This window comes from Clytia hemisphaerica, unplaced genomic scaffold (assembly GCF_902728285.1).
Source record: "Clytia hemisphaerica strain Z4C2 unplaced genomic scaffold, Clytia hemisphaerica genome assembly, whole genome shotgun sequence".
Taxonomy (NCBI): Eukaryota; Metazoa; Cnidaria; class Hydrozoa; order Leptothecata; family Clytiidae; genus Clytia; species Clytia hemisphaerica.
In genome coordinates, this window is record NW_027103633.1 from 588,921 (window position 1) to 659,617 (window position 70,697).

Sequence of the window (70,697 nt, forward strand, 5' to 3'; positions counted from 1 at the left end):
ATGTTTTCCCAACTTCCTTATGCGTGAAGCTATGAATACCATCCTCGGTCGCTTTAGGCTCCCTGCGGTGCCAATTACACCCCTGTGTCAAGAAACCGCCGGGATGATCCCCACATAAAATTCAATGTAGAAAATTGCACTTAGAAACCCATACCCACTGCAATATCCGTGTTGAGAACAATAGAATTCTTTCCTCTCCATTTCGATAAAAAATGTCATCTCCATCCTGAGGGAAATACTACCACCATGGGTGTAATATTTAAAAAACTGTACTTGGACGTATATCGCTTGGTTTACTCTAAGTTCCTGAATAAACGTCTCCTCTACTTATTAATTTTCGAGAAATTTTTGGAACCGCCCGTTTTTATTAGGACCTCCCTCACGTTTTTTAATTTAAAAAAAAATATTTTTAGCCATCACAAGCTAAAATTGCTGGTTTTAGCTTATATATACCTTAGTTTGGGGTTTTCTGAGGTACAATTTCAGACCCCCCCCCATCTTTTATTAGATTTTGAAAGAAAATTCGAACCCGAAATTTTGAAGCCTTGTAAGAGTAGGATCTTTAGAACCAAAAGGTATGCCAGTTCTTTGGAGACTTTTGCAAAGTACTAAATATTAAAAATCGTTTTTAGAACATTTTAAGACTTAATTATAAGAACATCGGAAGCATCTTATAATTAATATTCGTATAAAAAAGTTTATGACTTTTTTAACTTTGGTTTGAGCGTGGGACTTTTGTTTCATATGTATTAAAAAAGTAATCTTATTTATACCTACGATATTTTAATCAATTTCTCTTTGACTCCTTTTATTCCGTTCTACTTATTTGACAAAAAAATGTAATTCCCTTGTCGGTGGGCAATAACCACGTTAAAAATCAAAAAAATAATCGCCTACGTGATTTTTGCTATGAACGACCGCCTGCTATTAAACTGTTTTATCAATTTTCTATTGGTATCATACATATCATAATACCCTTATTACTCTAATCTATTATGTAGTGACAAATTGTTACAAAATGTGTCATAAAAGCGAAATTAAATTTTTTACAACCACCCCCCATTTTTTGATTCAAATTGATTAGAGAGTATGAGGTTTTGATCAAAACAACCTTACCAACGAAAGAGTAAAGACGTTCACATAAGACGAAGTATAAAGAATAGAAGAAAACTGTTGCACGTACAAAGATGAGATTTTTGCTGAGCAACTTTTTAACGTTGCTTTTGCTGACTTATAGCGCAGGTAATCTTTTTTTATTCCCATCCAAATTTGAACTATATAATTTTATAATATTTGACATCATTCGACATAATATTTCTTGGTTTAATGGTTCGACCCTACTTGAAAATAAGAAATATAGACTAATAATAGATACAGAAGTGAGTTTCTCTTGCATTTACTGTGGAGGGGTGGCGAAACCCAGTACTTGCTTGTGTAAAAATTGCATTTAAATGCGCGCAAGTATGCTTAATTGCACGTAAATGCGTTTAAGCCTTTAAGTGAGCGTAAGGGCGGACCTTCAATTCACGCAATTTTTGTTCACGCAGAGCTTTCCAATTCACGCATTTACACAATTTTTTTTTAATTTTCATGCATTCACGCAAACTGCTGGGGGTGGGGCATAAAAAAAATTTCCCTTTTTCTTCAAATTTCAAAATTCTAAATATTTTGATTTGACAATTTGAGGGTCGCTTCGAAATATCAAAAATGTTTTTATAAGCACGTTTGAGTGCTTTTAAGTCTAAGTAGATCTAAGTACCGCCTAAGCGTGTTTAGTGAATGTACCCACTGGAAAGTAAAAAAGGTTTTATATTCATGATATGTGCCATTGCAATGTCTTCTGATATTACATCATGGACCCAATAGCTGATTGGTTGCAAGTGACGTAAAGCCAGTCAAAACGTCACTTGCAACCATAATCATAGCTATTGGGTCTGTGGAAGACAGAAAACGCTCAGAGCCGCACTGCCGTTTTAGAGCCAAAGGAGGTATGTAACAATTTTTGAATATTCTGGATTTTGAATAAATCAAGAAAAACGTGTCAGCAGGATCAATTTTGACCATTTAGTACCAATTTTTACACTAAATATAAAGAATCTAGCAAAGAATCGATTTCCATAAAATTTATTCAGATCTTATTGAAAGTATTTTGATTAATTCATTTTTTGTTCAAAAATGTGTTACTTACATCTTTTTAAGCAAAATTTAAGAAAATCTTTGTTACTTACAGCTTTTTATTTAAACAGATTTTGTAACTTACCTCCAATTTTTCACTTTCAAAACATTTTTTCATCATTTAAAATGAGAAATTTATGAATTTTTGTAACATACCTCTTTTGGCAAGTCTGAAATAGGCATTTTCAATGAAAATTAGTAACACCATCTGATAGAGCAGGTCAAAAAACCATGATTTTTGAAAAAAAAGATTTTTTGAAAATTTGTAACTTACCTCCTTTGGCCCTGAAACGGCAGCGCAGCGATAGGTCACTTTTATTTTCTTGGGCTGTCTTAGGAATTAGGTCCAGTAATAAACCCTGAAACAGGTTTTTAAATCCTAATTTTCTACGTAAAAGTAAGAAACTGCATTGATTTTTTAGCGTTGAAAATTCATGTGTCAGTTTTGGGCTGTCAGCTATAGATTCCTAGCAAAAAAAGCGTAAAAGCGGTTGTATTTTTTATCCTTTTACTGTTACTAAAGGTCAGTTTTGTCAGTTAAACTTTTTATTTTTTAACATTAGGTTTGTCGACATCAAAGATTGAAAAGATCGAAGACAATTTGGACATTTTGCAAGGTATAATTTATTAACTAAGGCGAACGAAACGATGTCAATTTGAGTTTACACGTTTTTAATAAGAACATTTGAAATTTTTGAAGCCTAATAAAAATGTTCTTAACGTGCTCTTATTTTCACAATTGTGGGAGTATTTTTATCCATTTCCTTAAAAAATCGGCTGTTTTGGAGTTCGTAAAACCTTGGAATGTTCTTAACTTGTCCCTAATATTGTAGCAATCGAAGCGTTATATTCTTATAAGGGGCTCCCTTGTAATAAACGTGTGTCATCTTGAGAGAAATGGCAAAATACAAAACTATTTGACCTCTGTGACTTCTAATTCTAATATTTTCTTCAACCCAAATACTATTTCAAAACTAAATTTTTGAATTATAGATGATATTGAATCACTTTTGGAAAAAGAATCAAGAAAAAGTAAGTTTTTTTGTAATATCTACAAATCTTTCATGAAACTAAATATCAAAAAGCTCTGTTTCCTTATCAGTCCCTTTAACTAAAGAAATGATAAAGTACTGAAAAACAGCGTTTAAAAATCTGATCTCCCTTCTCCTTCCCAGACGATGAGAGTGCAGCAAACACAATCGAACAGTTTGAACCTTTGAGCACAATCGCCAAACGTCAGAATGGAGGTTCTGGTGACTATCGTAAGTAGTATAGTTCGAGAGCTGTCGGCCTTTTTATTAGGTCGTAAGCCTCAGAATTTTAACCATAATTTAAAAGTCCTTCATATTAATTTTATAAACTACTTCAGTTGTTTATACGTCCCTGATTCACTTTTCAAGTTCTAGCTGCATACACACCTCTTTCACTTCTTCATGATAGTTGTATATCACCCATTAGTTTCAAAGCCCCTGATCTAAAAATCCTGAATGGCTTCACTTTTACTTGTTTGAGAAAGGAACTTCGACTTCAACTTTTATGCCCCCTCAATGAAAAAAATTGGGCCTGCATGGTATTCAGAATCAGCAGGAAGATTTTTATTATTTCATTCTTGATTTTTATTATTTTTATTCTCGATTTTCTTGTTCGTTTATTAAATTTTTAAAAATATCTATTGTTTTTACTCAATCTTTCAATTTACTCCTAAACTTGTTATCTTTTTTTCTAGACTGTAGCTTTGACGGAGATTGTATGAGCGACTTTGAAGTGAAGAACACACAAAGCATTATATGGAAACGAAAGATCCACCATGGGCATATCATGGACCGAGCAAATGCTGGTAGTGGGTTCATGTTTGCTGAACTGAGATATGTAAGTGTTATCATTTATTTATGTTCTTTACATTGTAAGTATTATGTTTGAAATCTTCTTAATCTGTTCCTATTTTTTTATCATATTGCCCAGGGGGTGCTAGGTTTGCGAGGTGGCGGGTATGTCCGAACCAAAATTCGAAAAGAGACTTTCAAGGGTTTAAAAATGGGACTCCTTATGGCTCGCACATACCCGACACCCATTTTGCCTAAGCGCCCCCCCCGTGCCATTTTGAGAGTATTTTTATAATTTCAAAATGTTTTCCAAATTTCAAAAATAATTAGGTGTTTTATAAATCAGCAAAGCCTTGATTATGTCCTTAATATTTTGGTCTTCGCATTTATACAGATGTTCTTGTAAAAGATAACTTCATAAAATGCTTGATATTTTTTTGATGGGATCTCCGGATAGAAAAGATCACTTTTTTCTTTTAATTTCAGCTCAAAGACAAGACAGAGAAAGCTCATTTTAATACCGGTAGCTTCCCTGTCCCAGAAAACCAATCATGTGCTTCGTTTTATTACTATATGTATGGTAACCAATGGCAATGCGATATCAGTCGTTTCTTAGTTTACATGGAATGTGAGGGTGATAACGAACCTACAGAGCTCTTCAGAACAAGTGGAAATAATTACGAGGATCGAAAATGGCGGAGAGTTCGAATTGACGTCAATAAAGCAAAGGGAACACAATGCAAGGTAGCCTATACTAGACGTCACCTGCGTTTTTTCTACGCAATTAACGTCTATTCCACTTTGCGACTTTTTCGAATGTTTTGAGCCCGGGTTTTGGAGCTGTAAACATTCGATTTTTTGACATTACTTTTAACTTTCGAAGCTCCTACAGTAGCAAAAAAATCGCATTTACGTCAAAGCACTTGAAAGGCTTCTATTTTTTGAAAATCGTCAAAGTGGAGCTCACTAAAAAACGAGATGAAAAAATCCCGGTTTTTAGTGAGGTGCTCGTGAGGTTTCAAAAACGTTCTAGCTGGTCTCAAAAAAGACGTCTTTCTCAATGTTTCACTTTTGAACCAGCTAGAGACATCTTTGGTACATCAGGGTTGGGCTTAAAAAGATGTCTCTGAGACGACATTGACTCTCTTCTACACGTTTTTTTATGAGAATATATTTTATAACAAAAATTAAAAAAGTCATCATCATGGAATTAGGCAAGATAACCTAAAAATGTCATTTTTAGAATATTCAACTTTACATTGCCAACTGTCCCCCAGAAAGGCTCAAATTTTCACAAAAAATGCCATTTTTGCTTCAGATATGTTTAACATACCAAATTTAAGTTGATTTGGGTCCTAACCTAAAAATACCGTAAGAATGCTTTGGAATGATTTTCAAAAATATCAATCTTGAAATGCTCTTAAACCCAAAAAGTATTCAATGCATTTTAAGCACTTACTTTAGCACTAATTACGAATGTTTTCGATTGTGAGAAAATTTAGAATAATTGATTCTTTTTTTTTTTTGACATTATAATTTATTTATCTTTCGACAGGTATTTTGGCGTGTTTCAAAAGGGTTGTCTCACACACATGCTTATATTGCTGTTGATGACATCAAATGGGCGACTGGTGCTTGTCCAACTGAGGGAGGTCCTGAGAAACCTGGTAAGATCTTTGAAATGAGGTTCCAAATCGAATCGACCCACAATATGAGAATCAGCAAATTTGAGGCTCGGCTGTTTCCCTTTTTTAGACCCTTTGTTCTCATTCTCATTTTGCGTAACACAACACAGGTCTTTTAGATTCTATTTTGACTCATTCAATCCTTAATTTTCTTTTCGTAAAGCTCAAAAGTCATTAACCTATGAATTACTTCTCAACCTCGGGACCGTAGAAGTGAACACTCTTTCACCGGCCCGCCTGTGGGTGAAAGGCGGAAGGGGCGGTACAAAAAGTTGCAACATGATCACGTGATTTCATCTCTTTCTTACAGAGTATGCTGATTGTTCTTTCGATTCCGTAAATGCATGCGAATGGAAAGTATCCGGAGCTGTACCACCGTCCTTCTCTGGATGGTCAACTCACCAACGAGGCCGGACTGGACCTGACACCTATTTCGGCTACCGATCGTATCCGCACGGAACTCGAGGTATATTGAAATATTTTCTTCTAGAATTTCTTTGAATATTTCTCCTCAAAGTTACACTATCTAATCCAGGACCCATGTTACCTGTAAGCTCGATTAAAAAATCGTTGTAATGTAATGTAATGTAATAGTTTATTTCAAGTTGACGAACAGGTGGCAACAAAGGCTAATAAAAGTCAACGCTACTTTACAATTTGTAAGGTGATTACAAAAAGCCGTAATAAAGCCGTTAATAAAGTCTTGTTATTCCATTCTTTTTAGGGCATTACGTATACTTGGACTCACGTCACACCCAATACGCTAGGAAGTCGTTGAAATTACAAAGTCCCTTATTACGAAGCACTGGTAAAAAATGTCTGAAATTCGCTTTGAGTATGTATGGTCAAACAATGGGTTCTGTTGAGGCTTTCGTTGAATCAACAGATGGATCTAAACAAAAAGTCTTCTCCAAAGTTGGCCATCAACAAGGCAAAACTTACAAATGGTTCGACAACGCTGTCACATTGCCAGAGAATAAAGACTACAAAGTAAGTGAGAGCCTCATTAATTTCAATTTTCCGGAACTCTTGGATAGGAAATGAAACCACTTATTATCTCCCAAATCACCTGCGTGGTTTTCACACAAACGCAATATTTAGAGTAATATTAATCGCTGTTTTTGAAAATATGTCGCGCGAAAACAAAGATAGGGCTAGATTCAATCCTTCATTCTAAATGCAACGCAAATCTTGAAATTTCTCTCTAGCCTTTGGAGAGTTTATACTTAGCCTGGAGATCCATGTCATAATTTCTTACTTATATAATGATGAAAAAATGAAAAGCATGGTTTAGACTTTAAATTCCTTGTCTTCAAATATTTGATAACACAGCGAATCAAATTTTGTTATTCTTTTACTGGTCACACTTTCTTAGAAAACCTTTTAAGCTTTTTTATTACATTAAGTGAAGACAGCGCTAAATTTCCAACTGTTATTTGTATACATTAAATTTTAAAGATAAAGGATACGTAATATCTGTCTAGCCTATGGTCGTTCGCAGAATTAGATGTTGAAACCATTTTTATCTTAGATCGATTTGGTAGCTACTGTTGGTAACGGAACTAAATCTGATATTGCCATCGATAACATATTGGTTGCTGATGGCGAATGTCCTTCCGGTGATATCGTTCTTGCTTCGTGCAGCTTTGGTGATAGTGGAGAATGTGCTTACACCAATGATGTTTGCCCAACTAATGAAAGTAAGTGAATACAACCTTTCCAACAAAAAATACAGAGTCTCTTTAACTCGAACCTCTATAACTCGGATTGTCTCTTTAACTCGAACAAGTGTCATGGTCCCTTCTGTTAACAATCATGCCTGTTAACTCTTACTTTGTAAACCGAAATTACCTTAACACGAACAAACTGTGATCCTCGTAAAAACCTACTGATACTCCACTGTATAAATTTATGCTTCCGGACCAACTAAAGCTTGATGATTTTCTCAAATTATATATTATGTTCCGGGACTTCTAGGGTCAATTTCAATAGCACTGCAAAGTATCGATTTTCCATCCGTTATAGAAGCTAGGGATATCCGAAAATAGTTTCGTATCAGACCCTTATAAATAGCGCCAAAACTTGCGATCAAGTCTGAAAATTGAGCCTTGTGGAGACTTTAAATATTTCTAGAATATTGATAAAGAGATTAGATTTTGAGATCTACAATTAAGGTGTCTGGAACCCAGAGATGAAGGTATGATTTAGTAAGGTGATGTCAGAAAATACATTAAACTACTGAAAAATGAGCTTCGATAAGAGACTAGATGTCTTGTTTTTAAGCAAAGTTAGTTCTGCCAAGAATCAAAAATTTAAACTTTTCAAATTGAGCTTGGTTCCCTTATTGTGCGATCTGTTAAGTGTAATTGTATTTTAATTTGTTCATCCCTAGGCAAAGAATTCAAGAAACCCGAAGGTAAGAAAAGGAAATTGGTTTACCGAAACGAAAGCAGCTGGCACACAACGTTATTTCAACGTTTATCTAATGGAGGCCCTGAAAACCCGAGTTACAAAAACCCGAGTCCCAAATTATGATGTCATAAGGAGACTTCTTAACTCGAAAAAGTTATTTACTGTTCTTATATAACTCGAATTATTTTTTTAAATTTTGTTTTCGAGTTTACGTAACTCGAATTAAAAAATTGAAAAATAAATATTCAATTTACCTAACTCGAAAAAATTTTTTGGCAAAACATCTAACAGCTTTGTGTAAGAAAGATTTGAATTTGCCTTCAAAATCGCGTTTGAGTTCCAGACTGTCACCCTCCGTGAGCCAGGTCCGATAAAAAATTCTGCGACCCAAAGAGGCCAGTATTGCACAATACAATTGTTTGTATTTTCCGCTAACACGACCATCAGAATCATCAATAGGGTGAGAGGGACAGATAAGCCCTGGGTTCAAGGGTGTGAAGGGGCTAGAAGACACAAAATTCAATACCAAATCTATTTCACATCTTTTAGTGTTCAAACCATACCGAAACAGTCCCCCATTGACAAAAATTCAAAAATTGGCAAAGGAGTGGTCAGTCAGTTTCGAAATCAAAATGCTGGGCACAATACGTGGATGGACCAATATCATACATTTCACCACTGGAGGCAATCATGGCCATCGAGGTAAGTAAAATGTATTCAATTAACATAAACACCCCGGTGGGACCCCAACTGAAAATTTGGCAAAAATTTCGTCCCCGGTAGGAAAATACCCCGTAATTTCAGTCCCACTTGATTAAAAGATGCATTCTAAAAGCATCCCAGCTGGATCTTTTAACATTAGAACAATAAAATTTCTATCCCCAATAAGGACAACCACCACCTGTGAGACAGGGGTGAACATAAGTATTAAACATGAGATATTGTTATACATGTTTTTTTATAAGCAAGTGTCTACACATATATCAGGTTCGTATTATGCTTAGTACTTGTTCTTAAATATTAGAGCCATTGTTTAGGTACTAAAAACTGAGCCAGCATATGCTTATAAACGTTATGCTTATATAAGAAGCAACCAGCTTGTTTTTTGAAGATTTTACCCATAATGCTATTGGTGCAGACTTTTATCAGTGACTCCTTTTTGCATCTTCTAACAAAAATGAGGCTGTAACGAACACCCAGTGAGGTGTTATTTTAGAGTATGATATATCAAATATTTTAATGGGATTAAATTTTGCGGGTTGAACTTAAGACTGAGATAATATTTTCATGGTTTTGTGCTATGTGCGCTATTTTACTGTTAAACTACGTATGTTGGTTGTGAAAATCCGCATTATTAGCGCTTTTTTGATGACGGTAAAGATGACAAAAGTGGTCTTTTGACATTTCTTTGGAATTTAATTCAAAATATTTTCGCGGATAAGACCTTTTCAAATTTCCATTGGGACTTATTTTCGCGGATGACAACCAAATCTGCGAAACCCACTACATTTGATGCCTACGACAAATAATCCTATTAAAGTAATAGAAAAAATCTAACTTCATTATATCATTTTTGTTTTCAAGGTACACGTATACCGGCGGTTTTTGTTTGGAGTAATACATATAAGCTCCATATCACTTCTGCTGTTGGCTGGCATGGTAACTATCAGTTTAATAAAGTTGTATTGCGAAAAGACAAATGGACAAAACTCGAAATTTCAATGAAAAAGGTTAGAATATTGACCTTGGAAAAATCTCCATCTTTGGAAGTTTTTAGAGTTTACCGGGAAAGGAATTATTTGGCAGAAATCAAAATGTTTCAAACATTTGACGCCAGTCCTTCCTGTTAAACTTTTGCCCAGCCTCCTGACGTTTTAAAGGTTGCTGTATATTACAATTAAAGTCGGTATAAAGTTGAAATCTACCATCATAAAAAACGCATTGCCACTACCTTCTTTAATTCAAACTCCCTAATGAGAATAGAAATAATATCCAAGCAGATTTTGATTACCCTGCGACTGCGATGTCATGTGTACCAAGGCCATGGCTCCTTGAGAGATTCCCAGGGCGGGCGGACGGTTGGCTTTTTCATCCAGATTCAGTCATTGATATTGGGCTCTTCCAGAAAAAATCCGTTCATGGGGGGTGGAGGATGAATTGTCCAGGGGTATTGAAAAAATACCAAAAACTTGCAATGTCCCGGGGGTAAATTCCAATGTCCAGGGGTAATTTTTTGTGTCCACGGGGTTGATTTGATGTTTGTCCAGGGGTGTAACCCGTGTCCAGGGGGTTAAAAATCAAAATTTCCAGGGGTAATTCATGAAAAATAATATATCCTCCACCCCCCATGAACGGATTTTTTCTGGAAGAGCCCATTGTTTCATTCTTTCTTTTTGAAACACAAACGTGCACAGTGAAAACAAATTTCTTCGAATTATGGAAATTTAGAATGAGGTTTAAAAAGATGGTTTGTTGATTAAAGGAACCAGAAAGCTTGTTAGAGTTACTTTAATGAGATAAACTTTCGCGGGGATTAAATTTCGCAGATTTCGTGGATTTGGGTGTCATCCGCCAAAATCCGCGAAATTAAATCCCAATGGAAATTTGGAAGGGCCTCATCCGCGAAATTAGGTACCCGCGAAAAATTTGAATTCTTTCTTCGATCCCCGAAAATTTGAAATTGTAAATTTCTATCGTCGTTTTTGGTCCCGCATAGGTAAATAGAACACATCATTGTCGAATTTTCGCACACTATATATCAACATTTTGAGAGAAGTTCTGTTTGCAAAATTTGGAATCACTTTAGAAAAATTAGATTTTCCTGATCCGCGAAATTACGCGAAAAATCAGGGAACTCGTAATCCGCGAAATTAAATCCCCGCGAAATTTTTGAATTTCGCGGATAGGTCCAACCGCAAAATTTAATCCCCGCGAAAGTTTATCCCATTAAAGCAAGGCCCCATTCGAGTTAAAGAAGTTCGAATTAAAGAGACTCTTCTGGAATACTATCCCTTACACTTTTTTTAGGATACTGACGGTAAATATTATTACCGTGTCTTGGTTGACGATGTTGAGAAGCATAAAGCTCACAATTCACTACCAACAGAATATAAAGGAGTTGAAGTATATGCTGGAGATGAATGGTATCCAAGTACAAATGCTGAATTGAAGAATTTCGTCTTCCAGAATGGTAAGTTGTATATGCTTAATTTGACAGATTTCCAGGTTGTAAAGTCGAAATTTCTAGCGGTAGATCATTGAAAGCCTTTTCCTGATTCTGAATACGGCTACGTCATAAAACAGCTGAAAGTGCGTCTTTTTTATTTCATAAACTATTTCATTTTAGTAGGGGGGGGCTTACGGGTTTGACGGTGTGATGGTATTAACTCTTTTTTTCTGTTGGTGTTTCGGTGTTTGAAGAAAAGAGTGATGGTATTTCGGTGTCAAACATGCCATGCGGTGACAAAATGAGGATTTTTACCAAATTTTGCTGTCGGTGTTGACGGTAATCCAAGAAATATGCGTCGGTATTTCGGTGTCTGCGACCCCCGTACGCCCCCCTCTAGTAGAGGGGAGCCTCTTTTTAAAAGCTCATTAAGCAAATTTTTAAAGTGAAAGGAGAGTTGCAACCTATAAATTTTGAAATTTATCGTTGAAACAAACCATTTCAGGACAGAAACGAAAAATTCCAAAATTTGTTGAGTTCCCCTTTAACTAAAGCCCAGGGAAAATCAGGCCCAGTTCCAGCTCAGATTTTAGATTTAAATATGCCACTTTTAAATTAGTAAGTGAATAAAGTGAGCATATTAAGAACATTTTAGCCTTTTAAATCACATAAAATTAGAACATCAGAACCCAAGCCAAAGTTAGTTTACGGATTCTAATAAAAAATAGAACATTTAATGATTTCAATGACTTTTATTCAGCCTAAAACAATTTTTTTCCGGGGTGATTACACAAAAAAACAGGGCTATTACGGATTAATCAACTCTCTCGCAATTTACTACTCCAATGAAATTATGGTAAAAATATAGCCTTATGTCACAAAGGGATTGGATTTGAGTTAAGGTCGAATGACGTCAAATGTCACTTTGTGAGTATTTCAATGCAATGACAACATATTTATGACGCTATTCCATTCTACTCCCTCTCGTGAAGCTTTGAGCGTTTCGTGGTAAGCCCCATATGATAAGACTGTTCGCACTGCAAGCCTGCAAGAAAAGCGAAGTTGAGAACCAAACTAATAGTGGTAGGTTTACCCGTTACAACTTAGCTGGCACACAACGTCGTTTCAACGTTTATCTAATGTTCACAACGTCCATATAACGTTAGATGAACGTTGTAAGAACGTCGTGTGCCAGCTGGGAACGGTCAAATACGAATTACTCACGTAAAACTTTTTTTCTTCAGGAGAGCTTGAGCCTTGCAATCCAGTGTGCAACCATAATGTTAACGATCCTTTGTTTGTTCCTGCCCCGCCAGGTAAATATGTCTAACAAAAACCACCCTCTTTGTAGAGGTTAATCAGATGGCTCGAGATCTAACGCTTGTACATTCGTTTTATACTGTATGTAGTCTCAAGCAAAACCGACATATAAAAAGTCGAGATATACTAGAATTTGAGATCTTTGAAAATGGGTCCTTTAATACATTTTATGGTTCTTACGGCAAAATTACATTGTTTTCTTTAATTAAAGTAGAAAAACTTGTAGCTTTATTATTGCGACTTAAGAGGAAAGAGTTAGATGAAAATTGTGAAGTTTTGCTTGAAATTGAAGTAATTTACAGTAATCTAAATATATCAAACCATCTGAAAAACCGAAAATAAAAGAAAACATTGCCTAGATTACTTGATTTTAGGTACATTTTAAAAGGCAAATAATGCTCAAAGGAGCTTTTAAACCCCCTTGTCCTTCTTCTGTGACTCAATTTTGATCTATGAAATTTTGTTTTCTTTTCTTCAGCAAAACAGACCTTTGCAGCAGGTATGTAAATTTGGAGATTTTTTACTTCATAATGATATATGCTGGTACAAGTATTAACATTATTACTCCTGTTAAATCTAGGAAATGAGTTTAATAGTCAAAATTAAAGTCATAAAATCATTCAACAATAACAAGTGAATTGACACATTCTTAAAGGTTTTGTTTTTACATAAGTGTTCCCGTTTCATATCAGATACATATTTCATATCAGAACAGTGTCTGCCTATTGTTAAATTATGCTATAAATAAAACATTTTTCATTAAAATTAAAGGTTTCATTTTTACATAAGCGTTCCCGTTTCGGACACCAAAAAATAATATACTGTAATTTTATACCGTTTTCGGAAATACGGTCGTTTGGTTAAATATCGGCTGATAGAACGCGCAAAGACTAACAAAAAATGTTAATAAAAGCTTGCTAGTGAAAAGATGAAACGTGGTTGGCTGAGACATCATTAGCCTATCACAATTTTCCGTTGTTGTTCTTCCTTGTTCGAATTATATCAAGATTTTACCGTTTAACCCTACCTTAAGAAAGCTAATTTCCGTGGAACTAATTTTAGAGTCTTTGGGCGTCTACCGTGAAAATCAGTTCAGCGGAATGCAATTTTTTTCTATAAATTCTCGAAAAGTCCAAAGGAAAAAGAACGAATTTCGGCAAAAAATGCGTGTCAAACGCGAAAAATAGTTACCGCGAAAATTTGTTTTTATAGGACATTTTCAATAACTCCAAACCAATGGAGTATAAGCCCGAATGGCTAGAATCAAATCTTCTTGGTAGGATTTGAAGCCAACAAATCCTACCAAAGTTGCGCAGCCTTCAGCAGCTCGCCTGGTTTTTACACAAATGACAGACTGAAACTAAAATTTACCGCTAAATATTGCTAGATTCAATCTGTCGTCAAAAATACGGCGCATTTTTTAAGGCTTCACTTTTTCTTGCCTGAGAAAGGCTAGAGATTCTACTCTAGCCATTCGGGCTTTAAACTCAATGCTCCAAACTCCCAATAATACAAGCGATATCTGTTTGTCCATTAAATCAAGAAAGTAAAATTAAAGTTTGTTGGTTTATTTCACAGAGCAACAAGTGACCAGAAGCAAATTGTTAACAACTTTACCAGAACTTACCAAAGAATGGAAAGTATCGATGGATGTCAAACTAAAAAGTAAGAAAGGAGGATGGACCAATATTATCCATGCAACCACTGGCCATAACTGCTGCCATCGTGGTAAGTGCACACATAACGTTCTTTAGGGCCGTCCACATAGTACGTACGCACTAAGGGTGGGGGGTCTTTTTCAAAAGCATATGCTTGCGTACAGGGGGAGGGGAAGGGTCAAAGGAAAATGTACATACGCATGGAAGATTTTTTCATAGCCCTTTTTTGCTTGTTTTTGTCGACTTTTACGCTTCTTATACGCATCAAGGAAGAGAAAAATTTTCTTAATAAATATTGAGTTTAATATATGAAATAAAGGTCCGAACCAAACGATTTAAATTCGAAATTTTCTTCAACCGAAGGGGGGTTGAATGAAAAAGTACGTATTTACCAGGGGTTATAGCCATTTGCGTACAGGGGGAGGGGGTATGACCTTTTTTATTTTGGCAACTCTTAGAGAGTAGGCAAAATATTTAAAAAACCGACAAGGAACGTATGCATCGAGCTCCTTTCTTTAGAGACCTGGTTACGTTGAAAAATCAAGTACAGTATTTCCACTTCCTGTGCGATCATTATTTTAGAGCTTTAGAGGGAAGGTGTGAGTTACTTTCTTAATTTCATATCGCGGGCCTATTATTCCAATCCCAGAAAAGTTTCTTTCCATTAATACTGAAAGGAGGACAAGCAATCAACTCTAAGAATTTAGGCGGGAAGAAAATTTGGATTTTGCGCAATTCGCCAAAATCTGGTAAAAATCCAAATAAAGTTTTTCCCGCTATCGCCAAATTAAATCCCTGCCATATTTAAATTAGTGTATTCATTCTCTAAATGTGTGTATGTATTTCAGGCCTTGAAACAGTCTTTTTTTTTGCCAGGTCAACGAGTACCAGCGATTTTTGTATTTAGTAATCAATACAGGAGTCACATTTGTTCTCCACTCGGTGGGTATGGAAATCATAATTATAACGATATTTACTTCCCCCAAAATCAATACACGAATGTCGTCATGCAACAAAAAAAGGTACCATTTTAACTTCTCTTCTCACAGACATACTGGGAGCCCCTCCCACTTAAAAAGTTGGCCAAAATATCGTCCCAAATGGAAAATGATTCTCCAATTTTTGTCACCGTTGATGATAATCAAATAAACAATTCCTCATCGGAAAATATTATGCTACTTTTACCATTCCCACTGAATTTTCTGATTTGAAAATAATGGAATTCAAATCCCTAACCATAAAGAAACATGTGAATATCAATCCCTAGCGAGTTTCAGTCCGTTATTTCTTAGCTTCACTAACTGAAAAAAAAAATTCTACTTGGTCTGAGAGGTGTATTTTAATCTTTGGTGTATATAAAAAGGGGTAGGTTTTAATAGAGGAGAACCTCATTCCCATCATTTTCGTGTTTTTTTAAAGTTCTTTTGAAATTGAATTCACCCTTCACATTTTTCATGAGAACATAAAAAACTCACAGACCCAGTAGGATTTTTCCAGCAAGTGGGGATCAAATTAACGGACTGAAATTCGATGGGGATTGATATTCTCATATTTTAATGGGGATTTCTTTTGTTTACAAGTCAGAAAATTCAGTGGGGATGGAAAAAAAGCAACATATTTTGTAGTGAAGATTGGTTTATTTGATTATTTTCAGTGGGGACAAAAATTGGAGGATAATTTTCCACCGGGAACGATATTTTGGCCAATTTTTTAAGTGGGAAGGGTTTCTGTGAATGTTCAAATGTTCGTAATTTTTTGAGTACTAAGCCTAAATTTCCATTATTATTTTTTGTGCAATTCCACAGAAATAAGATATGTATGTTATGTTATTATTTCCATCGAAGCTTTATCGCCCTTACATACTTGTTCTTCGGTTCAAATTATTTTTGTTTTAATTTTTTTCAAAAAAGTTCAATGGTCAATATCGATACCAAATCTTTCAAAACAACGCTATAAGACATAATGTCACTCAAACCAAACCTGAAGTCTTCAAGAATGTCAAATATTATATCTCTGATCCGTGGCACAACGCAGCCGATGCTGATGTCAAAAATATTGTCATCGAAAATCTTGGTATGTTAATTTCAAGCTTTTTATTCAGACCATACAAAACTTGTGCTAAAAGTGGTTGCTGTGTACTTCCTGGACTGACTCGTAGATTTGTAAAACCCGAAGGGTTAGATGTCGTGCTTTTAAGCTCTTCCAAGCAAAAATAAAGTGAATATCGCAAAAAACATTGCTGCTTTTGTTTTCGAAAACCTGTGAAGCTTCTGATTGGTCAAGCCCTGAAATTCTATTGAATTGTCACGTGACTTAGGTAGAATCTCCTACCTAACGGCACACTTTTCAGCAAAAACACGATATCTAGCCCTTCGGGCTTTATAAATTTATAGACTGACTATTTAAAAACGAAAACAAAATTTATTTGGCAAAGAGGATATCATTATAATGATAATGTAGTCTTTTTTCCATTGACTTAGGACATAATATTATCGTCGGAAATGATTGGTTAATTTCTTACAGAAATAAACCTTGGTCTTTGCACTGAACTTAATAAACTTATTATAATACTAGACTAAGTCACTATCCAACAAATAAAGACCAAACCGCCGACGAAAAATTCATGAGCAGATACTACTGTCTACTGCTTACAGCTGGACTAACATTATCACGATCCTCATCACACTTACTATCCCTGTAACAGGCGATACACGCTTTTTTATAAGAATTACTTCTATAAGAATTCATGATATGCACCATTGCAATGTCTTCCGTTCCACCCAATAGCTGATTGGTTGAAAGTGACGTATTGACTGCTTTTACGTCACTTCCAACCAATGAGCTATTGGTTCCATGACGTAATGTCAGAAGACTTTGCAGTGGTGCATATCATGAATATCAGGGTGAGATTTCGAAGTAATAACAATAGGCATATTGTTTAGAACAATAGAAAATTAAGAATGACTTATTTCATTACTTTTATAATTTTGTGTAGTTTCAACCTATCCATGCCCCAACATGTGTAAAGGACGAAAGAACAAGGAAACTATCAATGGTACTGAAGGTATAACTCTTAACTTCTCTTTCTTTTCTGAGGTCTCCCTAACTCGAGCCTTTCTAATTCCACTTTTAACTTGAATAATCCTATTGGTTCCTTTTAAGTGAAACCCACAGTCTTTAATCACACCACTACGCCGTGATTGTTTTCAAGAGTTTGTTGCAGTACGCCAATGTTAGGCGTTAAAATTGGATTTTAACCCCAGATATCCCGCTATATCGTGGGAGAAAACATTAAGGAAATTTTGGTACAGAAGCTTGAAAGATCTTGCTCTTTTATTTCTAGTGAACACTTTCACTTATGATACGGAAACTTGTGAAAATTTGCCGGTCAGAGCTCAAGTGAACGTACCCAAACATTTACGCTACGGTTGCGCCCGCATGATGTTCAAACTTGGATATGCTGCCAAGAATTATTGTGTTGTCCGATTCTATAATGGCGGTCGCCATTTGCACCATTTCCGAAATATCAAGTCTGGTTGGAATAAAGTTCAATTTGATTTGTTTGAAAATGGAAGTCGGGTAAGAAATCATTTGTTCTTTATGGATATTCTTGACCTTTTTTGGACCTAAAAGTATTCTTGGATTAAGATCCAAACTATGCCTAAATCTACCATGGGCTACCATGCATAATGATCGGGGATGATTTGGCAATGACAGGTAAAGTTGTTCAAAAAGCCCTAAAATTGGAATTCCAAGAAGGTTCAGTAGGTTCAAATAGAATTTTTAATTTTAACTTATAATTCTTATAATAAAAAAGCGTTTACTCACAAAAATTCTTCTACAACGTCTTTCATCGTCTTAATATTTTTCTAAACTTCATTTCGCTTCAGGTTGGTTTAACTGTGGACAAAATCTACTCATATTGCCCTATGATCACAGTTACGGATATCCAAGTCACTGAAGGCATGTGCTAAATACCGATGGGAGACATTCTGAAAACTAGTTCTTTATTTAAGTGAAGTTTACGGATGACTAAACTCAATGAAAATTTGTCCATCGCTCTCTCTAAGCAGTTCTATTTATACTGAGACGATTCATTTGTCTGAGACGAGCAATTTAGAAAATGAGCATTATGGAGGAATGTACTTTCTATTCGTATTTCAATAAATAGGACCTCCTCCACAGATCACTCAGACGATTTTCCCGTCTCAGTATAAATGGAACTAATCTAAGAAATTTTGAAATCCGGTGAATGTTTGAGCGATAATAGAAGACTGATTTTCAGAAATTTTGGCCAAAGAATAGAACTTTCATAAACCATTTGATTGCAACGACTGTCTTGTTTTGATACTTATACCAATGTGATTATATACCTTGAGGGCTTCAAAGTGAACTTCTTATGAACTCTTCTGGAGAATCAATAACCATATACGAGGTAAACGTTGCTTGTGATGTAATTTATGAAAAGGTCTATTGAATGAATTTGGATTATGATTTATAAGACGAAATTTATTTTTGCACTAATCTAATATAATTGCACATATTGTAACCAAGGAATTGTTGTAACGATTACGAAGTTATACTAAGGTTTTTACTGGAGAAAAGGTATACATGATTGAACTTTGAAACTCATTAGTTACACAAATAAAATTTAGTTCCACTTCTTTCCAGACACATTAAAAAATAGAAGACATTTTAATCAGTCAAACTTTGTAAAAACTTTGCTCATGTGCACCTTTCGCTATTTAAAAAACTGGGACAGGCTGGAGTTTTTACGAGCTCTTATTTGATTTGGTTTGTCGTTAACCAGTAATAGAACAATTTGTTACTTTTTCTAAAGAACGCGTCATCTCTATCACTTCAAATGACCAATTAGTTAAGTATCTTGTAAAAACTCCAGCTCATCCAAAAAACTATAGTAAAGAATCCCTACATTTAAGCATCTGCTTAAAGGAATCTCACTGGTTTAAAAAAATTCCCAACTGAGTTAACGCTAATTAATTTTTGCAACTACCATTTTATATCATTTTATATTTTTTTGTTAACTTTTATAGTAAACATTAAGACGGACACTTTCTTTTAAATACGAGTTTTTCATGTGTGATGTGTTTGAGCTGTCGAGTTAGAGTCCCACTGTGCTAGAGATGAACATCTTGGCGCAAAGGCGTCATCCGCCCGGTTTTCACACAAATATTGAAGGCAAAAGTTTTCCTGCATGGGAAAGGTTGAAATTTCTGCTCTGGCACATCGAGCTTTAAACTCAATGGTTTAACTAATAATCAACTTGACCCTTTAAAAAGAATATCTTATCGGCCAAAACTTAGTCGGCCTTAATTATTAATCGACCCTATTTTAGTCACCTCCTCAAAATTCAGTCACTAAGAGGCGACTAATAAAAGACCGACTAAAAATTTGGCCATTTCTAAATTTACAAGCAGATGATGGAAAATAGGAGAGAGCTTGAAATACTGGAAAATAAGGAAAGCTTAATTTAGTCGTCCCTAATACCATGATCTTTCCAATGAATTCCTCTTATTATCACTTCCCTATTGTTCAATCAAAATCAATTCATCAGTTACATTCTACATATAACCAAATTATGAAAATTTTTTATCAGTTTTTAGTACTGCGAACTTAAAAAGGAGTCATTTTAATATTCATATAATACCCATATAATTTACAGACCAGAATTGAATAGTCGGAAATTTGTGGAGGAAAGTCATCTGCTAAGCCAGGAGTTAAGATCAACATGGTATGAAATAGAGTTTTGTGACATGATTCGTTTAGAGTTTCTATTTTACGCCTAATATAGGCGTCCGGTTCATAATAAGCATGACAAGCGTAATACAGTATGCCTAATATGTATATACTATATATGGGTAGCAACTTCCAAAAACATAACAAAACCTTTCCTATTGAACTATGTTATTGTATAATAGATTAAAAGATCGAAAAGATATACTCTTAGGTTCCAATTAAACGCCCCCCCGCTTGTTCATTTTTTGACAATTTTTCAACCCGCCAGACCTTATGAACTTAAGAGAAGGTCCCTTATTTTGCTCTAAATAGCCTAAATTTAGTCTATAATTATATAAATTTGAGCAAAAATTGAATTTTATGTTGCAAAATCATCACTTTTGAGCAAAATGGTCCCGAGAAGACAAAAATTGTCCAGAAAAGACTAAAATTGGGCGGTATATGTGTCAAAATGTCCCCAAAAATTTAAGTACATGTGTACTAAGACACCACTTAAACTGGGGTGGGGTGGTGGTATGCCAAAAATTCTCTCAAAAACTCTTTTAGTATTCATATATGTCCGAGAGGCTGGGCTAGCGTTAGTCTGAATTGTAGACCTCTACAAAACCGCATGTAGTATACAAGGTAGTATAAGACCACAAATCCATTAGGTTAGCGTTTGATTAAAATAAAAAGAACAAGCACAATGTATATTGAACCTACCTAATGATAAATATAGCCAAAAAACCCGGTTTTTTCGGTATATTAATATATTTTTCGAAAAACGGGCTCCGTCACATTTTGGGCATTACAATTTTGCATCCTTGTGCAAGAAAATCAGAAAGATCGAATGAGCCAATCCTGAGAAAAGCTTGCATCAGATGGACGGACGGACGGAAGGAAACAGGTTAATTTAAAGGACCTCCACCGGAGTAGGTTCAAAAAAGGACTAGGCCCAGGTCATGAGATATGAGGCCAAACAGACTTTATCATATCAAGAAAGATTTATGAGTTGATCCATTATTTGATTCAAAAAATATAAAATTGGAAGTCAAAATCTACGTGCAATAGTAATTTTGTTTTTATTTCTTTTTAGTCTTTTTGTTTTCAGGTCTTTGTTCTTCTTTAACATCATCACCTTTTCGTTTGTTATTGACCACTTTTCCCATCTCTTTCGGTTCTTCCTTTTCATCATCGTTTTCAGGATCGCTTTTTAAAGGAAGTAAAAAAACATATATTAAACGTAGACAGATAAATACATTTCTTTTCAGACATAATATGTGAACTATATTCACTCAGGAGATTTGGGTGGCAGAACAGCATATGTATTTCGTCCTTATTAGGACTCATCAGCGCTGCGTACTGTACGTATATATTCTTACTTTGATATAGAAAAGAGGCGCTTCTAGTGCTGACAAAGCAGAATAATTTAAAGAATTCAGCATTTTGTGCTCGCGTGGGGCGGGAGTTGTTTATTTTCGTTTAAAGATGCTGTAGTGCAAGCAAATGGGAAGAGATGCGTTGAAATGATGTCCTTTAAGGAGAAGAAACCATAATGTGAATGTGAATTATGTACGCTAGTAGCTAAATGTTACCGAGTGAGAAGCAATCAAGCACGCTATTTTTTCGGATAAACCGGCGAATAATAATTGTCTAGCCGCGCACGAAGGTTTGAACAATGATATACTGATGTAGGCGTAAAGGATGGCGTGGTGTCTCTTTAACTCGAACCTCTTATAACTTGAATGTCTCCTTAACAAGTTTTAATGTCCTTCAGTAAACAATGCCTTATAAACCTTACTCCATAACTCGGAATTTTCATGATTGGAACGAAATTGCGTACACGTTTTTTTTTTTAAGAAACTAGTTTTCCCAAGCAGCCTCAATGTTTCTTAAGAAATCGGCCTTTTGAGCCTTAAATGTTTCTTACATGTTTCTAAACTTTGTCAAGCTTAAAGGACGCATGTCGATAATACAAAAGTCTAATTGACTAATATACAGTACTTTCCTATCTTCTATATTGATTTTCTGACTTTCTCAAGTGTTTCTAACTGTTATGTATGTATATTTCTGGAACCTTGATTGGAAGGTTCTTAAAAAAACGAATTAAAAAATGCTATTTTCTCATTCTCAGCCTCAGCATGTTTCTTAGATGTTTCTTAGTTTTTAGGTATTCTGAGCCTCATGTTTCTTAAAAGTGTGTTTCTTAAAAAAAAAAAAAACGTGTATGCGTATGTTTGAGTTATGCTTATCTGGTACTCGATGTAGAAATTTTCTTCCGACACGCTAAAGCTCTGAAGGTCGGGAAAATTTTAACATCTGGAACCTTTGGGTTACCATTTTTCTTTTTTTCTGTAAGGTTTCTCAGGCAGCAGAGATTTGCATGCTAAATTCAGTCGGGTGCAATCGATAGTCAAGCAAAAAAGTGTAATGACAGCTAGACACGACTGTGATGCGGTACATCAAACGATGACTACTATAGGTCTCCGATGGTAAATTGGCCCGCTCCTTCAGAGCTTTAGCGTGGGCGGCCGCCAATACACCGTCGGAATATCAGATAAAAGTTATGTAGCCTATACTAGACGTCACCCGCATTGTTGGGAACCCAGGTTTTCCATAGCGAGCACCTCACCAAAAACTGGGATTTTTCATCTCGTTTTTTGGTAAGTTCCACTTTGACGATTTCTGAAAAATAGAAGACTTTCAAGTGCTTTGACGTAAATTCGATTTTTTAGCTACTACAGGAGTATCGAAAGTAAAGGCTAAAGTCACCAAGAAACGAGATGAAAAATTCCGGTTTTCGGTTAGGTGCTCTCTACGAATTATGTAACAAAAGAACAAAAATATCTTACCTTTCACCCCCCTCGTTGATATCGTCTTGTTCCCCATTTTCATCTTCGTAATCTTCGTCTTCATCATCAGAGACATCCAAACTTAGTTTCAATTTATCCTCACTCTCCATAGTCTCAAACCATTTCTCCGGTCCCAACTTCATTTCATCGTCAGTCAAAAGACATTCATCTAATATTTTTTGTATGGTTTCATATTTCAAAGTCATTCCGATGAAAACTAATTCTTGACGGCGATCGCCGTATTCATATTCTTCACCCTTCTCGTTTGTCATATCTTTCAGAACTCTCTCTTCCGTATCTGTTCCTTCCCATTTGTCACGACATTCAGGATGTACCATCCATGGACCTTCTTCCTCAACCCTATAATAAAACAATTCACAAATGATGTAAGAGTCCTTGAACAAATGTCCATCTTCACTGACAATACATACTTCTTTTTATAAGCAAGTGTCTGCCCCTTGGTCACGCTCGTGTAGGTTTAAGCTTTCAAAAGCATCAAGGCATAGACTATGCTTATTATATGCTTATGATGAATTATAATGCTTATAATTCACCTCGTGCCAAGTTTTTGAATCTCAAAACTTAACATTTTCCCATAATTTGATTTCTATTGTTTTTTAAGCCAAATGAGACGGATGGTTGGAATGCAAGCAAATTGAATTCTCATATTCGCAGATTTAGATCAGTCTAGGGGATCATCTATATAAAGCGTGAGCAGTGAAGGGGGGGGGTTTAGAAAAGCATAAATTATTGTTCGAATCGCATCGTTTCTATGAGGATGGGGGAGGGGACGTCAAATATTCGGAAATTTTGGCGTACTTACTATATCGATGACCTCTAGCTAAAGATTATATCTAAACATAATTTTAAGATCAAAATTTACCTGACGACATTGCCAGCTTGCTGAAAGCCACCCAGAACTTCATGTGAAGAAGCGATCCATAAAAATCCTTTTGCTCGTAATAATTCACCAATGCTTTTCGTTCGTATTTTTTGTTTCTCAGCTGCTCTTTTCTGAAGTTGATCAAGTTCGTTATTTTCCTCTTCGAATCTCATTATAAAGAAAGGTTCTAAGAATAATTCATTAAACCGCCCCGGATGAAAAGGCCTTCTTGACCGATAAACAAAGGAAGATATTCCAAAGCGTTTTTCATGCCTGGTCAATTGCTTTTTGCCAGAAATTTTGTCCACCACTCCAAGAAATAGTTGTGATTTTCCAGAATCAACGATTTGCTTGTTCTCAGCGTTTTTACTTTTACAACATTTCTTTTTGCCAGATTCAACAGATTTAACGCAACATTCTGGTAAGTAGATGTCATCTTCTGAATCACCCTGCCTAAAAACAATAGAATTAAATAAAATATACTCTCTATATTCCATGGTGTTTTGAACGGAAATTTTCAAGCTTTTTTTCACAACTGTTTTTCAGTGGAAGAAACACTGACCTTTATAATCCCTGGACCAAGCTATATCTGCCATCTTTGATCGAAGTTTTTTTTGAATTGGTACCCGTAAAGAATCCATTGCAGTGTTAAAAAACGTCTAATGGCGCTACATCATCAAAAGTTTTCGAGGTAAAGTAGATCTAGCGCCCTCAATGCATTTACACCGCTATTGAGAAGTGCCGCCATTAGGGTACCACTTTTCAAAAAACTCCGATCAAAGATTTTGCTTGGCCAAGATTGAGAAACTTGGTCCAGGGTATATAAAGGTCAGTGGGAAGAAACTGTATTTAAAATTGAGTTTGTAAAACAAAAAGTAACGTTGGTGCTAGTGAAAAAGCAATTTTTGTAAGAAAAATAATATTATAGCTTTACACTTGTAAACTTCGAAAATCTTTGAAAAACAGGGCAATCCGGCGCTAATTCCATTTTTTAAGATAGAAAACACAATATAACTCTCCAAGTTGGCACACAACTTTGTTTCAATAATCATCAAACCTCATATGAACGTTTTGTTTTGAATGTTAGAAATAAAGGTTGCTTTTGCATTTTGTGCCACAGCTAGGCTTATACGGGTCACTTCATGTTGCCCTTTCAGCAGACCAAAAATTTACGCTGTCACATCAAGTTTTTCAGATTTCACGCCATCATACAAACTGCTTGTCTGTACACAAACGCAGTATCTACGGCTTATTTCAAATTTCATTGCCGTAAAGGGTCTGTTGTCATTGTCTTTTTTCATTTGAGATTTTTCAAACCGACCGCTGCGATGGAGCGTTGGCGGGAGAGGGGAGACGATGAGAGACGTGTTGCTATTTGTAAATCATACTTCATCGCAATTTTTTTATCAAACAGAGTGCACAATGTGCACAGAGTGTACTACGTAGCGATAAACGTGAGAGACAAACTGTTGGTAAATCTAAATCAACTATATACCTTGTTGCAGAACAAATGACTGCATCCTCGTCCATGGCCTCTTTGCTATACAAATTAGTATTCAAAATCTCTCTCACATCAATCGTGCTTTGAAATGTGGTCAAAATCTTTGCTCTTGGATTCAATAACTTTATCTTAGCCATGATGTCAGCTTTTTGATGTTCGTTGACCAAGTCTTGTTTATTGAGAATAACAACATTGGAATATTCCACTTGTTCCATCAGCAATTCTGATATTGTTCCTAGAAAATTAAGAATGTTATAAGAAATATTACATTGGGAGTAAAGTTGACAGAAAACCTTCCAATGACTTACCAGTGATATATGCGAATCGAATATTTTTCCATAATGGAGAAAATCATATCACTATCACATAAACGGCGATTCCTCTATTGATTTGTTAAGCGCTTTATACACGACAAAAACTTTGTTGGCAAAATCTTTAAAAAATTCCAGCAAGATTCGGTCTTGCAATTGACTGCTAATAGAGCAAGATTTCCTTTAAAAAAACGACGACACAGGATATCGTGAGCGTGACCCGAAAATCCTATCTAAGTACCACCTTTTTCAGGAAAATATCCCAACCCATCCTCTTCTTCGGATTTTCAGAGGTGTCATTTGGCCATTGACCTTTGTAAACTCTGGACAAAGCTATATTCACCACCTTTGTGTTCGGCGTTGTTTTGAAAGGACAGATACACATATTCTTTTACATACTAGAAAGGCTAATTGTAATTTCTCACAGATTTCCCATAGGCCATTTCACAGTCGAAATGGATCATGGGTAATCAGGACTGATTGCGCCTCCATTACGGCTTCCCGTTGGCTAGACGCAAAAATCTTTTTCTTGAAAATTTTTTTCAAAACTTTGGACCAATAGTAAGTCGTTATTAGCGCGCAGTGGTCCTGATTACCCATTACGCTTTGCGACTGTGAAATGGCCTATGAAAGTGTGCCCAGTTTTGAAGTCGACTAGTCCACCATGTTGTTTTCTATTTTACTTCAGATTTATGTAAAGCTCAGTGGTCATGACCCCTTAAAGAAAGGAGTTTGAGCTATGCTATTCATGTCACAAGTATCATAGTGTATGAATATAAAAATATCATTCTTACCAACCATGTCCCCATCCTCGTACATTTTCATACTTTCAAGATTATTGTAAAATTCAGCTGCATCAATAACAGTAACACATGTATCAAGCCTTGCAACTTCACCCAGCTCTGGTCCTTCTGGATGTTCCTCTTCATGGTCATGCTCATCTTCACAAAGATCGAAAAGTGGAGCAATTTGTGCAGGTTCCGAAACTCCTGATGCCTCGATCAACATGTAATCAAATATATTCTTTGATGCCAAAGACACAATCTGATCCACAAGATCACTTTGAAGAGTGCAGCAAAAACAACCATTTTGCATTGCAATGACTTCGTCACTTTGAACAAGGGCTGACTGATCGATCAAACTTTTGTCAATATTCAGAGTTGCCATATCATTGACGATAACAGCACATCTAAAGCCCTCTTCATTGTGTTTGGTCTCCAAGATGTGCTTAAGGAGGGTTGTTTTACCCGCTCCCAAAAAGCCACAGAGCAATGAAACGGGTAGAAGATCTTTTGGATCCGGCTGCTTCTAAAAATGAAAAGGAGTTATAAAATTTATCACTCGCGTGACTCAAGGCTCAATCTCAAAATTAGTATGTACCTTACAAAACTCAAAATTTTACTGTGGTGTTCACCTTTGACATTGGGATTCTTCATTTGTCTTACAGAGGAATATTCAATGTTTTCCAATGACAAAAAAGCCAATCATAAAACAGAACAGAATCTAAAAAATTTCAATTTTCTAAGGCACTTATTTTGAGATTGAACCTTTAGTCATGTGGACGACGAATGACAATCAGATATTTTTTTGCATTCGCTCCTTTATTAAGGAAGGATTAAATTCGGTTGAAACTCCGATCAGACTCGATATCCCTGGTGAAATCTAATAACACTATTATGCTGAAGCTATATTCTGATTCGAATTTCTAAACTTTGGGGTTTTTTAGCACGATATTCTTAAGGACGGTCTCCACTTGGGCGCGCTACGATCGCACCGTTTGGCTTCGATTCTATTTGCTTGGAAAAAGATTACGTCATTAAAATGTAGCGTGCGCTCGAAAAAAAAGTTGAATACATTTCAACTTTTTTCAACCGTTACGTCAGATCGCGCTCAATGGAATCGCTTCATTTTTCTTTTGACCAATAGCATGGAAGCTTTGCTCGAAAAAGTGCCCTCGCAGCGCACGCAAGTGGAATCCGGCCTTTAAAAGCATTGATTTGATCAGAAAGAAAGTATAGGAAGATAATAGCCTTTTTTGCTCACATTACCTTTTCTTGTTTTGACACGTTGCTTTTCAATGCATTTTTCGTGTTTTTCCGGCCAGCTTCCAAACCCATTTCTTATAACATATATTAAATATTCATGTTTTTACGTGTGTGTTGTTTTCTGAAAAGAATAAAACAAGAGTTTAAATAACAATTCAAATTAATTTTATGTTTGATTCATAGTAATTTAATCAGTCAAAAATGACAAAATATATTCATTTGGCATGAAGTTTACAAGAAAATCTCGGACAATGCGAATTCAAAATACAACTAAAGCCGGTAGAAGTCTATGACAAGGCTTGTAGTCTTTTTCAAATGCATCTTTGGTTTTTTTTTTAATTCTTGATTACATTTAGTATCCGACGAGGTAAATAGCAAGAGAGGATTTTATTCTAATGAGACATTGGTAGAAAGAAATATCAAAAAAGAATTAAATCTGACACGATAAAAAAATGGTGTTATCCAAACTATGTACAAAATGTGTGAAAATTATCTTTACAAATCCCAAAGCATGTTTATCAAAGCTTTATCCAAGTGGTCCCTGAAATACAATGAAATAAATTGAATTACAAAGTGCTCAAGAAAATTCAAAGAAATTCGAGCCAAGAAACCACTACTGGCAAAAACTGGGATGGTTCCATGGAAAATATTACGTAATGAATATCATGAATAAAATAGTTTCAATTCCTTTTTTAACTAGAAACTTGTGTCGTCAGGGGGGGGGTACTATGTTAGTTTTTCTGACTGAAATGGACAGATAATTCAAACAAACTATCATTGATTAAGTCAGAGGCTTTTGTCTTTTGATTTTAATAACACACTTTTTGACCATTTCGGAAGTTTTGTCTTCACAAAAATCAAAAAGAGTAAAAAAAAGTTTCTCAATTAAAAAAAAAGTTTCTCAATTAAAAAAAAATATATTTGAAAAAAATCAAAATATTACAAAAGACTACTTTTTTTATTGAAAAAGGAGCAAAACTCTGTGAAAAAGTACCCAAATAGTACCCTGTACTTGCTAGAAGAGTGAAAAATACACACCCCCACCCCTAAAGTAGTAACGGGTACTAACTTTTTTGAAATGCAAAAATAGACACCACCACCCGGCTATGGGTTAGTACCCTGCCTTTGTACCCCCCCTGGTGTCGTTCAACCCTATTTCATCGAACACAACTTAATCCACCCTTGTATGCAGCCTATAGACGATGACTGATAGTGCCAAGCGCCAAGCTCCACACTTCTCAATCAATAACTCATTGATACACAAGTTGTGAATGTTTAGTTAACCTACCCAGAAATCAATGTTTCTTGCTCTTATTTCTCTTGACTGGGATTTCTTTGTCAGGTTTAGTTTCTTCTTTATTCATTATCGAGGTCTTTTTTGCTCTTCTTTCTCTTGGCTGGGATTTCTTTTTTCTTTTCTTCATCATCATTATTCTCCGCATCTTTCTTGACCTTTCGCTTTTTACCGGCAGCCGTCGTCTTTTCTGAGCTCTTCTCGTCCATTTCACTATATTAAATGATAAAACAGGTTAAAAAAAACTGAATAGACCGATTCGGCAAAATCCAGATAGGGACTACTAAAAACCAAATCTCAAGAAAACTGCCTGTCCCTTGACATAATTTTCATTGACGAAATAAAAACAAACAAAAACTATGCGCAGGTCGAAACGGGAATACTAAAAGCCTTAGAGCCAAAATATCGTCTCGTGGAAAATTATCCTCTAACTTTTGTCCTCACAAAAAATAATCAAATAACCAAAATCTGACTGCAAAATATTGTGCTATTTTTTCCATCCCCAATGAATTTTCTGATTTGAAAACAATGGAATACAAATCCCAGCAATAAAAAACATGCTCCGTCACATTCGAGGGTTTATAGTTATGCACGTTTGTGCATAAAAACCATAAAGAATGAATGAGCCAATCTCGAGAAAAGCTAATAACTGAGTAATTGGTAGTGATTGTGTGCTTATAAAAAAATGTTGAATTTGGCCCATTTTTCTATAAAAACACGTCTTTGTGCAACTCACTCACTCACTAACTAGGAGTTGATAGGAACTCCAGGTAGGTCCGCAAAAGACAAATGGCAAATTTTACAAAAAGTATACCTTTTCTCTTCATCTTCGTTTTCAGTCTCCTCATCATCAGTTCCCTCTCCATCTTCTTCTTCGTCCTCTTCACTGTCCTCTGCAAACAAACAAAATGAAAGAACAATTTTATACTATTCCTATTCATTATATGCACCCACTGCAATGTCTTCGACATCACACCATAGACCCAACAGCTGATTGGTTGTAGCTAACTATAGATTTTTGGTAAACATTCTTGAGGAATAAAAGTTTACTTCGTGTCAACCGAAAATTACGTGAAATTCTGTTATGCAAAAATACCACACATTCTGAAGATTCTTTTAAGTCCCTTGGAGAATGAAGGAATTTCGCCAAAATGAGTCCCAACGACTAAAGTCAGTTCCGTAAAAAACCGAATCGAACAGCACTGCAATGACTCCAGTTCTTGTCTACTTGGGGGTCGGGGATCATTATAAAGCTATTTCATCACGACTCTCTCAGCCTCTTTATAGGGAGCCAATATTTACTAAGGGAGTCGATATTTCCTAGGAAATCTCTACTCTAGGGGAGTCATTATTTTCTAGTTTATTCTTAACTGGGGAGGCCGACATTTACAAGGAGTTAAAATAATCCGCTACATCGGTTTCCCTTAGACTTTTTACTTTAGGACAAAAATAATTGAAGGAGGGGGTTCCTTTTGACTACAAAGATAGTGGTATTAAAAGGAAAAACAGCAGTTGATCCGCCAACAAAGTCACCAAAGAAACAGCTAGAAGAATGATTTTTTATAAATTAAAAACAAAAATGTCACCTTCTTCATCCTCTACTAAGAACAATCTCAACGGAGCATCTTCGCCAAACTGTTCCAACCATTTCTCCGGTCCTAGCTTCATTTCATCGTCAGTCAAAAGACATTCATCTAATATTTTTTGTATGGTTTGATATTTCAAAGTCATTCCGATGAAAACTAATTCTTGACGGCGATCACCGTATTCGTATTCTTCACCTTCTCGTTCGTCATATCTTTCAGAACTCTTTCTTCTCCTTCTTCCCCTTCCCACTGGTCACGACAATCAACCATCCAATTCCCTTCTGCTTCTACCCTATTATAGAATGAAAAACAGAATAAAATCTTTTGTTTGAACCGAAAACACCTACCTAGCTTTTGAGCGTACTGGGTTGTTGGAGATGACCAGGAAGAACAGACGTCAAAATGTCTGAAGTCGTTACACTCATAGAAAAGAATTTCCTTGTAAATTTATCAGAAACAAAAAAATTCTGATAATTCCTCTGATAGGTGTATTTGTTCGTTCTATATTTGCTAACTTGAACTTTTCTAATTGGGAGGGGCCTAACGAAATTTATTGATAAATTTTGAAATATTTATCCAATTGACTTGAGATCTTGCAAGTGGGCAACAAATATGAATATGAATTAGCATCTTTAATGAAAATTTCGTAACCACCACCTGATGACGTCATCATTTATTGAAAATAGCAAAAATAGGACCCCCTCTAGCTTTTTCTCACTTTAAACTTTTTTTGCCACCTGTTGGTATGGTGTATTTTACAGAGTGGCCCAAAATTACCCTTTTTTGCCTAAACAGCCCTAGGATACTGTATCTAGTGAGTGGAAAATGCCATTGAAATTTTGACAAGTGTTAGGTATTAATGATACAAGCTTGCACCCAAAACTTTAGCAAAATCGGGTGAGTGGTTATGCCGAAAGTGATCATTTTAGGTAAAAAACCGACCGGTCTGTAAAATACCACACTGTCTTAGATGGTCAATATCTATCACTGGTGAAAATTTCAAGTCAAAAGCTCCTGCAGTTCATGAGTTCCCGCAAGTGGTCAGCATGTATTTTACAGACCAGTCTGCAAATTCCCTAATACTCATGGAAACGAACTTTTCCTGTTAATAGTCTCTATTATTTGACAAATCAGCCTTTATGAACAAATTTCCGTCAAATCGAACAAGTCAATCAGTCAATACATGATTTTGGTCAAGTTTGGTCTGTTCTGTAAAATACTAACTAGAAAGGTGGCCGAACCAAAATTTTGCAAATCATCTTCAATTATCCATATCTACCACTGGTCAAAGTTTCAAGGTCATAGCACTTGTCAATCTTGAGATTTAAAGGCCCCCTGGAGCCCCTCCCCAAGATTCAAAGTAAAGATTCATGGTTCTTAATAATATTATGAAAATATTTAAGAGAATTGATGAACTTACCTCACAACATTTCCAGCTTGTTGAAAACCACCCAAGATTTCATGGGAAGTTGCAAGCCACATGAAGCCTTTGGCACGTAATAGTTCACCAATTTTTTTAACTCTACGTTTTTGTTTATTTGCTGCTTTCTTTTGCAACTCATCCAACTCATTTTCTTCTTCTTCGTATCTCATGATGAAGAACGGTTCGAAAAATAATCCACAAAGTCGTCCTGAATGAAATGGCCTTCTTGACCGATAAACAAAGGAAGTGATCCCAAAGCGTTCTTCGTGCCTGGTTAGTTGTTTCTGACCAGCAATTTTGTCCACCACTCCAAGAAATAGTTGTGATTTTCCGGAATCAATAATTTGCTTGTTCTCAGCCTTTTTACTTTTACAACATTTCTTTTTACCCGATTCAACAGATTTAACGCAACATTCTGGTTCAACCTCATTCGATTCTGCTTTAATTCTAAAAAAATATGTAAAATGTCCAAAAAACTCCAATCTAAAACCTGACGACCTCTCCAAAATAAAAGCGAGTCTCAATCGCAAAAGGGAAAAGTTTTCACAATACTCATTCGAAAGATCAGCAAAATTTTCTAGTGAAATCAGATCCTATTGGGAAATTAGGGACAGTTCTAAGATTGGGAATTTCAATACGTCTTCTCAAAATAATTGGTCAGCCTAAGCTGAGCATTCAAATAGGTAAAATTTTCCAGTTCCACCATAAGACGGCAAAAAAAAAATCCGATTTTCCGATCCGATTTCTAAACTTTCTTCCGATCGGGTTAACTTTTTGGGTACTTTTAGCGTGCGTTGTTTTTACAGATCATAATGTAGTTTCAAGATGGCGGCTCAAGCGATAGTCAGATGGATGGAGAGAGTTATATCGGATCACCCAAAGTTACCTTCATTTTTTTATTTTTCATTTTTTTATTTTTTTATCCACGGATCGCTGATAGTCACCTTTCCGGGGGTTTTGTTGTTTGGAATTGATTAACTAACAGTTAGGTAGGGTCAGGGTTGCTAGTAACGGCTTGTCACTGTGCCGGGTGCATACTCGGCGCCTTGTGGTGGTGGTTCGAATCCCACTCGGTGTGAAAATTAGGTTGGTCGAAATTGATGGACAAATGATTGACAGGTATGAAAACTCAGTCAGAAATGAGAAACTAAGTCTCAGAACCTCAGAAACTCAGACAGTCAGAGAAGAGAGAGACAGGATCAGAGATAAGAAAATAAAAAAAAAACATGAGGGTACTTTGGGTGATCCGATGTAACTCTTTCCCAGATGGATTCCTAGTCAGGTCAGTGTTGTACCAAAGTATTTCCAGTGTAAATCTGTTGCAACTTCAATTTCTGTCATTTATTTAACTCGGCAAATCAAACACGTGATTTTCATCAAGGGGATTCTTTTTCTACATCCTTTAAAGGTTTAAAGCCGTTTGCTCAAGTTTTTGTTTATGTTGAATTTTCTGATACTTTTTATTGCTGCTTTTTTTTATTAGTTTTTGCAATAAAAACATATTTTTCTTGTTTGCCTCTAGAGGGGGGTTGATGGTGTTGTAATGTTATTGGAATTGATAAAGTTTACAAAAGTACAGCTATATACTGTATAAATTTTATATAAAGACTGGATGCAATCGTGCTTTTTTGGACTTGGACGTGTTTGTGATAAAGGCGAATTGCAAAAAACTGTTTGGTTCCCGTCATTTCTACTTTAAAAAGTGGGAGTCGTTTGGCCGGTCGGTCGAAAATATTCTTCTGTTGAGAAGCAGCTATACATCTCGTTAAAAGGGAATTCGTGTGGACTGATCCGAATTTTAAAATTGAGAAACTGGTGTTTTCGGTTTACGCTCCATTAGCATGCGGCTCTTTACTTCGATTTGAAAACTTGTAAACACAGAGCGTGCAGAGGTCGACAGTGGAAGTCCAGCAAAGCAGCGGAAAAGCTTTCCGACTTTCCAGCTCTACCTGCTGACCGTAATTCAGATGATGGGAACCAAATGATGACATCACTTCTCCTATTATTGGACTTGCAAAATTATGACAAATGGTCTTTGGAATTTGATCATTTATATTAATATTAATATATACAGTTCTTGTTGAAATTGATCAGGAATTTTTCACGCAGAGTTCCGGACGCAGAGTGTTTTTCTAGCCTTTTCTAACCTTGGGCACATTTGATTTGAATGATGGAATGGAATATGGCGGATAACAGTTTATAGATATCTCTTATCAGACTTGCAGAAAGCGGGCTGCAGTCAAGTTACACAACATGCACACTCTCGTCACAACTTGCACAGCCATAACAAACAGATCAATCTGGTCTTCATTTAACATTGTTTTATAGTTTAAAAAACACTGCCAGTGCTTGGCACAGAAGAGAGGACTCCCAGTTGAAATTAACTGCTACACCGCTGCCCTGTTGAATTTATTTATTATGGTTGTGTGTTTATTCCGTCAAGGCGATAAATCATTCCCCCAAATTCATAGACCAATCAAAAGCGAGTTTAAAGCAAAACGGGGGAAAAATGAGCTTCCCCGCATAGTTATGAATTTTAAGTTTTGCTTTCGATTATCATTTGCGACCAGCAAGGTCTTCAAGATGGTTGTGTGCATGTTGTGTAACTTGACGGTACTAAACTACAAAATTTATTTACCCAGACTGGAGGGGCCATCCATATAGTACGTACACAGTGAAGGGAGGAGAGGGGGTTTAGCAAAAGCGTACATCTATTGTTTAAACAAAGTAATTTCTATTGTTCTCTGCGTACAAGGGGGAGGGGGTGTCAAATATTTGGAAAATCTTTGCGTACGTACTATATGGACAATGCTAAAAAGAAGTATACTTTGAGCTTCTCGTGGGGGGGGGGGTGGAAGAGCTTTCAGGCTTGTTTTACATAATTTTAAATCAAGTTATCAAATGTTTCACATTTTGTACATTATTCAACATATTTAGTCTACTCTGTTTCAGTGCATGTCTTACATCTGTTAACCCACTTATTAAAGCTATCTAGCTTAGCTCTATTGGCTGACCTTCCAGCCTCGGCTGGTTTATTGTGTTTAGTTCTAAAAGTAAAATATTCTTCTTCAAAAAAGTTTTACAATACCCAAACACATTAATACTATAAGATGGTAGTGTTACGAGTTTGAGAAATTCTCGTTCAAAATGGTAAGATCTTGCCTCCTTCTTCATAAGAGATGCTTCCCTGATGCTAAGATATAAAAGATAAGAGATATGTTACCTGGTTGCAGAGCACATCACTGAGTCTTCATCCATCTCCACTTTGTTGTACAAATTTGTATTTAATATCTCCTTGACATCTACTTTACTTTGAAGTGAAGAGGGCACCTTCGCTCTTGGATTTAAAATTTTAATTCGGTCTAGAATATCAGCTCTTTGCTTATCATTTATGAGATCTTGTTTATTGAGGATGACAACATTGGAATACTCCACTTGTTCCATCAAAAGTTCTGAAATCGTTCCTAAAATTGAAAGATGGTATATTATTCTATCTACATGGCCAAGACACAAAATTCCAAATTCAAAAATTAAGTTTGCAAAAAACATAGCTCTTTATTATTACACCAACCATCGTCCCCCCCCACCTTGACTGCCATTGCAAGTATGCTACTCGCATAGATACGTTAATAAGATATCTGTGGCATAAATCAGTGAAACCTACCAACCATGTCCCCTTCCTCGTACATTTTCATGCTTTCAAGATTATTGTAAAATTCAGCTGCATCAATAACAGTAACACATGTATCAAGCCTTGCAACTTCACCCAGCTCTGGTCCTTCTGGATGTTCCTCTTCATGGTCATGCTCATCTTCACAAAGATCAAAAAGTGGAGCGATTTGGGCTGGTTCCGAAACTCCTGATGCCTCGATCAACATGTAATCAAATATATTCTTTTGTGCCAAAGAGACAATTTGATCCACAAGGTCATTTTGAAGAGTGCAGCAAAAACAACCATTTTGCATTGCAATGACTTCGTCACTTTGAACAAGGGCTGACTGATCGATCAAACTTTTGTCGATATTCAGAGTTGCCATATCATTGACGATAACAGCACATCTAAAGCCCTCTTCATTGTGTTTGGTTTCCAAGATGTGCTTAAGAAGGGTTGTTTTACCCGCTCCCAGAAAGCCACAGAGCAATGAAACGGGTAAAAGATCTTTTGGATCCGGCTGCTTCTATAGTTGAAATATGGTATATAATTGGATAAGACTCTCATGATCCTATTGCTAAAAATAATTTTTAAATAATATGTTATCCAGTGCTTTCATTGCATTGTTTTATCTTGTGATAATTATTTGACAGGAAAACTTTTGGGTGAATTGGGCTAGCGTTTATCTATTTGTCTAGTACAATCGGCGCCAAAATATATTGACACTTTTGGGTATTTCAACGTTTTCAGAATTTAAAGATCGAGCGAGAATTGCAGTTTCAGTACTTCCACTTTGTTTCATTGGATTTGTCGATTTGGGAGGGATTAAGTGGCTTCCAGGCTATATTCTCAGCCTTATTGGAACATTTTTGAGCTTTTAGATCCTGAGATCCTAAGGTCCTAACTCTTAAGTCTCATGTTAAAATTCAGAGTTAAAACTCTACTTTCAAATCGTACTTTAAAGCACTTAAAAAATTACTTGCGGTTTTCAAATTTGGGGGAATTCCCCTTTTGTGCCAAATATTACGGTGGGGATTGTAGATGGATAATAAAAAATAAAGTAAAAAACAAAAGCAGTTTATAAACGAACCTTGGTAATTTTGGCAACCTCCTTGACATCATCTTTTAATGCAGCTTTGACATTCTTTTGATCAACTTCTACACCCATGTTTGATAAAGCACAATTGTTTTTCTTTGCTATTTTTAAATCTCTTTATTTTTTTATCCTAAGAAATATGTAAACAAACAGGTGAATACAGTTGTGAATGCTTGTTTAAAATGCATTGTTGAAGAAAATAAAATCAAGAAAATAAGATGTAACAGGATCTAACAAAGTAAATTGCCATCCATCAATAGATTCATAATCCAAATCAATGCCAAATTTTGTGAATTTTCTTCTTCTTCAGATTTTGGTCAATTTCAGTTCAGTATAACAAACCCATCAGACATTTTTCTTTCTTTTTTGTATTACTACACATAATCTATTGACTAATCTCATTGACTCTAAAAAAACTATAAACCAAAATAAATATATTTAGATAGAAAATCAATGCCAAATTATACTTATAAATAAAGCTGGTCAAATATAAAACTTTTTTAACGAATCCTTCATTCAAATCAATTCTAGTAAGTATTATGAAAGTTTCCAAGTCATATGTTATGACCAAATGTCTATTCAATTCATTATTAACCTTTTCAGTTTCATTCAATATTTAACAACTGTCGAACGTGCTAACCGCACTGGCTCAACTTCAGTATCTTTGAAATCATTCCATTCGTAGGCCCAATTGTAAACTTAATGGCTTAAGGAAAATTTTAGCATTTCTTAAATAGGTTTTAGCCTCGTTTAGGCTAAAGACTTGTCCCCAGGCCCCAAAAATGATAATTTTTGAAAAATAAAAAAATCATCTTAAAATATTTTCCAAAGAAACAAGGGTGCCAAATTTCAGCCAAATCCGACCATATTTGAAGTCTCCAGCCTGCCCCAAAGTTTTAGCCTTGTTTTGGCGAAGTATCGTGACCACGCCCTTAAAATTGAAAAATTTCAAAAAATAAAAAACATCCCCAGGTATTCACTCAAGGAACAAGTGAGCAAAATTTCAGCCAAATCCGACCATATTTTAAGTCTCCAACCTGCCCCAAGGTTTTAGCCTCGTTTTGGCGAAATATTGTGACCACCCCCTTAAAAATAAATCCGACAATTTTTGAAGTCTCCAGGCTGCCCCAAAGTTTTAGCCTCGTTTTGGAGAAATATTGTGACCACGCCCTTAAAATTGAAAAATTTCTAAAAATGAAAAAAATACCCCCAGGGATTCACCCAAGGATCAAGTGTGCAAAGTTTAACAGCCAAATCTGACCATTTTTGAAGTCTCCAGCCTACCCTAAAGTTTTAGCCTCGTTTTGAAGAAATATTGTGACCACGCCCTTAAAATTGAAAAATTTCTAAAAATGAAAAAAATACCCCCAGGGATTCACCCAAGGATCAAGGTGCAAAATTTCAGCCAAATCAGATCATTTTTAAAGTCTCCAGCCTGCCTTAAAGTTTTTGTGACAGACATTATCAGATTGTAGCTCAACTGAAGTTGAGAATAGTCTATAAGGTATCAAAAGATCATATACGAGATTGCAGAAAATCCAAGCGCACCCAGTAATCATTGTAACTATAATTATAAGAAAGACAAAATCTCAAGGAGCACTTTTTATCTTTCTTCATTCCCATTAACAGAATCTTCATCTTCATAATCCTCATCATTGCCGTCATCAAAATCTAAAGTCAATTTGATTCGATCATCACTTTCCATAGTCCTCAACCATCCATCAGGCCCTAACTTCATTTCTTCGTCATCCAGCAAGCACATGTCAAGAAGGTTTTGAATGACAGTGTGCTTTAGATTCATTCCAATGAAAACCAGTTCCTGTCGATGATCACCATACTGATATTCTTCTCCATTTTCTTGGGTCATGTCTTTGATAACAAGATCTTCAGCCTTCGTTCCTTCCCATAAATCACGAATGTCACACATCCATGGTCCTTCTGCTTCAACTCTAAATCAATATGTAATATAATGATTCTAATTTAGTCACCACAATATATTTTGAATTTCATATAATTTCAAATAACTAAATTATGTAACAGTATGTGACATTTTTACAAAATGCATATTAGGCGAGACCAATTAAATTTGTTGTTCTACGGGCAGATCGTTAGCACAATATGAGTCGGTCGGTCGGTTAAATAAAAATAATATTTTCATTAATCAAGGAAGACTTTAAGTAATATTTTCAAATAATCTTGATCGAAAATTCATCATTCATCTTTGATGGAGTTTGTAATAAAATCTTTTGTGCATAGAATTCATGATACTAGATTCTTTTTCAACTTTTTTTTTTTAAGTGTAAATTTTTTCAATGACTACTTATAATTGGAAATTTGTGGCACAGGAAATACTGGGTTGGTCGCGCCCGTAGAACAACAAATTAAATTGGTCTTGCCTTAGTTAACCTTGTTAAGTTCAAAAAGAATTTATCCAGACTTGCCTAATAACATTTCCAGCTTGTTGAAATCCACCCAGCAAATCATGGGATGTTGCAATCCAAAGGAAGCCTTTGGCACGTAGCAGTTCTCCTATTGTTTTTGTACGAAGTCTTTGTTTATCAGCAGCCAGCTTTTGAAGTTGACCAAGTTCACTATCTTCTTCTTCATGTCGCATAATGAAGAAGGGTTCAAAAAACAAATCCATTAATTTTCCTGGATGAAATGGTCTTCTTGAACGATATATGAAAGAAGTGATCCCAAAACGTTCTTCATGTCTTGTCAATTGCTTTTGACCAGCAACTTTTTCTATAACTCCAAGAAGCAATTCTGATTTTCCAGAGTCAATAACGTTTTTATTTTTACAGCATTTTATTTTACCAGATTCTACAGAAATGATGCAACATTCTGGAACAGCTTCAGGTTCTGATTCTGCTTCAACCCTGCAAATAAAATATACCAATTATTGAAAAATAGGCAGAATTTAAGGACATGTTTTTTTCACTAGTATAAAATACTGCTTCTTCCTTATCAGAAAGCGAGAGACGCTGTGATATGCATGAAAAACATCTACTATGAAGAGTAGGATTTTATTTATATAATAAATTACCTTTTTGTTAAATTTTGAGGGGATTTTCTCTCAAACTGAATTTAAACCCCCTCAAAATTGATTCATTTAAAGTATTTGAGGCTAAACAATTGGGAGTGACGAATACCTTGTAGCTGCACACATAATTGAATCTTCGTCCATATCAGCTTTATTATACAAATTGGTGTTTAGAATTTCTCTGACGTCAATTTTACTTTGAAAGGATGTCAAGACTTTAGCCTTTGGATTCAAAAGAGAGATCCTGTCAAGAATATCACCTTGCTGTTGTTGGCTGACCAAATCTTGTTTATTGAGAATAACAACATTGGAATATTCCACTTGTTCCATCAACAACTCTGATATAGTTCCTGAATTTAAAGAGATATTTCTCAAAGTGAGAATTACAATTGATAAATGGTAGATGGTAATTTATAAATTTGAAATGAGAAATGATTTTTTATATAATTTATCAAATTATAAAAGACAGTGAAGCACCAGAATGGAATTCTTTTAATTATCAAAAAATGGTGTCTGATAATTCTTTCATTTAACAATGGACTCTTACCTGTCATTTCACCTTCCTCATAAATTTTCATGCTTTCAAGATTATTGTAAAATTCAGCTGCATCAATAACAGTAACACATGTATCAAGCCTTGCAACTTCACCGAGTTCTGGTCCTTCTGGGTGTTCCTCTTCATGGTCATGCTCATCTTCACAAAGATCGAAAAGTGGAGCAATTTGTGCAGGTTCAGAAACTCCTGATGCTTCAATCAACATGTAATTAAATATATTCTTTGATGCCAAAGACACAATCTGATCCACAAGATCACTTTGGAGAGTACAACAAAAGCAACCATTTTGCATTGCAATGACTTCATCACTTTGAACTAGGGCTGACTGATCAATCAAACTTTTGTCAATATTTAGAGCAGCCATATCATTGACAATAACAGCACATTTAAAACCTTCTTCTGCATGTTTAGATTCCAAGATATGCTTAATGAGGGTTGTTTTACCTGCTCCCAAAAAGCCACAGAGCAAAGAAACTGGTAACAAATCCTATGAACATAAGTTACAATTTATTACAAACTGTATCTTTCGTTTAGAAGTTGAAACTTAAACAATATTTAACGCATTCAGCAGGACATAAAAACAAGAAAAACGGTGGTTGCCCTGAAGTGCACACCTCCATTTTTATATTATCCAGCTTTGTATAATAAACTATACAAATAACAAATTGATACATGCAAGCTCACTTACCCTCCTTTCAGCATCAATTGGTTGTTCCATTTTTTTTGTCAGTTTTCTTGTTATCAAAAAAAATAAATTAAAATCATGGACCAAATCAAATACAAGAGCCTTAAACTCACACCAAAGGGACAAGTGACATAACACTAAAACATAAACAATAAAAGAAAATTGCATAAGTAGGGGAACAAAACAACAGGTGAAATGGAGACACCCAAACCTGAGGGGTACCAGAGTCAGGTTCAGATCCATGGATAAGTTCTCCTTGTTACTTGCAAGTGATTCACAGTCTCTATTCAGGAGAAAATAATGCTGAAAACATTACCTTAAGGTCAGTCAAGAAGAAACCCTATGTTTTCATGTTGATAAAAATACCTACGCATGTTAGCTCATACCATATTTCAGACGATTATTATATATTCCCAAAAAGTTAAGTTATCTTATATTCAAAAATACACCCACCCTTTTGATTTTGATTTTATATTGCAGTGAATGGGTAACAAAATATTTGGTGCTTTCATTGAGTGTTCAAAATAAAGCATTGCAGAAGTTTCAGGTAGGAAATTGTCAGTTTTCTTCCATTTCTTCATGTTCACCAATCCAAGGTTAGTATCAGCAAATAATAATACTCCTTTGGGCAAATAGGACAGTATATTATATAACTAAGTACTCCACACTTCAGTGGATGCAAGTTAAACCTTCAGGAAATTAGATATTTCCTATAAATAAGTTTGTTCGAATTGGCATGCTAATATTCTCTTGAGCATGAATGTGATAACGCTGTGCATAGGCGAAGCGAGATACCCTGCAAAATTTATGAGGGAGTGCAGACGTTTATGACAAATTCATTATCTTTTGATAAAACAAAGACAATAATTAAAGTGTCGTAAAAACCGCTCTCATCCATAAATTTTGCAGGGTATATCGCTACGCCTATGCTGTGAATCTTCCCTTGCGACGCCCTCAGGTAAATTAGTACATGTCTAAATTCCATCAAAAGAGGTGTATTGCAATGAAGAAAATGAAAAGTGATGTTACTTAAAATTAACTTTTGCCTTTTTTGAGATTTTGGCTAAAGGCCTGTTTTTTTTCATTTGTGATGACGTCATAAAACAAACAAAAACTTAATATCTTAAGAACTTGTTAACTAAACTTTATGAAATTTTCACCAAAAATAACCATTAGCACAGAAATTGTTTCAATTTAAAATATTTTTAAAAATTTTGATGACTTCAGCAGAAATCGCAAAAGTTCAATTTTCTGCTATTTTTGCTGACGTCATCAAAAAAATAAAATATTTTTGCAATCAGAATACTCCTTGTGGTAATGTCTATCATTGGTAAAAACTTCTTGAAATTTAATTGACTAGTTCTTGAGCTATTAAATTTTTTTGTTTTATGACGTCATCACAAATGGCCTGAAAAACAGCTTTTTAGCCAAAATCAAGGCAAAATTTAAATCTAAGTAACAGAGATTTTCATTTTCTACATCGCAATACGTTTCTTTTGATGTATGATTCATCATACTAAGAGGGGTGGAACTACTTTCAAAAAATTACTGAAAATTTGGACATGCATAAATTTACTTGAGTCCTATAAAGTATTAGGGTTTTACCCTAAGGAAGAAATTTTCGCGGTTCACAGCTCAAAATTCGGAAGTTTGGCGAAATTTAATTTCACGGTTTAGAGGATTTTTTGTTTAAAATATGGCCTATTTTGCCCTAAAAAGACCAATTTTAAAGGTGATTTTTTAAATCAGGAGAATAATTGTTTTTTGCAAAATTAAATTTAGCGGATTTGTCAAAAAACTGTGAAGTTAAATTCTGCAAAAATTTGTTCCCTTAAGGTATTTAAATAGGGAGCTGATAATTTCTGGCCAGATAATGGCTAGAGTAAGCTAATATGCGGAACTGAGACAATAGGTTGTCACAGTCTCTCAAACGACTATTTCAGGCTATACACAGATTAAATTACAGGCTATTAGACAAAGGAAAACTTGAGTAAAAAGATTCATTGAAAAGAAACATTGAGGTCCAAGTATCGATCCCTGAGGAACGCTGTATTCAACAGAGGATTCGGTCGATGTAACTCCATTCACTTTGGTGATTTGCGATCCTTCTTTGAGGTAGCTCATCATGAATTCGAGGAAATCCCCCGACACCCCACATGCAGAGAGTTTATTCAATAGCACTTCATGAGACACACTGTCAAAAGCCTTCTTAAAGTCAATCATAAGTATTCCTACAACCTTTTTGTCATCTAAGGCTTTATACCATGTTTCAGTCAAGTATAATAGTAGATCTTCAGTTGATCTAGCTGCTCTAAAACCCCATTGGTGTTCATTTAACAAATTAAATGTGACAAGATGATCATTTAGCTGAGAGCAGATAAATTTCTCAACTACTTTGCTTGGTATGCTGAGTAAAGAAACAGGTCTATAGTTTGAACAATCCCTTTTGAGCCCTTTTTGAATACACATGAGACTCTAGCTATTTTCCAGTTGGTAGGAAATTTCCCAGTTTGAACACTTTGTTTCAAAACTTGAAACAGACCCGTAGTTGACGCTGATTCGTTAATTTTTAAATCTTCAGCAGTAATCATATCAAGCCCACACGCTTTTCCAATGTTGACAGCTTTAGTAAAGGATTTTTCAAATAATTCGAAATCAAGCTTCACATCGGAGAGGGTTGGGGTAACTTTGTATATTTGCTTATGTGATGCAGTAGTGTGATCCTCTCCAATATCAAGAGCTAATTTCTTACCAACATTTGCGAAGAAGCTGTTCATGAGTTCCGCTTTTTCTTTGTCGTCAGTTATGATTATGCATGGCTATATATCATTGTTTTTATGGCTGGACTACATAATTATTCAACAGGACGTCCTCTTTGAAAAAAGGTCTATTTGTATATACTGGACAAACTACGACTTACCACTGACCACTATTTCTAGGTAAGCTGATTTAAGTAAAGGAAATAATGTCAAAGCATTCAACTCGTGAAACAAGAGACGAACAGTTGATTTGGATGAAACCACAGAGAGGTACGGTACAGACTGAGCAGACTGAAAAATGTGTGAAGCTATGGTGGAAGAGAGTTTGAAATAAAGTCTTACCATCATACCAGCTTGGTGCATAGTTTTGAGCAGGATGAAGCTTTCTCTCTCTCTCTGTTATTCATACCAATATTAGATCTTATAATAAAAATTTCTCAGAATTTGAGGCTATACTTAAAAATTTTCCGAGAGAGTTTGATATTATAGGATTGTCAGAAACATGGGACACACTTGAGAAACCTGCCAAAGTACAGTCAATTCCTGGTTACCATACTCCTGTAACAACAAAAGGTCGATCACAAAATGGTGGAACACTTTTTTACATCAAAGATGACTTGGTCTTTGACAAAAGAGAAGATTTATCAGGTGAGGACCTTAATAATTCTGAGTCTTTATTTATTGAAATTCACCGTGATGACAAAAATATAATAGCTGGAGTCATTTATAGGCATCCTAACACAAACTCACATGCCTTTGCCAACGATCTCAATCTAATTCTACCCAAATTACTGAAGGAAAAGAAACAAATTATTTTAATGGGGGACTTCAACATTGACTTACTGAAAGTCAACGATCACAAGGAATCTGAACGCTTTCTTGACTCTATGCTAGACAATGGTCTCATGCCATATATTTGTCAGCCAACTAGATTTGATAAAGATATGAAGGCAACTCTGATCGATAATATTTTCTTAAATCAAGTTTCAACAGAGATTATCAGTGGAAACATAATGGCAATGGTATCCGACCACTTGCCTAATTTTGTCCTGATTCCACAGAAAAACAATCAAAACCCCAAGAAGAACAGACCAAAAAGGAGAAATTTTGAAGGCTTCAGCATAGAGGACTTTAGGAAGGACCTCAAATCCATGAACATACTAAACAAAATCAAAAAATTTGATAATCCGAATCACATGTACTCATACTTTCATGATGCCCTAACGATTCTTTTTGAAATGCACTGCCCCTTGAAAACTATGTCAAAATCTGAGTTCAAAAAATTACAAAAACCCTGGATATCACAAAATATTTTAAATGAGATTAAACTAAAAAATTCCATTTTGACAGAGTACCAAAGCACAGGGGAACCTGAAAAGTTTCGAGAATACAAAATTCTCAAAAATAAAATCACTCACTCTATTCGTAGAAATGAAACTCTATTCCAAAGAAATAAACTTAACCAGCTCAAAGGTAACTCAAAAAAACTATGGAAAGAATTAAATGCTATCCTAGGTAGAACCAAAAACAATTATATTCCACCAACAATGTTATACAATGACAAGAAAATTACAGGCAATTCGAAAATCGCTCAAAAATTTAACGAACACTTTTCAAATGTTGCTGAAAATTTACTTTCCAAGCAAAAAAAAGGCACAGATCCACTAAATTCTATTATACCTAGTAATAAAAGTTTTTTTTTCAAACCAACTGACAAAGCTGAAATTTCTGCTTTTGTAAAACAACTTGATGAGAAGAAAGCAAGTGACATTTACAATTTTCCAGTAGCTGTGATTAAACAAATTGATGAGGCCATATCTCCTATTCTATCATTCTTAATCAATGCTTCTGTCACACAATCAATTTTTCCAGAAAAACTCAAATTCTCAAAGGTAGTGCCTCTCTTTAAAAATAATGGGGCAAAGAACGACTTCAAGAACTATCGACCCATTTCTGTACTCCCAATATTCGATAAAATATTTGAGAAAGTCATACACCAGCGTCTTATCAATTTTTTTACTGACTTTGAAATACTTTCTTCAAATCAATTTGGTTTTCAACCCAAAAAGTCAACAAGTCATGCCATTCTAGACCTTACAAATAAAATATCGACAGCCATGAAAAATAAAGACCACTGCTGTGCTATTTTCCTAGACCTAGCAAAAGCATTCGATACAGTGGACCACAAAATCCTCCTTGGTAAGTTAATGAGGTCAGGTATCAGAGGCCCAATGTTGAGATGGTTTGAGAGTTACCTAGATTCAAGGTACCAGTGTGTCAGTGTTGGAAATAACCTTTCCACTCCACTCAAAATGAAATATGGTGTTCCTCAAGGCTCGGTCCTGGGTCCCCTTTTGTTTCTACTCTATATTAACGATATCCCCAAGTCGACAGAATCATTTCTCTATACCTTATTTGCAGATGATACTTGCCTGGTGGCTCGTCACAGTGATCTCAAGGAACTAGAAATCTTGGTGAATAGGGAGATGGAAAATGTCAGTAGGTGGCTGATCAATAACAAGCTTTCTCTGAATATCCTTAAATCCTGTTTTCTTTTGTTTACAGAGGAAAAGAAGGACAATTTCAGTATCAAGCTTGAAAACACTGAAATTGTCAGAATGGAAACAGTGAAATATCTTGGTGTGATGATTGACGATAAACTTGAATGGACAGGACAGGTAAATTATGTTTTAGGAAAAGTTAAGAAAGCCTCTGGTATGTTAAGAAAGGTAAGCTATTTGGTTTCGAACTCTATCAACCGTGTTTTATATTTCAGCTTCATTCAATCACAAATTCAGTATGGACTGTCTTCATGGGGGTCACCTTCAACGAAGGGAACAGCTCCTATATCTAATATAATCGAAAAAATAATACATAATATAAATAAACATAATCCCGATGGAATTGATGACTTTAAACCTCTAAATCTAAACAAACTATATATCATGCAATGTTGTAAACTCATTTACTCGTATGTCAAAGATAAAACACTCCCAACCTCATTACATTGCTTATTTAATCGTCCAGACCACATGCATGGGACTAGACACGCAGACAATCATGGTCTCTTTAATATTCATCTTTGTGATGCTAATTTACCAATCTCCTTCTATGCTCCGCAGTTTTGGAACGATTTCTGTCACCTCACTCGTGATACCTTTTCCATTGAATCCTTTACTACACATTTAAAACGCAATCTTCAAAACTTTGATGACTAGCTAGTAAACTTTTACTTTTACTTTTACTTTTTTACCAAGTATCCAAGCTCTAAACTTTTACTACCGTAACACTTTCATTGTGTTCTTTATGTTCTTTATGTTGAAACTTAACATATTCGTATATTTTGTTTTCGTTTTTTCGTCGCATGACGTTTTTTATCCAACATTATCTATCAGTTGTAGCTGTTAAAAAGCTATTTTTATTGTTCATATCCTTAAAAACATGTACATAGTTACCAAATATATAATATTTCCCTGGCGGCTTTGAAAACCTATGGCGCGCCAAAGCGGAAATAAATACTATCTTTTTAAAACAATACTATCTTCGTTTAAAACATACTATCTTTTTTTTAAAACATACTATCTTCGTTTAAAACATACTATCTTTTTTAAAACATACTATTTTTTGCTTAAAAAATACTATTTTCGTTTAAAACATAGTATCTTTAAAAAATAATACTATTTTTACTATCTTTCATACTATCTTTTTAAAACAATACTATCTTTGTTGTAAACATACTATCTTCGTTTAAAAAATACTATCTTTTAAAAAAATACTATCTTTTAAAAAAATACTATCTTTTAAAAAAATACTATCTTTTTAAAAAATACTATCTTTTTTCGAATATAGGTTGCCTCGATTATTCAAATTTGTGTAATTTTCATTTTGAGGGGCGTGTAATGGGCGTTGGTTTTTCGTGTTTATTTTATATGGCCTCATCCGCCCACATGCAGGACCAACATAACAAGCCGTATATGTATAAAAGTTGCGAAGCGATCCAGAGCCACCTTGATTCGCAAGTTGCAAGCAAAACATTTAGTTCCAAATAATAGGAAAATTTCATATTTTCAAAAAAACGGAATAACTAAAAATGTTTGAAAGGAAAAAAAACTTTCAAAACAAGAAGCAATTTCATATTATACTTAAGTTCAACAGATTGCAAGGATGGAAAAATGTCTTGTATATTTGGAAAAAAAGTTTTAATCTGAAAGAATGCCCTAAGGGAAAAAACTCCACTCTCAGAAGCCATTTTCCATTTCAAAAGCATTCTGAAAAGTTGTAAAAACATTTTATAAGGCCACAATCACAAATAACTAGTGTTCCCGCTGTCCAACTGACTGATAATATTTTTCTTAATTTTCTGAACACTGCAATATCAAAATTTTTGTTGGATTTGATTTCTGCCCAACACATAGTTTGAAAATCCAATTTTTCTGCCGTTTTATCTGCCGACCAAACGATCAATTAATTTTTCAACCTAAAAACGACGCAAACCAGCGCAAAAACCAGTTATTAGTGATGGTGGCCTATTTTCAGAAAAGATATCAAAAAGGAAAAAAAAAATTCATACTGTACCAGGAATTATTTCCTTATTTTCAATTAGTACGTAAAAAATCGCAATTGTAATCAACAAAAGTTTTTCACATTTTAAACGTAGAAGACAATATTATATATAGTTGATGACAAAGATTTTCCATGTTTTAGATGCATGTCAAAAAAAAATTATTAGCTCAGACGAAAATAATAAAGTGTAGTGTTACCGGAAACTGGTCCAATGACAAAACTTTTTTTCGCAAAAATATATACTTAAATGCGATAAACTTTTGTGGAGATTAAATTTTGCGGATTTCACGGATTTGGGTGTCATCCCCAAAAATCCGCAAAATTGAATCCCATTGAAAATTTGAGTAGGCCTTATCAGCAAAATATTTCTAAACAAAACTCAAAAAATGTTAAATAAATACATTTTGAATGTTTACTGGCATCAAAGAAGTGCTAATAATACGCATTTCAATGACCAATGTGATTTGACTGTACAGGCAAAAAAATTGTAAGAATATTGTCACACAATAGTGCCATCCGCGAAATTAAGTCCCCACGAAATGTTTCAATTTTGGGGATTGGCTCAACCGCGAAATTTAATTCCCGCAAAAGTTTATCGCATTAAAGTACTATAAATATGAACCATCATAAAGAAAAGCAAGTTGACCGTTCAAGCTATCAAACGTCGTTTTCTTACAGTAGATATTCTCCCCCAGTTGTAATTAAAAGTTTGTGCATTAGTACTTGATACATATAGATTACTTCATACTGTTTGTGTACATAAAAGTTATCTTTAAAGTTCTATTTCAAGGATTTTAAGTTATCAAAAATAGCAAAACAAACTTTTTCCAGCAAGCTGCATGTTCTCATGACAAAAGTTTTCCAGATTTTGAATGAATGCAAATTAAAAGTTCATGGTTCGCTACAAAAGTTTTCCATATTTTAAATCCATTCCAAAGCTAATTTCAGTATAGACCTAACTCTTCACACAAAAATTACGGGAAACGCATGTTTGGACTTTGTACCCTATGCTGCACTCAAACACTTAAGCCAAAGTCCCGCAAAGGCAGGACAAAAATCAGTTTTTTGAAGTTTGCAAAAAAACGCCACATAGAAGATCTTTCAAATTCAGTATGTGAATAGAGCAGTAAAAAATACAACTTTTATATTTTTCCTTTTTTTTGCAAAAGTTCTAGGAATGAAAATAAAGGGATAATGATAATTGAATGCTATCCATTGATGACCCGCGGCACTATCGTGAAGCTAGAATCGCTTCGCGTACTCTTCGCTTGAGAAAATGATTGACAGATTGAAGTTTTTCATCCGCGCAGGAGTTCGCGGAGCGTTCTCGGCTCAATCCTCGGACCGCGCTAAAAATGGTAGACTGAGCTGTGATAGATCATTTCGATGGAAGTTGTTGGAATGTTTACAAGGCTCTTGACAGAAAATTGTTTGTTTTATTGTCAATGATGACAGTGCGGTTATTAATTTTGTTAGATCTAACAAATTGATGTTTGTAAGTGCACTTTATAGTTTTGATTCCCATTGAAGAATCATATTCTGGTTTTCATGTTATTAGATGCTGTTTTGGAGCTTTAGGTCTACACTGAATTTCATATTTCACGACACATTTTCCACATTTTAATCAAAACGGAAGATAATTTCAAAGTTTACGATGAAAACTTTTAATTTTTAAAAAGCTATGTAAGGTGATTTCCAATCAATTGTTTACATCCATATTCAATGTCTTTACGATTAGCTTACTTTTTCAGAGGCTGACATAACATTTATTCATCAGGCCGCCTGGCTGTGGTTGTCAGCTTCAAAAGTTGGAAATAAGCCGCTACCGTATATAATTCCCCCCTCAAAGAGGTTTCAATTACCAGTTGAGTGTCATTGTTGTAGAAGAAGCACCAAGTAAAATTCAATCTATAGTTAATTTTGCTCCAGGTTCAAATTTTTCCAAACAACAAATCAAAATGAATCAAGGCAAGGAACTTCAGACTTTTTTAAAGCTGCAAGTGTTTCATTTCCAGGCACAACATGGTCAGATTTCTCCAAAAATATTCAGTCACTTGCCCTGTTACAATTCATTTACATGTACAGGCAAAATTCAAGTTAGTTTGTTGTCAAAATTGGCAAACTTGTCCTGTTTTTTCAAGAAAATGCATCTCTCCTCATTCCAACTGTTCCAAACCAACAGAATTGAAACAAAACATCAAATCCAGGGAGGTACAATAAGAAAACTTTATCATCCACCAGTTCTTGTGCCAATCAGACAAAAAACATGATCCAATGCGACTCTTGAAGCATGAAAATCGAAGAAAAATAACCGAGGAGCAGCATTTGTTGTCCATTTGTTGCCGCCATCTTTAATGTTTTGACGGCTAGAAACCAGTATGGTCTAATCATCAATACCCTTCCGAACCGGGCGACGTTCCACGATCTGCAAGGAGAATAGAGCATCGCAGGGATATTTTCCGGCGACGTGTCTTTAAGAATAACGTTGTCCGTCTCAAAAAAAGCCACTCTACTGTTCTCTCGCTCGGAGCTCGATTGAATACGAGCCATGTAGTCATACACGGAGTTTCAAATTCGAATACGTCAAATTTAATGTAGTGGAGATAATTTTCTCTATCATTTCGTGGAATATCCTCAATGTTTTATCCCCTTAATATTCATTGTCGCGCGATTCGGAGATACTAAACGTTTTTCCCATCTCCTGCCTTATAGATGGTTGAAAGAATGGAAAGTTAAAGGTACGCACACACGATAGCAAAAACTGCTTCGCTCATGTTGTTAAGGCATAAACCTTAGTTTTAATCCATTTTTGGTCAATCAAACACTCTCACCTTTTTCAGTGTGCAGCCATTTTGTTTGTTTTTGTTTGGTCTGCATTTTATTTCACTTTTCCCACCATTTTGGTTATTCTGCATTTTTCTGTGTTTGATAAGCATTTGGTCAGTATTTTATTCATTCAATTTATGTCAATTTGATATGCATTTCCTTTTGTTATAATTTATTCCAATTTTTCTCATAATTTATTTTGGTCTGTAAATTAGACTTTTTGATCTGCCTATAAATGCCACATCATCACTCAGACCTCACTTCAACAGAGACTTCAAGGAGTGAAGACCTCCTCTGACATGATGTCAACTCAAATCAAATGAAATCAATCAATAGTCTCTTTAGTTACTCACATATACAAGCACATTCAATTTTCATTTTCACACAGTTGGTGTTAGTCTTGACACACCCTGTGTTCTGCTGCCTGCTTACAGCATTCTACCTCAGGCCAGCTGGTGAGTTTTTTGTTTCTTTTCTCTGTCTCTATTTGTGGCACCTAAGTTAAGTTAAGTTAGATTTTCTTTTACATTATATTAGTACTTCAATCATTCATTTATACATTTGCTGTTTTCTACTTCTACTGTTGTTCTCATAGACTTACATCCTTTTGTACCTAAGTTAGATTATTTTATTTTCATTCATTAGACTTAGTATTTTTCAATTTTTATTTTCAGTTTGAACACTACATTACTACACATCAATAAATTAATGCACTGAACAGTGTTACAAACACGGCGTTATTGTTTATTCAATCTCATCCTGACGCTACATTCAAACAGGACCGTTCAATCAACATCACTGCTGTTTGTGGGCGCGATCAATGAACACGAGGAAGAAAAATCGTATTGACTATCGCATCCTTGCATCAACCGGAGAAAAGGTTATCACTCATCCGTCGTCCGACACTTCAACTCGTCCGTCGTCCGACACTTCAATTCGTCCGTTGTCCGACACCTCAACTCATCCGTCGCCCGACACTTCAACTCGTCCGTCGTCCGACACTTCAATTCGTCCGTCGTCCGACACTTCAATTCGTCCGTCGTCCGACACTTCAATTCGTCCGTCGTCCGACACCTCAATTCGTCCGTCGTCCGACACCTCAATTCGTCCGTCGTCCGACACCTCAATTCGTCCGTCGTCCGACACCTCAATTCGTCCGTCGTCCGACACTTCAATTCATCCGTCGTCCGACACTTCAATTCGTCCGTCGTCCGACACCTCAACTCGTCCGTCGTCCGACACTTCAATTCATCCGTCGTCCGACACTTCAATTCATCCGTCGTCCGACACTTCAATTCGTCCGTCGCACGACACCTCAATTCGTCTGTCGTCCGACACCTCAATTCGTCCGTCGTCCGACACCTCAATTCGTCCGTCGTCCGACACTTCAATTCGTCCGTCGTCCGACACCTCAATTCGTCCGTCGTCCGACACCTCAATTCATCCGTCGTCCGACACCTCAATTCATCCGTCGTCCGACACCTCAATTCATCCGTCGTCCGACACTTCAATTCGTCTGTCGTCCGACACTTCAATTCGCTCAATGGCAGAGACAGAAATCAAAATCATTTTGTTCTCAGCCTCAGGTCTTGAGGATCAGATACTTGACATCATCCAAGACTATGCACCAGATGACATCAAAGAGTCGCCAGAACTCATCAAATCGTGTGCTACCAAAATTGAGACACTTCGTAACCAGTTCAGAGAGAAACATAGAGAACTTCGTTTTCATCTTCAAGATCAAGATGGTGTTTATGAGCAAAGTTATAGTAAACAATTGACATTAATTACATCAAAAGTCAGTGAATATGTGAAATGTCTCACAAAATATAACATCGCCATTTCTGCTACATCTCAAGCCACACAAGAGCACAAGTCAGAGTTTGCCATAGACGATCTCACTCAGTCAATGAAGCACTTGAAGACCACCATCACGTTCATTGCTGGAAAGTGCACCAATGAAGACCTCAAGCAACGTAAGAAAGATCTATCGTCCGTCAGCACAGAATTCAACAGTTTATCTCTAAAGATGAAGGAACTCCTCGATCTCAACATCAAACCAGACAAGTTTGCCAGCCTGAAGAAGGATTACGACATGTTATTAGAGCTTCGATTGTCATACCAGAGTTTGAACACTACATTACTACACATCAATAAATTAATGCACTGAACAGTGTTACAAACACGGCGTTATTGTTTATTCAATCTCATCCTGACGCTACACATGTACATTCGCTTCGCAACAAGATGGCTTCCGGCTCCCTACAAGATCTGACCTGACTGACAGTAAAATGGCTACTCGTGGCAGACCATTGAAAGATATCAACGAAGACCAAGTCCTTGCACTAAAAACAATAGGGTTCAAATGGAAGGAAATTGCTGATCTTATTGGACCATCCAGCAAGCATGGTCCCGCCGTCCCACCATGCGCGGGTCATGCATGCAAACTTTAAAATGAGCGAGGCAAGACGTGCCAACCTCGTTTCCAGACTGTTTTCGAAAAGATAGTATGTTTTAAAAAAGATAGTATCGTTTTAAAATAGATAGTATTGTTTAAAAAAAGATAGTATCATTACAAAAGATAGTATGTTTTTAAACGAAGATAGTATGTTTTAAACGAGAATAGTATTTTTTCAAACGGAAATAGTATTTTTTCAACGAAAATAGTATGTTTTAATCGAAAATAGTATTTTTTTTAAAAGATAGTATGTTTTAAACGAAGATAGTATTGTTTTAAAGAGATAGTATTTATTTCCGCTTTGGCGCGCCATAAAAACCTCCTACAGGTTACATTGCCAGGCGATAGGTTATTTTGTAAGAGATGTTATGATATTTTGAGAAAAAAAAAAAAAAAAAAAAAAAAAAAAAAAAAAAAAGTTTTCTCAATTTTCAATTTTGCACACTGCCCAATTTTGCACACATGGTCTTTTACCAAAACAAAGATTACGTAAATGACGTCATAAAAATTGTCAAAGTGGGCGGAGAAAGGGCGAATTGAGGGCGGAAGATGTTTACCACGTTTGAAATCTCGATCATTCAATCGCTTTCATGAACCTTTGCTTGAGTTTAGTCATCAAACCAACTGGGTAGTCAAGACACTATAAACAACAATTTCTGCTCGGGTCAAAAATTTATTTGGATATCTTTTTAAATTTGACAGTTTGAGTTCTGTGCTGTCCTCTGGAATTTCTTTTCATTTCCTATCAACAAAAATAACTGTCAATAACAATAGAAAATGGATCCTCCCCAAGGATATTATGGTGGCTATGACCGTAAGTTGGAATTTCATCCTCATATTTTTTTCTTTTTTACTCTGTTGTCTGGTCTGTTGTGTCTCCAGCTAGGACCCTGTCGATGCACCACACTGTCCGGTGTATTTGTCCGGTGGCGAAAAGTATCCTTTCACTACACCGGACACAATAAGTCCGGTGTCAGTCCGGTGTTGCATACAGGGAATTTTGGACACCGGACATTTATGAAACTAAAAATTAAGAAACACCGGACGCACTGGAATGGTCTTGTCTGTCTGGTGTTTTGTTTTGATTGTCCGGTGGGAAAAAATATCCTTCTCCGACACCGGACATCCGACTTCCTTAAGTCCGGTGAAGAAATTGTCCGGTGGTAAAAAAAATTCTCATTTTACACTGGACTTTCGTGTGTCCGGTGTTCGTTAAGTCCGGTGCGTCGGCAGGGTCCTCTCCAGCTAGCGACTCCAGAAGTCACGCAACTATCGTTGACGTCAAACCAAATGTTTCATTTTTCCGTGAACTTTGAACCCTTGTAACTTTTCTTCTATGTATGCTAAAGCGTTCTGGTTTTTACTAAAAGAAAGCCCGCGATCTTAGCTTTCCAGCGGTATATAACACTGTGGACACGGGCTAGACGGCAAATTGGTAAAATGCCGAACGTTTTGCAACATTTTGAAAATTGTTTGCCGACGGGAGAAAAGAAATTTGCAACTTTCGAAGAATAAATGTGTCTGGAAACGGAGGAAAAAGTAATTGGAGGCTGAAACTTTGTATGTTTATCAGAAAAAGGGTGAGGAATTCAAAAATCACATTCGCTAATTCTAGTTCTTTCATTTTCATGTAGTTTTTTTAACTTTTTTGCTTCTTTAGCATGGGAATGTCCCAAAAAAAAGTTTTTATTTCTGCCGAAATGGATTTTCTTTTCATTTGGGGTTTCTACTTTCAGAAAAACTTATTCTCTACTCATAAGTTTTTGTTCCTCCATTTCCAGAGGCCCCTTGAAAATGGGTCCTACCACCTTTTTTGACTCATTTCAACCTTTTCCAAGCTATTTTCTTCAAAAACAAAAATAAAACAATGCAATGTCTTCTTTTTTCAAAAAAAGATATATCTTTCGTTATTTTGATAAATATACTAAATATTTTACAAACATTTTTATATAATAATATTTTAACACCATCAAAGAATTCTCCCTCCAAATTTGAGGTCTCTAGCTACACTAGAAAAAGAGATATGCAAAATTTAAGAAGCATGACTGGAAAATTTCTTTTTTTTCTTTTTTGACACATTTTTCGAATTTTTCCAAGCTATTTTCCTAACCTTTTTTTGACATTTTTAGTCAAAATTTTGACACTAAAATTTGAATATCTTTACAACCACTTATCCTCTGGAGGCCTATGACCCCTCATTTTCTTTCTTTTTCAAAGCTCTACAAGATAGGATAGATTTTGAAAAAAAAATTAAAACTTGAAAAATCTTCTGGAGTTGCTACTCCAGCTCCATAACACACGATCGAGATTCCATCCAGTAGATCTACTCTTCCCATTCCCATTCGATAGACCTTTTTTTAAAGAGGCAGCCATGTTGAATAATTATGTACTCCAGCATAAAAACAATGATACAGCCATGCATAAATTTTAAATTATGCATGATACAGTAATTATGCATGGCTGTATCATTGCTGGAGTACATAATTATCCAACATGGCTGCCTCTTTAAAAAAAGGTATATACAATCAACAGCTTTTTCCAATCAAGGACGATATGATAACCAATTCAATAAAAGATCGGATATCTATTGATTCCAATAATTGATAAACAATCGATAATCTGAATTTTAAGGGAAGCTCCGGGAAGCTTAATAACAATAGATCTTTTTTTAAAGAGGCAGCCATGTTGAATAATTATGTACTCCAGCATAAAAACAATGATGCAGCCATGCATAATTACTGTATCATGCATATTTTAAAAATTATGCATGGCTGTATCATTGTTTTCATGTTGGAGTACATAATTATTCAACATGGCTGCCTCTTTAAAAAAAGGTTATAGACCTTTTTGCCTCTCCATCAATTATGGTGGCCGAATAGACCTTTTTTCAAAGAGGCCACCCTGTTGAATACTTACTTTTTGATACTTTTTGAAGGCTTCTTTGTTCGTCTCAATAATCATCCAATTTGAGAAATCCGATGATGGACCATGACTTTGATGCTATTTGAATCAGCTCTCCTAAGAGGAAAGTAATTCGGCAGCAGTGGCTCGTCCGGTAGTGAATTGAGAAAATGGTCCAATTGATGTTTAAAATTAGTTTTGGAGCAGTTTTTGAGGTTACGGATGGATTGTGGGAGGGCATTAAATAGTCTGGGACCTTCTTCTGACAGGGAGTCTCTCCATATGTTTTTTTGCCTTATGGTCACCTCTTTTAGATAACATTTTCTACCCAGTCTCTGGTTATCGTAACTGAAGATGCCACCTTTGTTTTCAGCATAGTTAAAATTTGGTACAAGCTGTTCTAGGATGCTCCAGGTGTAGATAATCCTGTATCTTTCTCTGCGCCGCTCCAGGCTGTATAGCTTAAGTTCTTTGAGCTTCTCCCAATAGTTGAGATGTTGAAGTGTAGGGATTCCATTCAGGTAAGATTTTTGAAGTGATTCCAGTTGTTGGATCAGATATCTTTTTGAAGGTGACCACAGCTGGGAGCAATAGTCAATGTGTGGTAGTACCAGTGACTTCCAAAGAGTTAGCATTACTTGACAATCTATTGTTTTGAACGTTCGATGGATCCAAGCAATGATACTTTTGACTTTCTCGATCTGGTTTGTGATGTGTTTGCTGTATGTCATGTTAACATCCAGAGTGACTCCTAAATCCTTCACGTCATCTTGGTTTCGATAGGAGAGCCAGTGTCTGAGAGGTAACTTGAGTGTTCTTTTTAGTTCTTCATTTTTTCCGTATTTAAGATGTTCAAACTTCGAATAATTATGTAGTCCAGCAGAAAAACAATGATAAAACCACGCATAATTATTACAATATGCATGATACAGTAATTATGCATGGCTCTATCATTGTTTTTATGACTGGACTACATAATTATTCAACAGGACGTCCTCTGTCCTCTTTGAAAAAAGGTCTATTGCCGAATTGCATTGAAAATATGCAAAACCTATGCAAAAAGAAAGTATTAATATCAAACTTACATGCATAATTGACATTATATTAAAGTGTGGAAGAAAGATCAAATTTGATTCTCTTAAAAAAACTAAAAATAAAATCATGTTCACTCATCTCTTAGAACAAGCACTTCAAAAAACCATAACATTAGACATAAACTCAAACTGAAAAATCACCAACGAAGGTAAAAAATGATCCTTATTTGGCTGACGGTAAATTATTCTCCTGGGAATAGAGCAGCCAAATGTTCAAATCAAAACATTGATCTGAACCCCCTGATTTACAGCGGCTTTTATAATAAAACAGGGGTTTTAATATTTTCTTGCACAGGAAAGAATGTTTGATGTCATAATTACTGCTTCCAGTTGGCGTGTTTTCAAAGTTTGAGGTGTGTACTCTTTGTGGATTTGTATAATCAGACAAAAAACTAAGATTTTTTCCTCAGTAAAGTCAAAACAAACTGGGAGCAAGCTACCTGACCTTGAAACAGAATGTTTAAAAAATATATTTTTGCACTGAAATATTTGAAATAAAAAGCCTATGTTTATTGAAGGAGTGCAGACTTTATTCAACAAAGAGGGCTCAAATGTTTTAAGAGCAAGGTTTGGTGGTTGACTTTGGTCTTCAAGCATGTCGTCTATTTTTTATCTATTCAATTTTTGGAAGATCTCAAGATGAGTTTTTTGGTAACTAGCCTTCTGTTGAAATATCTTTTGTTACTTTGAATAAAATCAGTCTATATTGCTCAGATTATCTCAAATTTGTCCGCAGTTTTTCTAATTCAAGATGCCTTTTGTTAATATTATTGATCTTCTAAGGCGAACCCGAAAAAATTTCTTGTTTCCGGTCCACCGGCCGGGTGAAAATTTATTTCGTCGTCACCCGGCCGCATTTTTTTTTCGTACATCATCGTTAGTTTAGGGTTAGTTTGTTTGTTTGGAAAACTTTCGTGAATCAGTTTTTGAGGCGTGTGATTTATCGTACGTGATATTTTAAAATCACTTGGAATGAAGGTTTTATCCTGATCATTGTTATAGAAATGAAATTTTATTCATCTCAAACTAAACCCTGCATTGTTTTTGTTAATTCTTGCTTGCAACTCAACTTTTAAGAATGTTTTTTTATATACAACTTGGTTTTTATAAAAGAATCATGCTGATTTGTGAGTAAAATAAATAGAAACATTCACAAAGTGGGGACTTTTCAGTAAGTAAACAGCTTTGTTTTTATAAAAGGAATCATGCTGACTTGTGAGTAAAATAAAAAGAAACATTCATAAAGTGAGGATTTAAAAAATTGGGGAAATGTTTCTCTCACTCTACTTTTTTCTCAAAAAAGTTCACTTCGTAATCACAGTTTGGAGTCTTTAGCAATTGAAGATAAATATTCAAAATGAAAGAGTGTGTCCAGTTCTTAGAGATATTTATATAACACAATTGAAAATATAAACGATGAAAATTAAGTATTTGAATAATCGCACGCCTGGACCACTATAAATCAAAATCTAGGCTTATCTGGCACCCAGATGGTGAAATTTTCATCCGACACGCTAAAGCTCTGAAGATCGGGAAAATTTTCAACATCTGGAAGGTTTACATTACGGAATTTTGCGAGACCGCGTCAAGAATTTTGCAGCGGGAGGTCTGGTAACCCAGCCCTCGTTTTCGGGGATTGGCGGGTCCAACTGAAATACTTCTAGGCTTACGGTCAAGGGCTGTTGAACCCGACTGGGGGTGCGGCACATCAAAGGCCGACTATCATTCCTCTCCGATGGGAAATTGGCCCGCTCCCTTTAGAGCTTTAGCGTGGGCGGCCGCCAATCCACCATCGGAATATCAGATAAAATCTAGGCATGCGATGATCACACGTGAATTTTTCTTATGCCGAAGCCTGTAGCGGTGTCAAGTTACTACAGTAAGGTAAAGAAGACCATCATTTTAACTTCTACGAGTGCTATAAAAAATCAAGTTTTGGGTTTAGCAAAAAAAAATTTTTTGCGGCCGGCCGGGTGAGTGTTTTTTTCGTCACCCGGTGGACCGGAAACAAAAATATTTTTAGGGTTCGCCTAAGTTAGCAGTACGTATGACTGGTGATTTAGCCATATTGAGAGAATTTTTTTAGAACAAATGATAGTTTACCAATAGCAATACGTAAAGTAATTTTATTTTTGTTACGTGATTTCAGTCTTCCCGTGGGTGATTTTTTTTCTCGATAGAACATTTTTCTCATTGCTGACTTCAGGTCGATTTTAGAAATTTATTTCTGCTCTAAATATTGATAAAAAAAGTTTGATTGTTCAGTTCAGCCCTAAGTTATGAAGTGCTTGTTTTTGCTGTACTTTTTAATCATTGTGCATTCATGTCAATGACGAATAATCAGTATCTACTCGAACTAAATGGTATTTATTTTTAATTAAAAATACATGTTAATGCATTTCAGTATCATTCACATTTCATCCAATTCAAAAGTAGACACACAAACATCAATAATTTTTTGATTCTTGCTAGTACTACTAATTCTTCATGACTCATAGCATCTGTTTGCAATTTTTGACTTTTGCAGAAGAAGATACAAGTATGCAACAAAGGGGAAATAGAAGGAACAAAGGTACCAAGATTAATCATTTTTCATACATTCACACACTAATTAGTAAATTGCAAAATATTCTTTAACTGTTAGGCTATACTTGTAAAATGAATTTCTTTTTACAGGAAAATTGAGTCCTTTAGATTCTTATTGATCTTTACTTTCAAAATTACTCACCCTAATGACATTCGGAGAACACTCAATGACATCATTTTACGTCACATAACTCACACTCTGTACAAAAACATAGAATTGATTATACATACAGTATTTTCATCAGCAAATTTTTTTTAGGAAAGCAGCCACCGCAACAGCAACAGTTTTACCAACCTTCACAGCAACAAAATTCATATACTCCAGAACTATTCGATGATATGTCAGCCTACAACCAACAACCACAACAAACCACACCACCAAGTAGTATGATGCAACCCAATCAGCCGATGCAACCAGCTCAAATGACATTCCCAGGACAAGAGCTTCTACAAGATCCAAACATGGCAAACATGGCAACTAATATGGCGATGCAATATGGACAGCAGTTTATGCCGGCTGGTAAAGAGTTTGTTGAAAAGAAGGTATCAAACTAATGTGGGTTTTTTACAATGTTTATTTAGAAAAGGTGTTATTCTGTTGAATTAAATTTGCATCACTCAGAACAATTATAACAAAATACCTTCCGTTGTAATTACTTAGTTTCAGTTCTAGCGTCTGTAAAACTCTTTGCATTTTCAAAATCATTTCGTGATTGCAATATATCCAAATAATAATAACTTTATAGTAACAAATGTTTTGAGTGACAAACTCCGAAAAATTTAACAGATTTTAGACAACTGAGAAATTGTTTCCAAGATGGCAGGTCTATGAATATTTCTAGGAGATATCTGATATTGATATTGACTACTTTTCCATTTTAGCTTGATCATTTCTTGTCAGTTTCAAAATTGAAGTATTATTTTGCTGTTGACACTACTTACGTCCTCAAGAAATTAGGATTACTTGTCTTCCCATTCGCACATAAGGTGAAAATCATTATTAATGTTATAATTCCAATGTGAAGTACATGGCAAGTTTCAAGATTTTTTGGTATCAAAACGTCTTATCTTAGCTTCAGATGATGGTTTTTAGAAAGCATTGAAGGATTATGGAAAGAATCTTTTGGTCTATATTTCATTTTTGCTATCCCTTTAAATTCTGACTAGTACATTGACCTTAAGCATGCACTCTTTTTCGCTACTATGTAGAAACCACTCTTGAGAGCTGACATGGTTTCTACACAGTAGCAAAGAAGAGTGCACACTAAAGAGAATGATTTTTATGTCTGGTACCTATTTTGACTTTCCAAATGTTACAATTTTGAATCTTTCAATCCTCAACTTTTGCTTTAAATCATGAATATTCTTCTTCTTTTTTCAGGATTGGTCTTTGAAATATGATAATGCAGAACCAGTTGCTCCTCGCTTTGAGATCAATGCTCCTGACCTTTATATTCCATGTAAGTTAAAAATAAAAGCATCCTTGTTTCTTTAAAAGAGGCCTCTTGTCATGCAGAGTTTGAGCTCTTAATTGAAGAGGTCTTGAATAAATGTAATCCGACATCGAAGTATTGATTCTGACCAAAAGTGTGTAAAGACCTCAACTACAAAGGTGATATTGATTTAAGATAATACTGCTACGACCAAAGTTATGATAGATGACAATATGTCAAAATGTAGAATATTTTCAAGAGGTGTCTCAACTAAAAATTAAGAATAAGTCAGCTTGAATTTGCTGCATTTAAATTTTCCTGTATTATTTCTAGCTATGGCTTTCGTTACATATGTATTGGTTTGCAGTGTAATACTTGGTACACAGAATAGGTATGACTTTAAAAGGTTACCATTATCCCTTAAATTTTAAGGGGGAGGGGGGTTACTAGGGTTGTGAGCTGACGGGTATGTTCCGCCCCACTTTCAACCCTCGCACCCTTAGCAGGACTAAAAAGGAGGAAAATAGGAGAAATTTGTGAAATATTTTTAATATCCCCTTATTGGGACCAAATTTGACCAATTTAAGATTTTTTACGGGGCAAATAATTCAAAAAATTGAAATTTCCCTATTTTTCCGACCCTAAGTGGGACTGAATTTTCTTCTTAAAAAACACTAAAAATGCTTGAATAAGTGGACCTTGAAGTGTATTTTGTTTTGTAAAAATAGTTAAAAGTTTCCCTAAAGCCATTTAGACTCATTGTGAGAGGATTATATTTAAATTTAACAAATACCATCAAGGGTTTTGCTTTGTGTTTGGTAGGATTGCGAATGAAAAATTAACTCGCGATCTCTAGATTCTAGACCGGCGAATTCTTAGGAGTGTGTTGAGTGTATTGATTAGCATAAATATGTACTTGATGCGACGAACAGAACTTATCAAACGGCGAATTGGAATTTTTTTCGAATAAGACCCCTGATGGGTGACCATTCATTTCCTTTCATTTAGATTCACTCCAGAGCAGCTAGGAATGACAGCAAGTTCAGCATTTGTTTGGTTATGTATTGAATTAATTGTCATCGTAATGATTATGTATTTAATTGGTATCTCTGGTAATATCAAATATTTGGATATACTTTCTTTTTGTGGTTACAAATATGTTGGGTAGGTAAATTGTTGAATTGAGAACGTTCAAAGTAAAAATTTATATATATGTATTCTGAGGTAGCTAATTGTCATTTGTGCGTTTTTCAAAATTCCTTTTTGTCCACTACTTGAAATTATTGAATTATTGTCACATCGGGAAAAACTACATTACTCGGAAAAACCTTCATAACTCGTGAGGACTCCAATTACTCGAACGAGTCTCGTCATTTAAAGAGAGTTTTAGCTTTTTTCGCTTTTGTACACATTCTATTTCTTTGCTATTTTTTTCACTATCTCGTAAAGTAAAAGCTTTTTAGATAATTTAACCATGTCAAACGATAGCCCTTGACCCAATATGCATTTGTGGTGTAATGTCAGTGGTGGTCAAAGCAAATTTTTCAGGAAATTAGCAATCCCAGGGCTTGCCCGAAAATTAGCGTTGCTTGTAAAAAAGATGTGTATTACTCATGGGATTAAAATGTCAGGATTTAACCCATAAAATGGAATTATTGTATTGTCTTTGCAGACCTTTCTCAATATTTTGATTCTTTTTCACAGAATGATATTGACATCAGTATGCGGATTATTATTTGAAGCCACTGGATATTATGCTTCCTTATTATGGTGTAGTGTGGCTATCTCATTTTTCATAGTAAGTTTTATTGTTCATATATAATTATTTAAACCTAGTTATACAGACACACAAACTCTTGAGTGTGTGTCAAAGTAGGTGGGGTTTGTACTAAAATCTCAGACACATAAATTTAATTCGATTTAGTTTCATTCACTTTCTTGTTCTCCACTTAGGCTCGATCACTTCGCCTTGTCATTAATCCTGAGGATCATTCAGACAGCGTATCTCGATCAACCAGTGGTAATAAACGACGTCTATACATTCTACTCACTGTCTCACTTATTCAACCAGTTTTCATGTACTTTTTAACGAAACATTTGATTCATTATACACCACCGAAAATTATGAAAATGTCTGGATAATAAAAGCAATGGAATCCTTTTTGAGAGAGAAGTTTTTAGTTTTATGTCAAATTGTGAAATTGTATTTAACAATGGCTTTGGGAAAATCTAGTTCAGCCATAATATCGAAATATCTGTTGGAGAAATTGGTATTGGGTTCGAAAACAATCCACGAATCATCAGTAGAAAATATCGAAGATTGCGGTTTCAGATAACATCGTTGTCAGTGAAGACCCGAAGAAGATTCTGACGATTATAACTTGATCATTTTTTTTAACTGACGATTATAACTTGATCATCTATATATTAATAGCGGTAGTCTGTATGTCGTTTTGTCGTCTTTCTTTCTGTCTGTGCTACTTTCGTTTTCGCACGCAATGTTTTTGTTCTTCCAAAAGATGACTTTTATTTTGTAATTTGACCAAATTTCTATCTTTCTGGGGGCAAAAAGTTGAAATTTTCCTATTTTTCCAATTCTTAGTGGGACTGAAGTTTGATTTTCCGATTTTTCAAACTGCCATGTTTCAAAATAGGCACCCTTAAGGCTTGCACATACCCATACCCATACCCTTCTCTTGCCTAAGTACCCCCCCCCCCCCGTTGCTTTTTTTCGATGAATCGCGTGTCATGTCTATTATTTCACTATGCTTATCTTGACATCAAAGTTTTCCTAAACATCAAAAACTACGGCAAATATAAAAAATCTAATTGCAGAGCCGTCTCGGACGTCGCTGGTCGCCGGATGGTGTAATTTGGGAATGACGCCCTTTCTGTTTTCTGATCATTTTTACCACAAAAATCTTTTTCAAAATATGGTTAAAAGATACGTCATCCGGGAGGGATAGAGTCAAACTTTGAAGAGAATTCTTCCCTTTAGTTTTGATTTCATCGTGTTTAAGCCACCTTCCCAACATCCATCTCAAAGGATTCTAAAATGCGTTCAGCAAACAGCTAAACCGGCGTGCGACGCCGGGTACCGGCTAGTTTTTTTTTAATTGACAAAGAAAGTTTAACCTTTTGTTCAAATTTTCTTTATTTATCAGCGTTTTTGCGTTTTTGTTTTGGTAATGACGTCCTTGCTTAATTACTAATGATGAAGAGATTGTTGGCTAATTCTACCAAAACCCCGGGGGATGCCCGGTTTGTGCGAGCTAAAGGTCTCTTTTTACATCCTTGAAAGGGTTCCAAAGTTACGGAAATCGAAAATTGACTACCTAGAAGGGGTTATACATTCTTGAAATTTCGACCGAATTCAATATTAAACGTCAAAAATTGAACAAAACTTTCATAACTTTTCCTCAGACAACCCAGTCATCTCGCAAACCTCGCAAACCAACAACGAACCCTCCGGGCCTAAGATTATTAAATTAGAAAATATACTATTTTTATTTCCAAATTCTGAGTCTCTTAAATTCTCAAATTATTACTTTGAAGAGTTCTCTTTTACAATTTTATGATGGAGAGGCGTTACTTTGATGACAAAGCAAAACAAACAAAAGAATTTCTCAAAGTCTAAAAAATTCATGCATTTTTATAATTTGAACTTCTGTATCTTTTCATTCGTTGCCCGGCTGATACTCGCTTTGTACACGTTTTTGTTTGTTTTCTGTACAAAAATATTTTATTAACAAATTTTGAGACAAACAGTTTGTTGTTTTCCCCCGTTTAATGTCCATTTTAAATATATAGGATATTCCTCTTTCTAATACAGTTTTTTCATGAGAATTCCTTTAATTAAGGATCAAATCTACAAAGTTCTAATAACTCTTCCAGAAAATTTTTAGTAGTGGAAAATCTGCAAAACTTTCCTTGTTTTAGGGGCAAACTTATTAGTGGTGATTTTGAATATCCGGAGGTCAACTGATGCTTGTCCGGGAGGTGAGATTCGTGTCGGGGGGGGTCAAAAATTCACATTGTCCGGGAGGTAAATTTCCAAAACATATTAGTCTGGCTGATTTATGAAATAAAAGAGGTCAACCTTGAAAATATTTCCGCACTAGGTTTCTTGGTACTGTTAGAAACGCAATTTTATGTAGATTAACATACTCAGAGCCTCAGGATGAGGCCTTTGGGCAAAATATTTTATGAAATTAAACCTGAGGGGTACTTTTTTGCCCAAAATGCCTGGAATTTGAATTTTCGTAACAAAGCTGACCTATACGTCATGAACTTTTGAGGCCTAAAAAACTCCTTTGATTAAATCTTAATTAGTATTTATGACTTGCATTAAAATAAAGACTTCCTAAAAATATTAAAATTCGGGTTTTTCGAGAATAATGGGTTGAAAATATGACAAATTAACACTTATTAATAATATGACAGGTTGACAAATCTAGCTCTAAACTTCTGAAACCTTCTGAAAGCCAAAATAATGGTAAGGATCTAGTTCTTCAGGAAAATCGGATTTTTAAAATCCAAAAATCGGGAAAATGTTACAAAACTTAACTTCTCTTTTAGAAATTCACATAAGTATTTCAGAAAGTGCTAGATATAAAATGGTCACAACTTTTGAACTTCTTTTAAGTAAAGTAACTTTAAAAAGTTATAAAATAGGTTTTCGGTGAAAACGGGCTCGCATATCGGGAAATTGGGCACACAGAATCGGGAAATTATGAAATAAAAGATATTGTTAAATTATATGCTTTAAAAATTCATGAGATTTCTCAATGTTTAAGTTTGTGAACTTTGCTCTTTGAGGGCCAGGGATTAAAAATGCTTTGAAAATCGGAATAAACATTAGAAATGAAACTCGAAATGAAATAGTTTTTTGAGTATAAAAATCGGGGAAACTTTTCATGAAGCCTAAATGTAGTAAAACAAGAGCCACAAAGATGTGGTTAAATATTTCCTCCAATAGCTCAGAGCGTAGATCGTAGTCGCAGTCGCAGTCGAACCCCACATATTATCCTAAAGCCCCAACTTAGTAACATAGATTTATTAAAGCCTTTATATTAAGCAATATCCGATGCAAAACAAAATGTAACCATATTCCTGCTAAAATTGTCGTTATTTTATAGACATATTCACAGATGATTTAAGTCAAAAAACTTTTTAAAAAATTGCATGCAAATGATAATCATTTTAACACAAAAATAAATGTATTTTATTTAACTAATAGTCGAACGTGCGCAACGCACTGGGCTTAACTTCAGTGGCTTCAAATTATTCATAGGCCCAATTGTAGACCCCCAGATGTTCACCCAAGGTACAAAACAAGTGTGCCAAATTTCAACCAAATCCAACCATTTCTGAGGCCTGTAGGCTCTGCTCTAAAGTTTTAGCCTCATTTTGGCTTAAAACTTGTCCCCAGGCCCCAAAAATCTAGATTTTTGAAAAATGAAAAAAAGCACTTCCAGATATTCACCCAAGGAACCAGTGTGCCAAATGTCAGCTAAATCCGACAATTTTTGAAGTTTCCAGGCGGCTGCCCCAAAGTTTTAGCCTCGTTTTGGCGAAAAACTCGTCCCCAGACCCCAAAAATCAAAATTTGTGAAAAATGAAAAAAACACTTTCAGATATTCACTCAAGGAGCAAGTGTGCCAAATTTCAGCCAAATCCGATAATTTTTGTCTCCTATCTATCTAGGATAAATATTCTAGCCTATTTAGGATAATTTGTCCTGGTTTGCAATAGTCCTTGACTGTTATTCTTGATCTGGAATCTCAAAAAACCCGTGCAAAATCGAAAGTGATTTCGGGACGGGGATCATGTTGGAAATTTGAAAATCACAATATTGAGCTTTGGCATGGTCTCTCTAATACACTGGATATAAAGTGTTTATTTTTGGAAAGTTAAGTTTTTGCTCTATAATACTTAAGTGCTATATTTAAAAATTGAGTTTATAATAAGTTATCACTAAAAAAGATTTTCAAAGCTCTGTAGAATTTTACTTGGAAAAACAATAAATTCAGCACACACGAGAGAAACTCAGGCAGTCCTCTGAGCTTTACACGCAATCATTCGTTTTATGAAAAGCTGGTAAAAACCCCTGCCATATTTTGATAAAAGAATGTATACTATTTTTTGAAAAAAAATAAAACCCCGTCTTTATAAAAAAACGCTTCCCCGCTAAATCTTCGCGATGGTTTTTAGTCACGTGACTGAAGTGCCTAGTCATAATGCGCAGCACGAATAAAGAAAACATTAACGATTAATAAAGTTTATACCATTATTGGTGATAAAAGAGATAATAATAATAATAATAAATAAACATTAACATCGAAAATGGACGAAGAAGAAGAAGAAACGGAAAAAGGCCGTTTTAACAAATATTTCCCTATAGTAGGGAAATATTTAATAAAAATTATATAATACTAAGTTTTGATATCACAAAATCTATTAGAAAGTCTAAACAAGTGTTTCCAGAATGTCAAAGATATTCCTCTCACTCGTCAAAGGCTCGTCATTTTCATTATCTGAATCGGGCTGCATGGTCGCCGGGAACTTGTTTTGCAATTGCGTCGTACTACTTTAAGAAGCCACTCTGATGCATAGGATAGTCCTCTTTCCACAATCAACACATCTGCATCACCATCAATTTGGTCTGTCAGGAATCCTTGCTTCTTGAACGCAGACGAAACAATTTTGATCAACTGAACTTTGTTGGATGGGTTAGATAAGAACAATTCTCTGTTGGTAGTCACTTTACGATCCAGTGAGATGGCAACAGAAGCTGATGTTTTCCTCGATCGTCGATCATGTTCTTGTCCTTTTGTTGACATTTCATCCTCGTATCTATCGAAAACAATGACGACAGTAGAGTAACATTTGAAATTGTTCTTGAGGAAGTTGACATACTCGTCGATCACCGCTGTTTTCGGCCACGAGTTTTTGTGTAGCAATGAACCGCCATCAACGATGCATACATCGTGAGATTTTAATTGACATGCGTTTCTTTTGTTGATCAGGGTTTGAGAAAAGTGGTTACGAAGGATTGACTTTTGAGGTTTTTGCATCATTCCAAGCTTGAGTAATGATTTAGGCTCGGGGGTTAGAAACAATAAACTCACCGGTTTCGTGAGCTGAGAACCAGTCGCTCTGTCTCCGAGATACCACCTTGGCATCGTTGGATTCATCAGGCGGTAACCTCCACAGCGTCTTCTGTTTCGCCCCTAGCCGCGACAGACTATGGAGGCGGAGGGCACCTCCGTATCCAACGTGGTGACTGACTTCTTCAGTTTGCAACGTCCCTCTTGGTCCAAATAAACCGACTTGGATTCTCAACAGTTTCCTCGATCTGCTCAACCATTTTTTGGATCAGGTAAGCTTTACAGGGCCCATGGGCACCAAGCGGAACAGTGAGAGCGACTGTTCCGCTTGACACCCAAAGTAAATTTTACTGACCAGAGCTCCCCGCCTACTTTCACTGTTCCACTTCGTACCCAAAACTCGTTTTTTCACTGTTCCGCGTCGCACCCAAGACTCGTTTGTTCACTGTTCCGCGTCGCACCCAAGACTCGTTTGTTCACTGTTCCGCGTCGCACCCAAGACCGATTTTTTCACTGTTCCGCGTCGCACCCAAGACTGATTTTTTCACTGTTCCGCGTCGCACCCAAGACCGATTTTTTCACTGTTCCGCGTCGCACCCAAGACTGATTTTTTCACTGTTCCGCGTCGCACCCAAGACCGATTTTTTCACTGTTCCGCGTCGCACCCAAGACCAATTTTTTCACTGTTCCGCGTCGCACCCAAGACTCGTTTGTTCACTGTTCCGCGTCGCACCCAAGACCGATTTTTCACTGTTCCGCGTCACACCCAAGACTGATTTTTTCACTGTTCCGCGTCGCACCCAAGATCGATTTTTCACTGTTCCGCGTCGCACCCAAGACTGATTTTTCACTGTTCCGCGTCGCACCCGAGACAATTTTTTCACTGTTCCGCGTCGTACCCAAGACTCGTTTGTTCACTGTTCCGCGTCGCACCCAAGACTCGTTTGTTCACTGTTCCGCGTCGCACCCAAGACCGATTTTTCACTGTTCCGCGTCACACCCAAGACTGATTTTTTCACTGTTCCGCGTCGCACCCAAGACTGACTTTTCACTGTTCCGCGTCGCACCCGAGACCAATTTTTTCACTGTTCCGCGTCGTACCCAAGACTCGTTTGTTCACTGTTCCGCGTCGCACCCAAGACTCGTTTGTTCACTGTTCCGCGTCGCACCCAAGACTCGTTTGTTCACTGTTCCGCGTCGCACCCAAGACTGATTTTTTCACTGTTCCGCGTCGCACCCAAGACCGATTTTTTCACTGTTCCGCGTCGCACCCAAGACCGATTTTTTCACTGTTCCGCGTCGCACCCAAGACCGATTTTTCACTGTTCCACGTCGCACTCAAGACTGATTTTTTCACTGTTCCGCGTCGCACCCAAGACCAATTTTTTCACTGTTCCGCGTCGCACCCAAGACTCGTTTGTTCGCTGTTCCGCGTCGCACCAAAGACCGATTTTTCACTGTTCCGCGTCACACCCAAGACTGATTTTTTCACTGTTCCGCGTCGCACCCAAGATCGATTTTTCACTGTTCCGCGTCGCACCCAAGACTGATTTTTCACTGTTCCGCGTCGCACCCGAGACCAATTTTTTCACTGTTCCGCGTCGTACCCAAGACTCGTTTGTTCACTGTTCCGCGTCGCACCCAAGACTCGTTTGTTCACTGTTCCGCGTCGCACCCAAGACTCGTTTGTTCACTGTTCCGCGTCGCACCCAAGACTGATTTTTTCACTGTTCCGCGTCGCACCCAAGACCGATTTTTTCACTGTTCCGCGTCGCACCCAAGACTGATTTTTTCACTGTTCCGCGTCGCACCCAAGATCGATTTTTCACTGTTCCGCGTCGCACCCAAGACTGATTTTTTCACTGTTCCGCGTCGCACCCAAGACCGATTTTTTCACTATTCCGCGTCGCACCCAAGACCGATTTTTTCACTGTTCCGCGTCGCACCCAAGACTCATTTTTTCACCGTTTTCCGGGGCACCTAAGATGGATTTGTTTTTCGCCGTTGTTCTGTATTACATGCAAACAAATTTACAATGTTGGAATAAGACGGATTAAGTAGATTAC

The 70,697-nt window shown here is 35.8% G+C and overlaps 5 protein-coding genes across 10 annotated transcripts; 2 read left to right on the top strand and 3 right to left on the bottom strand.

Moving 5' to 3' along the window:
- Positions 1-1,078: 1,078 nt before the first annotated feature.
- On the top strand, positions 1,079-19,323 carry LOC136802635 (uncharacterized). The gene is made up of 22 exons (XM_067059387.1): positions 1,079-1,242; positions 2,739-2,792; positions 3,169-3,207; positions 3,351-3,437; positions 3,902-4,044; positions 4,485-4,742; positions 5,554-5,665; positions 5,994-6,149; positions 6,408-6,673; positions 7,215-7,383; positions 8,076-8,099; positions 8,645-8,797; positions 9,680-9,825; positions 11,123-11,285; positions 12,506-12,577; positions 13,060-13,080; positions 14,160-14,309; positions 15,116-15,261; positions 16,150-16,312; positions 17,235-17,303; positions 17,583-17,818; positions 18,130-19,323. Exons 1-22 carry the CDS (start codon positions 1,188-1,190, stop codon positions 18,211-18,213), a joined length of 2,766 nt encoding a protein of 921 aa, XP_066915488.1. The 5' UTR covers positions 1,079-1,187; the 3' UTR covers positions 18,214-19,323.
- LOC136802637 (zinc chaperone YciC-like) lies at positions 11,073-27,710 on the bottom strand. 2 transcript variants are annotated; one of them, XR_010846027.1, is made up of 8 exons: positions 27,571-27,710; positions 26,317-26,830; positions 25,206-25,446; positions 23,711-24,163; positions 22,828-23,187; positions 21,062-21,184; positions 12,486-12,614; positions 11,073-11,338 (listed from the first exon to the last, which is right to left on the bottom strand). XR_010846027.1 is itself a non-coding variant. In XM_067059388.1 (6 exons), exons 1-6 carry the CDS (start codon positions 27,637-27,639, stop codon positions 21,058-21,060), a joined length of 1,764 nt encoding a protein of 587 aa, XP_066915489.1. In that variant the 5' UTR covers positions 27,640-27,710; the 3' UTR covers positions 20,980-21,057. The 2 variants fall into 2 exon arrangements, 1 of the variants encoding a protein (XP_066915489.1); XM_067059388.1 differs by lacking the exons at positions 11,073-11,338; positions 12,486-12,614 and having other exon boundaries at positions 20,980-21,184.
- Positions 27,711-27,935: 225 nt separating this feature from the next.
- On the bottom strand, positions 27,936-36,748 carry LOC136802638 (zinc chaperone P47K-like). 3 transcript variants are annotated; one of them, XM_067059390.1, is made up of 8 exons: positions 36,613-36,748; positions 35,535-36,045; positions 35,094-35,334; positions 31,868-32,317; positions 30,448-30,739; positions 29,676-29,754; positions 28,856-29,074; positions 27,936-28,108 (listed from the first exon to the last, which is right to left on the bottom strand). In XM_067059390.1, the coding sequence occupies exons 1-5, from the start codon at positions 36,688-36,690 to the stop codon at positions 30,604-30,606; spliced, it is 1,416 nt and encodes a 471-aa protein (XP_066915491.1). In that variant the 5' UTR covers positions 36,691-36,748; the 3' UTR covers positions 27,936-28,108; positions 28,856-29,074; positions 29,676-29,754; positions 30,448-30,603. The 3 variants fall into 3 exon arrangements, with proteins under 3 accessions (XP_066915491.1, XP_066915490.1, XP_066915492.1); XM_067059389.1 differs by having other exon boundaries at positions 35,535-36,048; XM_067059391.1 differs by having other exon boundaries at positions 35,535-36,099.
- Positions 36,749-38,207: 1,459 nt separating this feature from the next.
- On the bottom strand, positions 38,208-41,221 carry LOC136802639 (zinc chaperone P47K-like). Its single transcript, XM_067059392.1, has 5 exons — positions 40,906-41,221; positions 40,209-40,704; positions 39,771-40,011; positions 39,060-39,497; positions 38,208-38,567 (listed from the first exon to the last, which is right to left on the bottom strand). Exons 1-5 carry the CDS (start codon positions 41,143-41,145, stop codon positions 38,222-38,224), a joined length of 1,761 nt encoding a protein of 586 aa, XP_066915493.1. The 5' UTR covers positions 41,146-41,221; the 3' UTR covers positions 38,208-38,221.
- A 12,879-nt stretch (positions 41,222-54,100) lies between these two features.
- LOC136802640 (protein YIF1B-A-like) lies at positions 54,101-63,968 on the top strand. Of its 3 annotated transcripts, none has more exons than XM_067059393.1 (9): positions 54,101-54,322; positions 60,031-60,075; positions 60,349-60,632; positions 60,972-61,076; positions 61,471-61,549; positions 61,856-61,913; positions 62,531-62,686; positions 63,227-63,320; positions 63,476-63,968. In XM_067059393.1, exons 1-9 carry the CDS (start codon positions 54,286-54,288, stop codon positions 63,662-63,664), a joined length of 1,047 nt encoding a protein of 348 aa, XP_066915494.1. In that variant the 5' UTR covers positions 54,101-54,285; the 3' UTR covers positions 63,665-63,968. The 3 variants fall into 3 exon arrangements, with proteins under 3 accessions (XP_066915494.1, XP_066915495.1, XP_066915496.1); XM_067059395.1 differs by lacking the exon at positions 54,101-54,322 and adding an exon at positions 57,802-57,856; XM_067059394.1 differs by lacking the exon at positions 60,031-60,075 and having other exon boundaries at positions 54,197-54,322.
- Positions 63,969-70,697: the final 6,729 nt, after the last annotated feature.

Excerpts from the sequence above, each read along its gene's own strand:
- LOC136802639 (XM_067059392.1), bottom strand. The coding sequence starts at position 41,145 with ATGGATCTGAACCTGACTCTGGTACCCCTCAGGTTTGGGTGTCTCCAT. Across the intron at positions 40,705-40,905 it reads CAATTGATGCTGAAAGGAGG|GATTTGTTACCAGTTTCTTT; the intron begins GTAAGTGAGCTT and ends TTATGTTCATAG. Across the intron at positions 40,012-40,208 it reads TGAGGAAGGTGAAATGACAG|GAACTATATCAGAGTTGTTG; the intron begins GTAAGAGTCCAT and ends CTTTAAATTCAG.
- LOC136802637 (XM_067059388.1), bottom strand. The coding sequence starts at position 27,639 with ATGGGTTTGGAAGCTGGCCGGAAAAACACGAAAAATGCATTGAAAAGC. Across the intron at positions 26,831-27,570 it reads ACGTGTCAAAACAAGAAAAG|AAGCAGCCGGATCCAAAAGA; the intron begins GTAATGTGAGCA and ends TTTCATTTTTAG. Across the intron at positions 25,447-26,316 it reads CGAGGATGGGGACATGGTTG|GAACAATATCAGAATTGCTG; the intron begins GTAAGAATGATA and ends TTAATTTTCTAG.
- LOC136802638 (XM_067059389.1), bottom strand. The coding sequence starts at position 36,690 with ATGGGTGTAGAAGTTGATCAAAAGAATGTCAAAGCTGCATTAAAAGAT. Across the intron at positions 32,318-35,093 it reads GTGATGTGCTCTGCAACCAG|AATTAAAGCAGAATCGAATG; the intron begins GTAACATATCTC and ends ATATTTTTTTAG. Across the intron at positions 30,740-31,867 it reads CAAGCTGGAAATGTTGTGAG|GGTAGAAGCAGAAGGGAATT; the intron begins GTAAGTTCATCA and ends ATTCTATAATAG.
- LOC136802640 (XM_067059393.1), top strand. The coding sequence starts at position 54,286 with ATGGATCCTCCCCAAGGATATTATGGTGGCTATGACC. Across the intron at positions 54,323-60,030 it reads ATATTATGGTGGCTATGACC|AAGAAGATACAAGTATGCAA; the intron begins GTAAGTTGGAAT and ends TGACTTTTGCAG. Across the intron at positions 63,321-63,475 it reads TGGCTATCTCATTTTTCATA|GCTCGATCACTTCGCCTTGT; the intron begins GTAAGTTTTATT and ends TTCTCCACTTAG.
- LOC136802635 (XM_067059387.1), top strand. The coding sequence starts at position 1,188 with ATGAGATTTTTGCTGAGCAACTTTTTAACGTTGCTTTTGCTGACTTAT. Across the intron at positions 8,100-8,644 it reads AGAATTCAAGAAACCCGAAG|TGTTCAAACCATACCGAAAC; the intron begins GTAAGAAAAGGA and ends CACATCTTTTAG. Across the intron at positions 13,081-14,159 it reads AAAACAGACCTTTGCAGCAG|AGCAACAAGTGACCAGAAGC; the intron begins GTATGTAAATTT and ends TTTATTTCACAG.